Below are 72,089 nucleotides of genomic sequence, written 5' to 3'. Positions count from 1 at the left end.
GGTTGGCGATCCATCATCCGGTGCTGAAGAGGTCCAGAAGAGGCTCCAAAGTCTTCCTCCTATCCGGCAAGAAGAGGACATCCGGACCGGCAAACATCTTCTCCAAGCGGCATCTTCAATCTTCTTCCATCCGGTGCGGAGCGGGTCCATCTTGAAGCAGGCGACGCGGATCCATCCTCTTCTTCCGTTGTCTCCCGACGAATGACGGTTCCTTTAAGGGACGTCATCCAAGATGGCGTCCCTCGAATTCCGATTGGCTGATAGGATTCTATCAGCCAATCGGAATTAAGGTAGGAATTTTCTGATTGGCTGATGGAATCAAGTTCAATCCAATTGGCTGATCCAATCAGCCAATCAGATTGAGCTCGCATTCTATTGGCTGATCGGAAAAGCCAATAGAATGCGAGCTCAATCTGATTGGCTGATTGGATCAGCCAATCGGATTGAACTTGATTCTGATTGGCTGATTCCATCAGCCAATCAGAAAATTCCTACCTTAATTCCGATTGGCTGATAGAATCCTATCAGCCAATCGGAATTCGAGGGACGCCATCTTGGATGACGTCCCTTAAAGGAACCGTCATTCGTCGGGAGACAACGGAAGAAGAGGATGGATCCGCGTCGCCTGCTTCAAGATGGACCCGCTCCGCACCGGATGGAAGAAGATTGAAGATGCCGCTTGGAGAAGATGTTTGCCGGTCCGGATGTCCTCTTCTTGCCGGATAGGAGGAAGACTTTGGAGCCTCTTCTGGACCTCTTCAGCACCGGATGATGGATCGCCAACCCCCGCTTGGGTTGGATGAAGATGTTGGAGCCAGGACGGATCGGTGAACCTGGTATGGTGAAGACAAGGTAGGAAGATCTTCAGGGGCTTAGTGTTAGGTTTATTTAAGGGGGGTTTGGGTTAGATTAGGGGTATGTGGGTGGTGGGTTGTAATGTTGGGGGGGGGTATGGTATGTTTTTTTTTACAGGCAAAAGAGCTGAAATCCTTGGGGCATGCCCCGCAAAGGGCCCTGTTCAGGGCTGGTAAGGTAAAAGAGCTTGTAACTTTTTTAATTTAGAATAGGGTAGGGAATTTTTTATTTTGGGGGGCTTTGTTATTTTATTAGGGGGCTTAGAGTAGGTGTAATTAGTTTAAAATTGTTGTAATATTTTTCTTATGTTTGTAAATATTTTATTATTTTTTGTAACTTAGTTCTTTTTTATTTTTTGTACTTTAGCTAGTTTATTTAATTGTATTTATTTGTAGCAATTGTGTTTAATTAATTTATTGATAGTGTAGTGTTAGGTTAATTGTAGGTAATTGTAGGTAGTTTATTTAATTAATTTATTGATAGGGTAGTGTTAGGTTTAATTATATCTTAGGTTAGGATTTATTTTACAGGTAAATTTGTTATTATTTTAACTAGGTAGCTATTAAATAGTTCTTAACTATTTAATAGCTATTGTACCTGGTTAAAATAATTACAAAGTTGCCTGTAAAATAAATATTAATCCTAAAATAGCTATAATATAATTATAATTTATATTGTAGCTATATTAGGATTTATTTTACAGGTAAGTATTTAGCTTTAAATAGGAATAAGTTATTTAATAAGAGTTAATTTATTTTGTTAGATGTAAATTATATTTAACTTAGGGGGGTGTTAGTATTAGGGTTAGACTTAGCTTTAGGGGTTAATACATTTATTAGAGTAGCGGTGAGCTCCGGTCGTCAGATTAGGGGTTAATAATTGAAGGTAGGTGTCGGCGATGTTAGGGAGGGCAGATTAGGGGTTAATACTATTTATGATAGGGTTAGTGAGGCGGATTAGGGGTTAATAACTTTATTATAGTAGCGCTCAGGTCCGCTCGGCAGATTAGGGGTTAATAAGTGTAGGCAGGTGTCGGCGACGTTGAGGGGGGCAGATTAGGGGTTAATAAATATAATATAGGGGTCGGCGGTGTTAGGGGCAGCAGATTAGGGGTACATAGGGATAACGTAGGTTGCGGCGGTTTACGGAGCGGCAGATTAGGGGTTAAAAAAAATATGCAGGGGTCAGCGATAGCGGGGGCGGCAGATTAGGGGTTAATAAGTGTAAGGTTAGGGGTGTTTAGACTCGGGGTACATGTTAGAGTGTTAGGTGCAGACGTAGGAAGTGTTTCCCCATAGGAAACAATGGGGCTGCGTTAGGAGCTGAACGCTGCTTTTTTGCAGGTGTTAGGTTTTTTTTCAGCTCAAACAGCCCCATTGTTTCCTATGGGAGAATCGTGCACGAGCACGTTTTTGAGGCCGGCCGCGTCCGTAAGCAACTCTGGTATCGAGAGTTGCATTTGCGGTAAAAATGCTCTACGCTCCATTTTTGGAGCCTAACGCAGCATTTGTTTAAACTCTCGATACCAGAGTTAAATTTATGGTGCGGCCAGAAAAAAGCCCGCGGAGCGTTAACAGCCCTTTTACCGCCGAACTCCAAATCTAGGCCTGAGACTTGTAACTTGTCTATCACTTGTGCTACTCTGATTATACTGATATACAGCTCTACATAATATTATGAACTGTGAACCTGCAACAAACCTTGGTTTGCACATATATGCACAAAACAGTAATTAATGCCTAAGACTTGCAACTTGTTTATCACTTGTGCTGCTGTGCTTAACACTGACATACAACCTTATATAATATTATATACTGTGAACCTGCAACAAACCTTAGTTCGCATCTAAGTGTCAAACTTCTAACTGTTTACTCTGAAGCCTGTACATTCCACATTGCTATATATTTCTCTAATTGAATCCTGCAGCTACTCCTGTTAACTAATTATAACTTACAGTGAAGCCAGAATATATTGTATACAAATATTACACTCTCCATTAATTCTTCAATAACTTCTATCAATTATGAATCACAGAATATCATCTATTCACGTCCAGGATACTTCCCCCCAGGTCAGGGGTCGGTGTCTTCAAATCCCTAGCACTGCCCCGAGGGTCTGTTTCCTGAGCGCATGTACACCGGATCATGACAGAAAGTTAATGCCTAAAAAAGGGATTCGCAGTGGTAGTGGATGCACTGACCCTCAAAGGAAAATAAAAAATTACAACATAGCTTAGACCCAAGCAATCCCTAAAGGAAAAACAGAAGATTTTCAAACTTTTAAAAATTTAAAGACAAAGTACTCCCATTCTAGACAATCCTCTACTCATGTTCGTGGTTACCATTTTGGTTAAACTGATCCTGAATCTGACTATGAAAATGAAGAGGATTTAACCATAGCTTCAGCAGAAAAAATTCAGATTTTTAAAGATTTAAAGTGACAGAACCACTTTTCTAAAATGTCATCTGTTCCTCAATTTCGTGCTTACCATTTTGGTGAAACTGATCCTGAATCTGACTATGAAAACGAAGAGGATTTAACCATAGCTTCAGCAGAAAAAAATCAGATTTTCAAAGATTTAAAGAGACAGAACCACTTTTCTAAAATGTCATCTGTTCCTCATGTTCGTGATTACCATGTTGGTGAAACAGATTCTAAGTCTGACCATGTAACTGAAGAGGATGCATTCATAGATTCAGCAGAAAAAAATCAGACCTTTAAAGATTTAAAGAGACAGGACTACTGTTCCGGATTACCATCTAATCCTCCTGTTTGTGATTCCTATCCTGGTGATACTGATTCTGAGTCTGAATATGTCAACAGGGAGGATGACTTCACGAATCCAGCTGAACTGTCATTAGACTGGTATGAGCGCAAGTGTAATTTGCCACAAACTCAGACAAAACCTCAATCTATTGTTTATAATGACATGCTTGGTTGTTATATTTATGAAACAGACAGCTCCCATCATGAAACCTCTCATGGAAATACTGATCTTCCTATTTCTGATACTATAATGGATTCATTAGATTGGACAGATTCAGAGCCGGAATAAAAAACATCTGGTTTACAGACCGCTGTTTGGAGAAAAAGTTCCCTCAACTACTATGCTGATTTATTACATCAGAATTATGCATCCAGTGATGAAGAGGATTTCTGTTCTCAACCTGATATAAGGTACTACAAGCCACAATGGCAGCAACCTAAGAAGCCTCATACTGGGAAGAAATATCAGTTATCTAAGCTCTCTAAGAAGAAGAAGAAGAAGAAGAAGAAGAAAATCTTTCTGCCTACAGAAAATCAGAAGTGCAAGAGGAAACTCAGCCTGAATCTCCTGTTTTAGTTTCTGTTGTACCAGACCCTCTCTTGCCTCATGACACTGTCAACACCGAGCTGGATAATGTTTATAGTCACTATCAGTCTGTTCTTAAGACATTAAATGATATCTCTTCACAGACTCTACAAAAAATACAAACACTGTTTCCAACTATTGATTTCTCATATCCCTCTCATGATGCCTCATTGCCTGTAAACCCTGTGCTAGAAGCAAAAGATAATTTTGTTCCAGATATACAACCTTTCAGTTTACCAGAGATAATCCCTGGAGAATTTAGCTCTGATATTCAAACTCAAATAAGCATGCCTGCTGAACTCCAGATAACTTCTCAGTCAGAATCTTGTGTCACAATTCATCCGCATCTACCTAAGTGTGGCATATTTCAGTATACTTCACCTTCTCAAAATTCTTCTGTTACTGCATCTAAGAAATTGTTTCCCTTGGGAGATACTTTGCATAAACCTACATTTTCAACTACATCAGTTTCCTGTACAGGAATTCCTGATACTGAATCCATTGAGGACAACTTTGAACCAAGTTCGCAAGTGGACATTCTTGACCCTGAAACTTGTACAAAAGTTCTTCAAGAAGATTCCCCAGTGCCCATTCCTGTTCCTGTTTTCCATGATTATACTACTAAACCTGACATCAAGGTGGACTCTCCTGTTTTTGACCCTGGTATGGGTATTCCTTTGTTTAACCCAGAAATGGGTGCAATAATACTTGATCCTGATGATAGCCATGCCCTCTACTCAGAAGCGAGTATGGTTCTTGGCTCTAAAGTGGGTCTTGTTAATTCTTCGTTTATGAACCCTGAAGAAAGCCTTGCCCTCTGCTCAGAAGAGAGTATGGTTCCTGGCTCTAAAGTGGGTTCTTTTTCTCTCTCTATAGTTGAACCTTGCCCTGGCATGGGCATTCCTTCACCCAATCCTACTGAGGATATTCCGGAACCTTGCCCTGGTGAGGGCATTCTTACACTTGATCCTATTGAGGATATTCCTGAACCTTGCCCAGATGTGGGTACTTCTGAAACTTGCCCTGGCATGGGCATTCCTTCACCTGATCCTACTGAGGATATTACTGAACCTTGCCCAGATGTGGGTATTCCTGAACCTTGCCCTGGTGTGGGCATTCATATACCTGTTCTTAGTGAGGACACTTTTGATTCTGAATCCAGTAAGGAGACATTTCATATTGAATTAGAAGATGGCAAGAACTGGACAAATCTTGCACTCTACACTCCTATCTCCTACTTTGAAGAAAGCCCTGCTATTGCGTTAGAAGTGGCTATAGCTTTTTCTTTTGGAGTATATCTAATCCTCAGCCAAGAGGTTAATTCTGAGGATACTCAAATCTCTGAACCAAAGGTGGTTAATCTGGTTATCAATCCAGAATGCTGCATCTCTATTTCTGAAGCTGAGGAAAGCCTATTCATATCTCTAGGACTGGCTGCCTTTTCATTGGCTATGTACATGGTCATCTATCATGAAGAACATCCGCCTATCTACCCTCAGGATGATTCTGTGGTAGGAAGCTCATTGTATGTTACGTTCATGCATTCTCACGATGACTACAAAAAAGTTGACTTCAAGTTTTGCTCTCATCATTGTCAAGATCTTTTGATACCTGAATTACATGGCCTTTACTTCATCATTCAACTTTTTCAAAAGATCTCCAACCCTCCTTTCTTGATTTCAGATTGGACTCACTACCTCCATACACCTACTACCGGTTCTCCATATCATTTTTGTTCTCTCTCCTTTTGGATTGTGTTGGGCGTCCAGAGGTTGCCTTTGAGGAGGGGGATCTGTAACATTTCTCAGCCTAATGTCACTATCCCTTTAAGACTTCCTTCTCTGACTGCTCTCTGACTGCTGCATTTGGGCAGTATTTACATTCAGCTTGCTTGCCTGCCTGATTAATCATTCATGCACCTGATTACCTCAGCCTCTTTTTAAGCCTTCTCAGGTCTAATGTGCTTTGCATTAACTTTGAAGTTGTGATCCTGAACAACTGAGATCTGTGACTGTTTCCTGCATGAATTTACCAACTAATCCAAGATACAGCATTTTCTATTACCTATGCTAAATATCATCAAACTGCAAGTATCAAAAATAATCCCATTCTGTTTCCTGGACACAGCTATTTAACAAACTGAACTTTATTATAAATCAAGTATGCTTTTGCTTATCATCACTCTCTAATTACAATAACATCATCTTACTCAGAACTTTATAACTATTTCTCTGCTTCTAGATGTCATTGTTGAAATAACCTGCAACAAACCTAGTTTGCATATATATGCTCAAACAGTAATTAATGCCTGAGACTTGTAACTTGTCTATCACTTGTGCTACTCTGATTATACTGATATACAGCTCTACATAATATTATGAACTGTGAACCTGCAACAAACCTTGGTTTGCACATATATGCACAAAATTAATTAGTAATTAATGCCTAAGACTTGCAACTTGTTTATCACTTGTGCTGCTGTGCTTAACACTGACATACAACCTTATATAATATTATATACTGTGAACCTGCAACAAACCTTAGTTCGCATCTAAGTGTCAAACTTCTAACTGTTTACTCTGAAGCCTGTACATTCCACATTGCTATATATTTCTCTCATTGAATCCTGCAGCTACTCCTGTTAACTAATTATAACTTACAGTGAAGACAGAATATATTGTATACAAATATTGCACTCTCCATTAATTCTTCAATAACTTCTATAAATTATGAATCACAGAATATCATCTATCCACGTCCAGGATACTTCCCCCCAGGTCAGGGGTCGGTGTCTTCAAATCCCTACCACTGCCCCGAGGATCTGTTTCCTGAGCGCATGTACACCGGATCATGACACCTAGGAGGTTCATATGCTAATGTCTAAGCCCTTGAAGGCCGCCTCTTCTCTCAGGGCATTTTGACAGTTTTTCACCACTAGAGGGTGTTAGTTCACGTTTTTCATATAGAGAACACTGTGCTCACGCATGTGGAGTTCCAGTGAGCCAGCTCTGATTGGCTAAAATGAATGTCAGTCTAAAGATCTGAAATAAGGGGGCAGTTTGCAGAGGCTTAGATACAAAGTAATTACAGCGGTAAAAAGTATATTAATATAACTGTATTGGTTGTGCAGAACTAGGGAATGGGTAATAAAGGGCTTATTTATCTTTTTAAACAATAACAATTCTGGTGTAGACTGTCCCTTTAAGCAGTCTGAGTACAAATGCCTTTTTTACAGATGAATTCAGATATTCCTATTCTTGCAAGGGAATTTCGTAGTTCCGGTTGAGACTTAGTACATAAAAGTTGTGCTTTACAACATATTCGTATATAAAACAATGGTGCAATTAAAAATAGTTCACAATGCAAAAACAATTGAAATTGAAATTAAAAACACTTTGAGCAAAATGTTCTACATCATCTAACATGTTTTAATGGTAAGTAAATGCATCCTTCTTCAGAGGTATATTTGTAAATGAGTAGCTCGGTGTATAAACAATGGAGGATGCGGCATACCTCCCGGCTACAGTTAGATCTAATTGGTTGGTTAAGGTCACGTGTATTGTGATGTCTTGTGGTCAGCTGATATAGACGTGTTGTACATGTATTGAATTTCTATGGCACTACATCTCATTGGCTGAAACATGTCACTTGTAGTGTGACGTATTTTAGAACAGCTGATTCTGACAGTTGATATACACTCGTATATTCTAAGCGAGTGTCTCTAACATAAAGCTTATTTTTAGATTATTGGTTGCTTATGCGGGTTGTTCATTTCTAATTGGAGCTCCATAATCAATAGATGAGAGTACTGAAAAAGATTAGACAGGAAAAAAAAAAAAGCAGACTGATGTTCTAGCCCTATAAAGGACTATTTGGGGTGCTGTCCTTACAGCAGAGATCAGATGAGTCCTTCAGGACTGTAGTGGACACTGAATACACTAGCCTAGCTATCAATTTCCCTATTAAATCAGCTGCAGCTACACTGTCCCTCCTCTCACTAAGAATGCAGCTTCCAAATGAATCTAAAATGGATGCTGTCCAGGAGGTGGGAGGGTCTGGGAGGGAGGGTCTGCTGCTGATTGGCTGTAATGTGTATTCTGACTGTGAGGTACAGGGTCAAAGTTTACTCAATGATGACGAATAGGGGGCGGATCGAGCATTGCATTTGTTCGCCCGCCGAGGCGAACGCGAACATGCTATGTTCGCTGGGAACTATTCGCCGGCGAACAATTCGCAATATCACTAATTGAGGCCTATTTATCAAAGCGTCAACTATGTTGCATTCGCGGGTGTCAATACGCTCGCCAATCATCGCGGCCGCGAATCTGAATACGATCTCCTTATTTATAAAAAAAACTGTCAAAAACACGCGCGTCAAGTACGGTGCGAAGGTCATCGGTCTGGTGTTAACTAACAGTCATCGATGTCGTGGCTATTCAGGCTTTTCCCAACTTTATTTATACCATTTTAATACTGTCCACAAGCAAGCACATTTCTCTTTAGCACATTGTTGTATATAGTGTAATGTATTCTTTTTCTGAGCAGGATTAATTGCAAATATAGCAAGTAGCGACATATTTGGTGCAAAGTGGAAAGTGAATTATTAAAATTATTTTTTTTTAATTTTATTTTATTTTTTTAAGGAAAAATTGTTTATTTCTGTTTAAAACATACATGTTTCAAAAAAAATATTATGATCATTTGCAAAACAAAGATTAAAGGCTTAGGCCTCGTGTTAAATATAGAGTCCATACATATCTCAGATAAGTGAGTCCATAAGGAGTTCAATAGAGTCCAAACTGTAGAACTCCTTTGAAAGATGAACCAGTAAAGCTCCCAACATTGAGGGCCTTGCATTTTCACAATTTTTCCTTCTTTTTTATAACAAATTAACCACAGTAAACTAGTAACAATAAACATTGAACAGTTATAATTTCCATGTGTGTCCATTAATTCTTGGTCGAAGCATACATGTAACCGTGTGTTTTCATCTAAACAAATAGATCTGGTATCAACGCATTATAACATTAAGGAGTATTAAAGGACCAGTAAACACAGCAGATTTGCATAATCAACAAATGCAAGATAACAAGACAATACAATAGAATTTACTTTGAATTTCAAATGAGTAGTAGATTTTATTCTAACAAGTTTCAAAGTTATGTATATTTCCACTCCCCCTGTACCATGTGATAGCAATCAGCCAATCACAAATGCATATACGTATAGTTTGAGTTCTTGCACATGCTCAGTAGGAGCTGGTGACTCAAAAAAAGTGTAAATATAAAAGACTGTGCACATTTTTTTTAATGGAAGTAAATTGGAAAGTTGTTTAAAATTACATGCTGTATCTGAATCATGAAAATGTAATAAAACATGAGTGTCCCTTTAACATCTAAGCCTGGAGTGTGAAAGTCTGTGACAACCCATAGAACACAACGTCGTCTTAGGAAAGTAGAGGGATTCGTCTTGAGTAGTCTGTATGTAGTTGATTAGTGTATACAAAGGAGTCATGGTAGGGCCCTAAGTGGGTCTAGAATCCCACAGAAACAATATCTCTGCATGGGTGTCTAATTTGTTTATTAAAACATAGTGATATCTTTTCAGCTTGAGATTGAGTTGTATCTCTTGTATCCACTGAGCTAGAGTGGGAATTGATTCTTTTTTCCACAGTCGTGGAATTAGTTGATTTGCACTGTTAATCATTATTTGTAGTAGTTTATAGTGTAGTTGTTAGTTAAAGGGACAGTCTACACCAGAATTTTTATTGTTTTAAAAGATAGATAATCCCTTTATTACCCATTTCCCAGTTTTGCATAACCAACACAGTTATAATAATATACTTTTAACCTCTGTGATTATCTTGTATCTAAGCCTCTGCAAACTGCCCCTTTTTTCTGTTCTTTTGACAGACTTGCAGTCTAGCCAATCAGTGTCTGCTCCCAGATAACTTCTTGTGCACAAGCACAGTGTTATCTATATGAAATACGTGAACTAACACCCTCTAGTGGTGAAAAACTGTTAAAATGCAATCTGAAAGAGGTGGGCTTCAAGGTCTAAGAAATTAGCATATGAACCTCCTAGGTTAAGCTTTCAACTAAGATAACCAAGAGAACAAAGCAATAATGGTGATAAAAGTAAATTGGAAAATTGTTTAAAATTACATGCTCTATCTGAATCATGAAAGTTTATTTTGGCCTAGACTGTCCCTTTAAGTTTGGGGTATTTGTGGAACAGGTAGATAGTCGGGTCGTGAGGCATCGAAGTGCCAATGGTGTTTTGTATATATGGTATAATAGATGTCCAAAATGCTTGAATTTTAGTACAGGCCCACCAAATATGGAATAGCATGCCCTCTTCCCTACACTGTCTCCAGCAGTGGTTAGAAGAACCAGGAAAGATATGCTTGAGTCTCTGTGGTGTGAGATACCACCTAGTTAATAATTTCATGTTGGTTTCTATAAGTTTAGCCGAATGTGCTGACCGTTTCACCGCTGTGGAAATTGAATGCCATTCTGTAATTGGGATTAAAAATGGTAAGTCTCTATTCCAAGCTTTAGTAAATGTTGGTAAATCGGTTTCAATTGGTGTAGTCAATAGTTTATATGTATGAGAAATTGTGTGAAAGTTAGAAGAGGAAGAACTGCACAGTATCTCAAATTGTGTTCATTGCCTATTTAGGTGGGATTTATGTGAGGACTGAAAGTAGTGGCTAAGTTGAAGGTACCGAAACCACATACCAAAAAATCCATTGCTCAAGGATTCCATGGAATGTCTAGGTAGTAAATTACCACCTTCTGTCAATACATAGGCTGGTGAGAAATAGTAATTCCCCTAAGATTAAGGGGATTTACGTGTGGGAACAGGTCAAAGCTCTCAAAAGATATCCCAGCAGGCTAAGCCTATGTATCCCTGGAGGGCAGTGCCTGATACCTAATTGTATATCATAAAAATATAAAATGATAAAAAGAGGTATCCTGTGGCACACTTAAATAGAGAGCTTTTATTATCGATTTTTACATCAGCAAAGGCACTAAGAAAGTGATTAAATAAAAATTAACTTTTATTGGGTTCATTAAAAATAAAAGCGTTAAGTGTGTTAATAATAATAAAAATAGGGGATATTTGTGTTTACACCATAAGTAGTGTAATCCAATTTATGCTGGGTTATCACCCATGAAGCTTATAGGGAAAGCTAATCATCCATTATAATAGACAGAGAGAACTGTATCGATTTACCTAAAGATTTCCCTATTTGTAAGAATATGCCTAATCTTTTTTGTGTCAAATACCCCTAGCGATGATCCATATCATCGTACATAGATGGTGAATGTTAAAAACTAACGTGCAAAAATGTTAAAAATGCTGTGTCTAGGATCACTCAGGGTTAATAAGTAATACCGTAGCTATTAAATGTGGCTTACATAATAAAGAAGGGGGGTAGTATATCCAATAAGTCTTATGTGGAAAAATCCTAAGCTCTTTTGCAAAAGTTACCGAAGGGGGTTCTTGAAAAATATCACAGCGTTCCCCGGACGGACACAAACTGATTTAGCTTGGATTAAGTGAAGGATGGCATATATTATGCCCAACAATAAAGTTCAAATAAATTAACTGCCCCCCAAAAACAGTCACACATATTAAACTGAATAACCCATGAAGATATCAAAGTATTATTATTAGAACGTCTTACAATAATAAAGAGGTGTCCTGAGGCACAGTGTGAAGTTAGAAAAAACTTGTGTTGCTTCTCGTTACACAGAAAGGGGATTATCCCCTAAGTATATCTTATTATCATATAGATTAACTGAGAACCCGGTATTGGGTGGTGGAGAGTATCTGTGCACACGTTAGATGGGAATTAGAAGTATCGTGCTTATGATATGGTTATCATAGCGGTATAGTTTCAAATAGTATCATAAATAAAACTCCAACTAAAAACCCACCAAGTTTTAAGATAAAGTGCCGATATTCGGCTACTGATTCCTATTATAAAGAAAGGGTGTTATCCCCTAAGTACAACTTGTTACAATCACATATAGTTTAGCTAAGAACCCAGTATTGGGTATTGGAGAGTGTTTGTGCACACATCAAAATGGAGCTTTACGGTATTCTCGGGGAGAGTAATGTGGATACTCCACAGAACTGCTCCCTTGGCTAGCGATACTGACTATAGGTGCTTTTAAAATAATTATCGTTATACTATAGTTAGCTTGTCACATAGATAATTTTCCCACTAGATCACCCACCGAGTTTAAGCAAAAGTGCAGATAATCGGCCAACAGTGTTAAATAATTCTATTTGATTCACAATAAACATAAGGAGAAGCAGAGCGAACGCCTGACGCGCGTTTTGCCTACTGCTTTGTCAAGGGTGCGGAATGACCTTCGTGCCTCCTGATTTAAAGCCAAGCGAGCCAATCGTGTGAGGGGTGTGTGTGAGTCACATGGGCGTGAGTAACCAATCACGATGTTAGGGTGACGTCACCAAAATTTCAGTACAAATGATTACATTCGGGTAAACGGGGGTGTGTGTACAGATCTACCAATCAGGTTCAGATCTCAGAGTTTGTAAACAAATCCGTCAAGGTGCATTGGACACCTCCAGCGATCGTACTGCTTTGATAGGTGTTTGATTTTCAGATCTCGGATTCCACAACCATCTTGCACATAAAATTTATATATTTACCGATTTATAATACTCACACAGAACTTTTCAGATGTCACTCTAGATGTCTGTGACGATCTTTATGTAGTTATGTTGTTCTGTAAAGTATCTGAAATATTGGTGTCCGACTCGGTTATAAAGTCTCCTGCTGTCATATATATTATAATACTTTGGTGGATATTTTGACATGTAAATGGATATCCTGTTAATTTTTAACTTTATTAGAAAACGTATTCCTAATAGTGACAATCAGTGCCTCAAGCGTATTACTTTGTTGGAATCAAATGATCAGATGTTAAGTTCCACGACTAGGTTACATGTAGAATGAACTTACGTATATTCATATTGTTTTAAGCGGACTTCACATATGTCAGTCTCATGCGGGTAGGTATCATATTAGCTTTTTGGCTTGTACCCAGAAGTAACACTCAGAGCCCCAAACATACAGCTTTAATAGTATTTAAAGTTCAAATCATGGATTTAAAAACCGAATTTGTACATGTTTTAGCCTTTTGTGTGTTCAAAGTATTTGCACATAATTCCTCAAATATCAGTTGAAGGTCTCTGACAGTCTTTTCAATAGTCTTGTACTGTCCTGTAAAGCGTCAGGAATAATGTTGTCAGATCCAGTTGTAGAGTCCCCTGATATCATATATATTACAATCCTTAGTGAGTGTCTGAGCATACGAATGGATATCGTGGTATCATTTTCACTTATACTTATTAGTGAGTTCATTATGTTAAATAGTAATCCTTGAATAAGATAATCTATGAATGAGGATGGATCTCATGACTGCAAATTTTATATAGGCACATTGGATTAAAGATATGTCAGTTATTACTTAAAATATATACATATTGATTGTATGGATATATCCATGCATCTATAGAAAAGAATTAATCACACAAATTAATGATTGAGCATTACACACAGGAGTCAGGGATTATCTATAGTAACTCCGGTTATATGCCTGGTCACTATTAATACTGGTAGGTTGTTGATATACTGTACCGTCATAAGTATGATACCATTATATGGCCCATCATAAGCAATAAATTATAGTGATCTAAATTCAATAATGCTGTTCATTAGATATAAAATTAAATACAAATATTATTTCATCATATTTGGGTTAGATTTAATTTGTATTAGGTTTTATACGTGTGGATTCCCATGTATAGCCTATCTGTCTGTATTCCATCATACATGGTATGTGTAATAAATACCCATACTCATATGTTTTATGCCTCATTTCTTAATATTATGATGTTGTTATCTATTAGGTCAAAAATCATTATAAAAAAGGACTAAAGGGGGGGGGGGCGTGTCCGAACTGCAATCTTACATGGTCGCACTTTCTCTGTGCTCTCACTGATCGCTTGAAATCCGCCGGTGCCAGGGGAGATCCTACAGCACAGAATTACACCCATCTGTCTATGAGGGCAGACTACCTAGTAACATCCTAAATTCAGAGAAATCTGCACTGTATTTGTGAAGTTTGAGGCAGACATCGGACGTTGGAGGCCTAGAGCGGCGGCTCACATATAGGCAACGCCACCCCCCTCGAATATTCAAGGGTTTTTGTCCTAATTGGGTACTCACTACTTCAGTTTGAAATATATATTCAGTTACCGAACCATATAAACTTTTCAAAGTTTGAATAAAAGAAGATACTACCTAATCACTTTGCAATGCCACCCCGCAAAATGGATACCGCACAGGAAATGGATCTGCAGGCTAGTTGCGACAGCTGCATGGAAAAATTGGAATGCTGTTTTCAGAGCCTGATAGATAGAGCCCCGTGGGACTTTCTTGTCCATATTTACCAAGAGCGGCAAGAACTATACCAGCCTGCTACAGCTAAGGTGGTAGACATAGCACCGGAACATCCAGATGTTACTAACCCTGCTGAGAAGCCGCCATGTTCGTCCTCGACACTGATTCAACAACCGGCTGGCTGCACAATAGGAATCAAGAAGATGGGCGGCCGTTGCTCTGAGGGAGCGGTGGATATAAAGGCCAAGAAGCTGTCTGAATTCGACCTGAGCCCCAGCATCGTTAAAGCAGAGGGGACCACAGCCGATATAAATCGGGACTTACCATCACAAGGGGGTTCTGTACTCAGCCCCGCATCAAGGCAGGAACTTGGGGAGGGCACTCATGCCGCAATATACAATAAAAAGAGTCACAGTCTATATGGCGCTTGTAAACCAAGTTTAATGGGGCAATCATACTGGCTGGACCTTGTGAGTATGCTACGACCTGAAAAGCCGATAGAGGAAGGATGTACAAGAACTTTAATATCATTACCTAGACATAGCCCTCGTGGTGATGGGTGCCACATATGGGACACTGGGACAATATTTGCGCATATGCAGGTTATGCCCGGAATCAGAAATTTAGTGTAAGCTCTTACCTTAGCATATAGGGCTTGTTAATTACTGAAGGAGAGGCATAAAGACATTTTGGGTTTCTGGTTATGCTTTACTTTTCTGTTATAAATTATTTGCCACCCCATCACTATAAGGGTAAACAATGAGTCCACACTGTTAATTATGCTTTAGATATTATACAGAGGTTCCCTTACCATCAGATCACTACAATGGCCTACTTCCCGCGGTTTGCGGCCGGAACCGGGGAGGGGGTTATATATGTAACGGCAATGTACACTCTGGAGAAACATGCGCTAATTAAGCCTATATCCCTGTTTCATTTTGTTTTTACACTCTGGATAAAGTCTTAGAGTTCTGATTTCCTTTCTTTGTCTCGCCTGGCAGACTTTACTATTTGAATAGTGCCCTTAAATATAGTGGTATGTTTTCCGGGGGGTTTAGTGGGGGGCCCCTGAGGGAGGCATATTATATAAAATAGGCAAAATAAGGGTTCTTACATATGAAAATCATTGTCTCCATATGCCAATAGGGCATATCTCTCTTAAAGTGCTAGAGTGATAAACTTCTTCTTCATGACAAACTGTTGAATGTTCCCAAACATATAGTTAACTGCAACACCCATCCAATAGATAACTTACAGAACACATTAGTGAGGGAGCAGGGATATCTAAACCGTCCCGTTAGCCTGAAATTGCTGCATATTATCCTGTGGGAGATGTTTTGATAGTAGATTTGAATATCCCAAGTTGTATTGAGTCTCAGCCCAAACTTTTTTTTTACACTAAGCTGCTTACGTTCTATTTCCTATTAGGGGTTGACATGCCTTTTCTTTAACTATAATGGTTCATGTTTAATTGTTTTTTGTGTTAATGTTTATATTCATCGAGTGGGTACCCGGTTTGGACCTTTGCATCTTCTATCTTTAAAAGCTAAAACATATTCAGCATTGTTAGAGATGCCATTTTTCTTTGTGTTATTTGTTATCACTATTTAATAAACCCCTATATAATTTTATTTACAAATCTGGGATCCAAGAGCGATCTAATCTGACATATAGAGGGGAGAAAATGAAGGGGAAGGTCATTTTATTTTTAATTATTTTTATTTGCTTCTGGTGCATCTCATACTTTCAGATATGCTATAAATGTTTGTAATGATCATTGTACCATGCAAATTTACGTTTGTAAACTTCCATACCTTCAATAAAAAAAAAAAAAAAAAAAAAAAAAAAAGGACTAAAGGATAGTTGTTCATTGAGGCCTTTGGAGGCCATGGTCTGGAGTCTGAAAATCAATTTGGTCTCTTCCCTCAAAAGAGTCGTTTCAATATTATATCATATTATTATAATATTGAAACAACTCTTTTGAGGGAAGAGACCAAAGTTACTCAAAGAATTTTAGGTTTTTAAATTCATGATTTGAACTTTAAATACTATTAAAGATGTATGTTTGGGGCTCTGAGTGTTACTTCTGGGTACAAGCCAAAAAGCTAATATGATACCTACCCGCATGAGACTGACATATGTGAAGTCCGCTTAAAACAATATGAATATACGTAAGTTCATTCTACATGTAACCTAGTCGTGGAACCTAACATCTGATCATTTGATTCCAACAAAGTAATACGCTTGAGGCTCTGATTGTCACTATTAGGAATAAGTTTTCTAATAAAGTAAAAAATTAACAGGATATCCATTTACATGTCAAAATATCCACCAAAGTATTATAATATATATGACAGCAGGAGACTTTATAACTGAGTCGGACACCAATATTTCAGATACTTTACAGAACAACATACCTACATAAAGATCTTCACAGACATCTAGAGTGACATATGAAAAGTTCTGTGTGAGTATTATAAATCGGTAAATATATAAATTTTATGTGCAAGTTGGTTGTGGAATCCGAGATCTGAAAATCAAACACCTATCAAAGCAGTACGATCGCTGGAGGTGTCCAATGCACCTTGACGGATTTGTTTACAAACTCTGAGATCTGAACCTTATTGGTAGATCTGTACACACACCCCCGTTTACCCGAATGTAATCATTTGTACTGAAATTTTGGTGACGTCACCCAAACATCGCAATTGGTTACTTGCGCCCATGTGACTCACACACACCACTCACACGATTGGCTCGCTTGGCTTTAAATCAGGAGGCACGAAGGTCATTAGGCGCCTTTGACAAAGCAGTAGGCGAAACGCGCGTCAGGCATTCGCTCTGCTTCTCCTTACGTTATTGTGAATCAAATAGAATTATTTAACACTGTTGGCCGATTATCGGCACTTTTGCTTAAACTCGGTGGGTGATCTAGTGGGAAAATTATCTATGTGACAAGCTAACTATAGTATAACGATAATTATTTTAAAAGTACCTATAGTCAATATCGTTAGCCAAGGGAGCAGTTCTGTGGAGTATCCACATTACTCTCCCCGAGAATACCGTAAAGCTCCATTTTGATGTGTGCACAAACACTCTCCAATACCCAATACCGGGTTCTTAGCTAAACTATATGTTATTGTAACAAGTTGTACTTAGGGGATAACACCCTTTCTTTATAATAGGAATCAGTAGCCGAATATCGGCACTTTAGCTTAAAACTTGGTGGGTTTTTAGTGGGAGTTTTATTTATGATACTATTTGAAACTATACCGCTACGATAACCATATCATAAGCACGATACTTCTAATTCCCACCTGATGTGTGCACAGATACTCTCCACCACCCAATACCAGGTTCTCAGTTAATCTATATGATAATAAGCTATACTTAGGGGATAATCCCCTTTCTGTGTAACGAGAAGCAACGCAAGTTTTTTCTAACTTCACACTGTGCCTCAGGACACCTCTTTATTATTGCAAGACGTTCTAATAATAATACTTTGATATCTTCATGGGTTATTCAGTTTAATATGTGTGACAGTTTTTGGGGGGCAGTTAATTTATTTGAACTTTATTGTTGGGCATAATATATGCCATCCTTCACTTAATCCAAGCTAAATCAGTTTGTGTCTGTCCGGGGAACGCTGTGATATTTTTCAAGAACCCCCTTCGGTAACTTTTGCAAAAGAGCTTAGGATTTTTCCACATAAGACTTATTGGATATACTACCCCCCCTTCTTTATTATGTAAGCCACATTTAATAGCTAAGGTATTACTTATTAACCCTGAGTGATCCTAGACACAGTATTTTTAACATTTGTGCACGTTAGTTTTTAACATTCACCATCTATGTACGATGATATGGATCCTCTCTAGGGGTATTTGACACAAAAGATTAGGCATATTCTTACAAATAGGGAAATCTTTAGGTAAATTGATACAGTTCTCTCTGTCTATTACAATGGATGATTAGCTTTCCCTATAAGCTTCATGGGTGATAACCCAGCATAAATTGGATTACACTACTTATGGTGTAAACACAAATATCCCCTATTTTTATTATTATTAACACACTTAACGCTTTTATTTTTAATGAACCCAATAAAAGTTAATTTTTATTTAATCACTTCCTTAGTGCCTTTGCTGATGTAAAAATCGATAATAAAAGCTCTCTATTTAAGTGTGTCACAGGATACCTCTTTTTCTCCTTTTATATTTTTATAATACATAGGCTGGTAACAGAAGATGAATGTCCTTGGTACCTGTGGGGTTGAAAGTGAGTCCTGGTGGAAAATTATCATTCTGTAGTATAGGTGTCAGTGGGGAGGGTATTGAGGACAAATTAGGGTGTGTTTTAACTATCTCTATCCATGTATTAAAAGTCTCATGTATGATTGGGTTATTAAGGTATTTGGTCTTGGATCGATATAAATCAGTCCAACACATAGCGCCCAATTGGGTACAACCGGAGAGTTCATGCTCAAGTTTAACCCATTGTTTATGATGATGCTCTTCAAACGAGCACCAATCTATAATTCTTGAGAGAAATATGGCTTTTCTGTATTCCCTTATGTTTGGGACCCCTAAGCCTCCCTGGGTGGTGTTTCTGTATAGGGTTGATTTGGCAATTCTTGGTGGTTTGGCTTTCCAAATATAAGCGTTAATGATTGATTGGAGTTTTGGGATCATAGATTTTGGGAGGGGGATGGGTACAGTCTGTAAAATATATAAAATCTTAGGGAGTAATGTCATTTTAGCTGCTCCTATTCTACCCAACCAGGATATAGATTTAGGGGACCAAGTCTCAGTGTTTGAGGGTATATGTGATGTTAGTGAGTCATAGTTGAGTTTGATTAACTCCTCAAGTTGGGGATAGATATATGCCTAAATATTTAAAGGATTGAGTATTGAATGTGAATGGGGCAATTATATTGGAGGTGTATTAAGTCTGTCTGAGTGACGTGAACTTGTAGAATGACTGACCTCATAATTTATAGAAAAATTAGACAAGTCTCCATAGTCCTTGACAATTTAGTGAGCCACCTTGAGGGATCTTACAGGATTTGTGAGCGTCATAAGGAGGTCGTCTGCAAATAGGGCCAGTTTGTACTCTGATATTAGAATTATTTTTAAGATTATACATACATATTTTAGTATGTATATATATACACACACACACATATATATATATGTGTGTGTGTGTTATGTCAGAAATCTTTTTCAAACATATTTACATGTCCCGAAGTTCCTTTTTTTGTTCTAAACAATGTTGTCTGTCATATCTCTGTGTTTATTTATACCACTATATGTATATTTTGTAAATGTATTATTATTCTTGGCTAAATAGATGTCTTCAGCTAGCTGCCAGTAGTGCAATGCTGTTCCTTCAGCAAAGGATAACAAGAGAATGAAGCAAATTTGATAATAGAAGTACATTGGAAAGTTGTTTAAAATTGTATGTTCTATCCAAATCTTGAAATAATATTTTGGGGTTTCCTGTCCCTTTAAGAGCTGGGCCAGGTTTCTCTCTGCACCTGTCTAACCCCTTCTGATTGCAATCTATTCTTAAAAACTACCCCTTCACAGGTGTTATAAAATGGGCTTGCATATTATATGACATTTCTTACTGAAAGACATTCAAGAGAAGGAAGAAATGCACTGAACATATCATGACAGTAAAGAGGTGAATTTAATTTCTGCTGTACCTGAATCATGACAGTTTAAAGTTAGGTGGGCTAACCCTCTGAGCTATCAGCTTAAGATTTTATTGAAACAAACATCAATTCGAATTTTAAAATCCTTGTCTAAAATATTACACTGTGTGTCCTTATGTCAGCATCAATGTTTATCTTTAATACTAATTTCACATATACATACTTTCAAAGTATAATACACAATATAACAAATGGCACTCTGATGAGTGATCAGTGACAGAAGTATCAAGCAATTTGATTAGTTAGTGATAGTTTATAATGTATATTTGAATCAGATTGACTGATGTCATAAATCATGTGATTATTCATATTCCAATCAAAAGTGGTAAACAATTCACTAGTGTGTGGGTTATTTAGGAGTTTGAGTCATAATTGGTGTGAAAAGTGTTGAGTCAAATATGGCGAGAAGTGGAGAGTGGGACTTGTATTACATGGCTTAAACATGGTGCACATAGATTTTTTTTAAAAATAAAAATGAAGTTAGCTTTATTATGTTGTGTATTTATTTCATTTTTACCTCTATATCTATTAGTGCGACAACTTTGGGGCAAAACTTTGCACTAAATATGTAGAAATAATATTGCCCCCTTGATTTGTAATGAGAGACAAAGTTGTAGCATAATCCATAAGTAGTAATTGACTTTTATTAGGTGATATGCTTCATTGTCTTGCAGCATTGAACATAAGATTTCAGTGTTTCGGACTTCCATTGAGTTCTATGGCATCCGCGACCTCAAGGGTGGCGGATTGAAAACTAGGTACGCTGCGTCGGAAAAGACGCAAGTGTAACTGCTGAATTTTTGATAACTTCGTAAGAGCTTCAAATAGTGTCGAATAGGAAGGCGAATGAACACAATTCCAAATGAATTCCACAGGTTTTTAACTCGCATCGATCTGTGTCGGATTGAGATCGCGGGATTGTATGTTACGTCACAAATTTCAACATTTGACGATCAGACGATCTTGACGCTTTGATAATTACGGCAGATCAATCTCGCGACAATTATGACGCGGAATTCCAGCATATTTTAAGTTGACGCTTTGATAAATAGGCCTCATTGCCTGGACTTGGACTATTCTATACTATTTTTGGATTGGTCTTAAATATTTTCAGACATTTATTTATTTGTATTGACCCATTTCTTGTGCTGGATACATACTGTATATCCTTTCTTAGGCAGTGCTACTTAGTGTATTGCACACTTGCTTTCTGTTTAAACGTTTATTTGTCACTGTTCTTTCAAAGGGTTCAATAATCTAAGACTCTCCATTCTTACAAGATGATGCAAGGTTTCACATCAGTACTGCCAGGTTACTCAAAGAATTTTAGAATAGCACATTTTAGCTCATGAGTTGTTTATCTCGCTAGGTTTAGTAGAGACACCTACAATATCAATAATATAATATATATATATTGATAAAAAAATGACTTTGTGTGATTTTCTCCATGCTGATGATTTTTTGACCTACAGGCACTAAGTATTAGTCTGAGAGAAAAGATAAGTGGGCTTTGTGCATATATATGAGATAAGATAATAAGATTTGCTCTTTCTTCAAGATCAGCCCATTTGATTGTGTAGTTTCCGCCCAACTATTATACATTGCTATTTCATATACAAAAATAAATGAATAATTTCCCATACAGTATAAACTCTGCAGCTGGTATAATCATTTGACCTTTAAGACCCTTGTCCCTTTTTTGGGTACAGAAGGTAAAGCTGCAAAAAAATATTATTTTGAAACCAAATATGTTGATCTTTTTATGATAGATTAATCTTCTAAATGTTTACACAATGTGAAAAAAATTCCAATTCAAAATAAACAAAATAATATTAATAGCACTTAGTATAGGGGTTTATCGTGGGTGTTTGCGCGCGTCTGGTTTTCTGCTTGTATTAAAAGTTGAAACTAAACGCGTTCGCTTGAGCGCAATTTCGAGTTACACTAGAATGATTACAACAAAACACATTAAAAATACATTACAAGGTATCCTTACACTCATAATAACACCATCTAATAAAAATTATTGCAAAAAAGTTATAATTGCTCAAACATATGAGGTCTTAGGTGCTAGAAAAAAAGCAGGCAAAGGGCTTTAACGTTGATATACATACAATATACAAGGCCTATTTATCAAAGGTCTGTCGGACCTGATCCGACAGTGCGGATCAGGTCCGAAAAACCTCGCTGAATGCAGAGAGCAATACGCTCTCCGTATTCAGCATTGCACCAGCATATATATCAGTCCATTAAACAGAATCACCCTCCAACTGGACATCTGCCTGGGTGTAAAAATGGAAATGATAGATTGCAAAAATGATGCACTCTCAGGTCTTTGTGACAACAGAAGCTTCAATTTAATGAAACGTTTTCGGGGACAACCTCCCCTTCAGCTGTTGTCACAAAGACCTGAGAGTACATCAATTTTGTAATCTATATCTATCTATCTATCTATCTATCTATCTATCTATCTATCTATATATATATATATAATTAAATGGCTGATTAGCAATTTATGTTACCAAGCAATTAAGCAGGTATACCTAATAAAGTGGCCGGTGAGTGTACACAACCTGATGCGCACATCATACAGAACGATCCTATTCCTAACCAAGCCCCAAAGTTTTAGAAGAGTACTGATGTATACCTACTCCAGCTTGCTCCTGTTTGTGTAAAGAGTCTTTTCATATGCAGAGGAAGGGGGAGTGTCTGATTTTCCCACTTGCAGCGGGTGTTCTAGCTGCCTTTTTAACAGAGCTAAATTGGGAGCTTCTAAGCTTTTCCTATTTATATGGTCACCAGAGCTGAAAGTTTCCTTCCTAAAAGAGAGCACTGGACCTCGGAGTATCCATACGAAGTCTGTATGAGAAACCTGTGACAAGATTCTGCATATCTCCATAGATCAACAACACGCCTGATCCACACTACAGGAGGCGCCTAGCCCATTTGTGAATTCTGCTACACTCTTACCTCATATGATTGAGGGTATTAAAAGTAAGTGCACATCCATTAGGGGAGACAGCAACGAAGATCTGCTGATTTTTATCATATATATATATATATATATATATATATATATATATATGTATATACATATATATATGTTTACTCTGACTTTTTATCCTCTGGAATTGTGACACTTGCTAGTCTTTTTATTAGCTCCACTTTTTATCTTATATTTTGCTACTGTTTTTAATCATAGTGCTTATAGTTATATTGCGGGGGTATTACCGCTCTCTTTTTTGGCACTTTTAATGATATATATATTTTTTACATTGATTTGATATATGTATGCTAGTTGAATCTCCTGCGCCATCTCACATTCTTGGTTGTATATATATATATATATATATATATATATATATAAATTTAAATATATATTTTAGCAAAATACCTTCAGATATATGTAGAAAAATGTATTATGAATAAATAGAACATGTGCTTCTATGTGAAGAACGTTAAATATTAATATTTTCATTTCAGGTTAGCACACTTAAGAATATGGGATCGGGTTTGCGCGAGAATAAGGTGTTAGGGTTTTTTTCCCCACTTTTTTTGCTCTATTGACTTCTATGGGGGAATAGTTTATTGCGTGCACAATATTGTAAGTTTGGCTTATTATGCGTGCCGAGCAGGCCCGGACTGACCATAGGGCATACCGGGCATTTGCCCGGTGGGCCGCCGGTTATATTAGCCCCTCCCACTATTACTACTCATGGTGCGTGCTGCAAATTTTTTTTCTCTTGCATACAGCGGCCGTGAGACAAAATTGCAAGTAAGCAGATGCCCGCTGTATGTAATTCTGTCTCACTCTCTGCAGACTGTGTCCGCTGACTGATCACTCACGGTCTGGTCCTCCTCCCACCCGGCTGCTGGTGCCTGCATGTTACTTACTTTATTTATTACTCTGTAGCAGCATGTCTCTTCTTTCATACAGCGGCCGTGAGACAAAATTGCAAGTAAGCAGATGCTCTCAGTCTCACGGCCGCCCGCTGTATGTAATAAGTCTGTCTCTGCCGTGCAGACTGTGTACGGCTTCGCTGCTCACTCGCGGTCCTCCTCCCACCCTTGGCTGCTGGTGCCCGCATCTGTATTTCTTACTGTAGCAGCATGTCTCAGTCCATCTACTCTCTTGCATACAGCGCGGCCGCCCGTGAGGCAAAATTGTAAGCAGATGCTCTCAGTCTCATGGCCGCTATATCTGTAAGTCTGGAGTGTCTGTGTCCCTGCTCCTTATAAGGCAGTATGGCCGTTTAACAGTGCTGCAAAAATTACAAATAATATGTGAAAAAGTATTATTATTTGTAATTTTTGCAGCACTGTTAAACGGCCATACTGCCTTATAAGGAGCAGGGACACAGACACTCCAGACTTACAGATACAGCGGCCGTGGTGAGACTGAGAGAGAGCATCTGCTTACAATTTTGCCTCACGGGCGGCCGCGCTGTATGCAAGAGAGTAGATAGACTGAGACATGCTGCTACAGTAAGAAATACAGATGTGGGCACCAGCAGCCAAGGGTGGGAGGAGGACCGCGAGTGAGCAGCGAAGCCGTACACAGTCTGCACTACAGAGACAGACATTACATACAGCGGGCGGCCGTGAGACTGAGAGCATCTGCTTACTTGCAATTTTGTCTCACGGCCGCTGTATGCAAGAAGAGACATGGCATGATGATGCTGTAAATGATGCGGGCGGCCATGGGTTGGGTGGGAGGAGCAGCAGGGGCCTCCGAGATCTGTGCTGGCCTGCTGCTGGCTGGGAGCCGGAAAGGGAGAACATGTGACCTCCCGCTCCCTCATCACTTCCTCCCTGTGTAGCCGCGCACAGGAGGGAAAAGAGGCTGCCTGCACACCACCTAGTTTTCTGGGGAACCACAATTTTTAAAGGCTCATTATTACTTCTTGAAATGGGAATTTCAGGTAGGCAAATTACAAAACGAAAGTTTAGTGGAAATGTTATTTAAATGGTATTATTTGTTTTTTTTTTCTTTTACAGTTTCAGTTTACATTGACATTTGGGGTTTAAAATGAATTGAATGCACTGTATTTATTTTGTGGGTATGTGTCAATAAATACCACAGCCACAATGTTATAGCATATTGGGCCCTTTTACTACCTTCACAGCGCCTTTTCCCATTGGCAATGGCAACAAACAGAAAGCACTATTTCCATCCCTAGCTATAACCCTAAACCTAATTCCAACACTAGCCATTACCCTAAACCTAAGCCTAACCTCATACACTAATTCTAACCCTGGTTCTTACCCTAATTCCAACTATAACCCTAACACCATACACTAATCCCCTAGTGCTTACCCTTATTCCATCCCTATCCATTACCCGCCTAAACCTAAACTCATACACTAATCCTAACCCTGGTTCTTACCCTAATTCCAACCCTAACCCCATACACTAATCCCCTGGTGCTTACCCTTATTCCAACCCTAGCCATTACCCTAAACCTAAACTCATACACTAATCCTAACCCTGGTTCTTACCCTAATTCCAACCATAACCCTAACCCCATACACTAATCCCATAGTGCTTACCCTAATTCTAACCCTAGCCATTACCCTAGTTCTTACCTTAATTCCAACCATAGCCCTAAACCTAACCCCATACACTAATCCCCTGGTGATTACCCTAATTCCAACCCTAGCCATTGCCCTAACCCCATACACTAATCCCCTGGTGCTTACCCTAATTCCAACCCTAGCCATAACCCTAACCCCATATACTAATCCCCTGGTTCTTACCCTAATTCCAACCCTAGCCATAACCCTAACCCCATACACTAATCCCCTGGTGCTTACCCTAATTCCAACCCTAGCCATAACCCTAACCCCATACACTAATCCCCTGGTGTTTACCCTAATTCCAACCCTAGCCATAACCCTAACCCCATACACTAATCCCCTGGTGTTTACCCTAATTCCAACCCTAGCCATAACCCTAACCCCATATACTAATCCCCTGGTGTTTACCCTAATTCCAACCCTAGCCATAACCCTAACCCCATACACTAATCCCCTGGTGCTTACGCTAATTCCAACCCTAGCCATAACCCTAACTCCATACACTAATCCCCTAGTGCTTACCCTAATTCCAACCCTAGCCATAACCCTAACCCCATACACCAATCCCCTGGTGCTTACCCTAATTCCAACCTTAGCCATAACCCTAACCCCATACACTAATCCCCTGGTGCTTACCCTATATATAAAGTTTGGTATGCTTTATCTAAAGTTGCCTTTAAGGGATAGAAAGGTCAAAATTGATATATGCATGGGTGTATTTTAATTTTAAATAGCAGTATTTTTGTAATATAATTCCATTAGCAAAAGTTATTACTGGTCTTTAGCAGCATACACACATATGCTTTGAGGCCCTGTGAACCAGTTTTCAAACCCCACACAGTCTCAGAGTCAGCAGGGTCTTCTTGACACTTATTAAATCTATACAGTCAGACACAACACACACCACCGCCAGGTCTCTGAGCTTGAATACTGAGAGTTATGTGCACTAAATGGTTAGTTTATTGAATATGTCTTGTGTTTACAAATGAGCCCTTTATGTGTTTTTCATTAAAAATATGCAACTTTTTTTTTTTTATATATATATTTTAGTTTTTTTTTCATATCTATTTTTTTTTTTTATATTTTAGTTTTTTTTTCATATCTATTTTTTTTTTTATATTTTAGTTTTTTTTCATATCTATTTTTTTTTTTTATATTTTAGTTTTTTTTTCATATCTATCTATTCACAAAATATATATATTATACGTGTCATATACGGTTAAATAAGAAATGGGGGGGGGGAGTGGGCTGCTTTGCCTTAAAATGCCCGGGCCTATTTTTGGTCCCAGTCCGGCCCTGGCGCCGAGTTAGAGAGTGAAAACACTTTATTTCATATCGTAATACAAGTGCAACCCGACATACGCAAAAAGCTTATTCTTGCGCAGTTAATGCTCGAGTAGGAGTAGTAGTGGCCCTTAATTGGTTGAGAATGCAGATATGTTCAGAGAGGTTGACACAGGAAAAGCCTTTTTTCACAGAATACATAGCATATATGGAAGAGTAGTGTATGAAGAAGGCCACTCTAATAAAGTACTTTGCCTAAGGCTACATTTTTCTACTATTTAAACTTTGATACAGAAATCAAAGGCCTAGAAGTATACTGTGTTTTTATGACCCTATAAAACAGCATGTTTATTTGCTAAGCCCTGACTGTCACGTTTTTCCTAAGCTAGTCACAAGTCCCAGGAGCACTGGTTAACACTATTATTGAGAGTGGTAGTGCAAAGAGTTTTTATTTTCTATTTTTCAAAACATAGTTTAGTTTTTGTCATAATACATTATTATTTTTCTCTCATCCATAAACATTAGAAATATGTAGATTAAATGTAGTAGACTCCACACACACAAACCTTGATCTCTTTACCCTAATATTAAATGTCTAATACATTAACCCCTTAATACAATTTAGCTTCCATCAGAGGAGTAAAAAGATCAAAATTTAAAAAGCAAATATATCTCCATTAGCAAAAATGCATCTACTAAGTTATTACTGTTTCTTCAGCAGCATACGCACATATGCTATATGCATAGTTGCCAACCTTTCAAAAAAATTTCCAGTGACACTTTGCAGCAGAGCAAGCAAGCAGGTTACCAGAATATTGGCAACCTACTTCTCAACTGCTCTGCCCACTCCGTTTTGCGATTAAAACACATCCTTTTGATAACTATACTATAATTTAGACTTATCTATAGCTTATTATGCAGATTACAGCACCAAGTTCTTACACCTACCCCATAATAATGAAAATACCAGTCTCAAAAGAGGCTGAATAAAGATAAACCAACTCCAGAGATATCTGCAGAAGTTGAAGCCTTACGCAACCAAATTAAGGAGATAGAAACTGTCCGTATCCACAAAGCGGTCCGTCGATTTAAACAACTCCTGTATTCAGGGGAATAAGGCATCTACGATTCTTGCCCAGAAACTAAAAGGTAGATGTGCGAGCTCTCGCATCCTTGCCATCGTTAGAAAGGGACAGCAGGTCACCTCTCCTAGGGATATTGGGGAAACTTTTGCAGCTTTCTATTTCAAGCTCTATAATCTTCGCGAGACTGAACTGGAGGATAATTATCTCCTAGTCAAAATCTGTTCCTTTCTACAAGGATTAGGACTTCCTACCTTGACAAAGGAAGATATAGATAGACTCACTTTTGGCCCCATTCTCACTAACTGAAATGAAGGGAGTAATTAGCCAACTTCAAAATGGAAAGGCGCCGGGCCCTGATGGGTTCCCAGCTGTGTTCTATAAAACCTTCTGAGATACCCTCTCACCTCTACTTCTTCGGGCTTTTGAGGAGGCCAGGAGATGTGGCTCCTTTCAAAGTGAACTATTAGAGGCAACGATTCTTACCATCCCGAAACCTAATAAAGACCATTCCCAATGCGGGAGTTACCGCCTCATTTCGCTCATCAATATTGATGTAAAACTATATTTTAAACTTTGGGCTAATAGGATCCACCTTGTCCCCACCTTATTCCACCCTGATCAAGTGGGATTCACTTGGGGTAGAGAAGGACCGGATAATACTAGATGAATATTGAATATTTTAACTGAAGCAAACAGATTGAAGGTTCCCATGCTGGCCCTGTCTTTAGACACAGAAAAAATGTCTGAGGAAGTGCTCATTCAGTTTGGATTCCCTGGTGAAATAATCTCAGCTCTCTATAGTTCTCCATATGCAAGAGTCAAGGGGCTAGGTTTTTGTTCATCAAAGTTTCCCATTACTAATGGGACAAGACAAGGGTGTCCCCTCTCGCCCATAGTATTCACCTTAGCTATTGAACCGCTAGCCCAAGCTGTGCGAAACTCTGCCTAAGCTACCAAGTTGATAGGGAAAAGAGAGGAGCAGAGAAAATAGCTTAATTTGCGGACAATATTACCCTCTTTCTGACTGATCCAGAAACTAGACATGTGCGATTCGGTTCGATTCGGAAATTTGGAAAATTCGGAAAATTCGGAGATTCAGATTGAACCGAATCTCCGAATTAAAATAGTGCCGAATCTACTGAATAAATCCGAATTACTTCGGATTTATTCGGATTTATTCGGTAGATTCGGATGGCCATGGATTACACTAGTATTGTACAGTATATTAGGTTATATCACTCTGCTATGGGTTACACCAAATGTACAGTACATAATACTAGTCTAATCCCACCTAACACTTACCGAAATTCCGAATTTCCGAACCGAATCGAACCGAATCCAGCCGAATTTATTCGAATCCGAATGAATCCGAAACAAATCCGAACCGAATTTATTCGAATCCGAATGAATCCGAAACAAATCCGAACCGAATTGATTCAAATTTTTCCGAATTCTAATCGCTCCGAACCGAAATTCGAAAATATCTGAATCGATCCGAACCGAATTTTTTCGCCATGCACATGTCTACCAGAAACCTCACTCCCTGCGCTATTTGATATTATCACCCTGTTTGGTTCCATAAGCTTCTATAAGATCAATTTTTCCAAAACCGAAGCCTTGGCTATACATATCCCGCAACGTGAACTGGAGATTCTCGGAACTCCTACCAATTCAACTGGGCTTCTGAGACAATCAACCACTTGGGAGTCCAAATAGGCCCAGATGCAGCCATGGTCAGGGAAAAGAACTACGATAAGCTCCTACAAGAAATTCGAACCTTTCTCAAGTCCTGGACTTTCCAGGAGGTGACCTGGTTAGGCCGCATTGCTTCGATTAAAATGGCCATTCTACAGAAAATGTTATATTATTTCCGTTGTCTCACTTTAAATCTTCCTAGAGAGCTTCTAGATAAGTTTAACGCCTTGATCGCATGATATGTTTGGCAGGGGAGAAAACCAAGAATTTCCAGGAAAACGCTCCAAAAACCCTATCACATGGGGGGAGTTCTCCTCCCCAATATCTCCATTTACTACGAGGCAGCTCGCCTCACTCATATCTCCCAATGGGGCAAGTCAGATAACACACAGGGGTGGAAGAGAGTGGAACAGTTATGATTGCCCTCAGGTATTACCCTTAGCGATCTCCCTTGGATACCTGATGATCAAATTAATAGATTACCCATCCAGAATGCGATTATTAAACAAAACCTAGACTATTGGAAAAAGATCAGGCATTATACTGAGATAGCACCTCATCCCTTCCCTATCCATTCTATTCCTGGCCTTCTATGAGGCCTTCTGAACTCCCACATCTCTCAGTGGCGGAAATGGGACCTTTCACTTGTGTCAGACCTCTATAAGCAAAACACCCTTCAACTAGCGGTACCAACGACCATAGGAAAAGCTCCTCCTCCGACATGGCTCCAGTTCGAAAGGTTCAGACTCCACAAATTGCTCACTAGTTGGGGCTTCCCATCCTCTAACCTTAGACAACAATCTCCTTGGGAGCAGAGATGGTTATCAGGCTTGGGCCTCTCGAGGCCCCTATCTACCCACTATTCATTAATTATGAATGACGTTGTCGCTGGTGAGGTCTGGCAGTTGAAAGCTTGGGGACAAGATCTAAAGACTAAAATTTCTGACAAGATCTGCGCGTAAGCTTTTACACTTACAAAGAAGACTCTCTACTGTGTTAATTCAGTTTAACTATTTGTCAAGGTGTCACTTAGATGGCATTATACCCCCTGAGACTGGCTCAGATGTCCCCGTCTCACTCACCTCTATGCTGGAGGAACTGTGGACAAGTAGGCTTGGATCTCCATATTTGGTGGTCTTGCCCAGAGATTGAGAAACTATGGGAAGAGATGTTTCAGATGTGCAGTTCAGTGGGGATCCTGCTCTCTTGGGAACCCGGAGTCGCCCTCTAACGAATGCCCAAAACTCAGAAACAGTTGGCCATTTTTATTTTTGCAGCTGCTAAAATTTCAATAGCTAGACAATGGAAACAAAGAAACCCACCTTCCTTGACTAGTATCAAACAAACTATAGATCTATATGCTTCAATGGAATGAGGATTCTACCAACATCTGAATAAAATAGATTCATATTGGAAAATCTGGGACCTGTGGTTTCTCAGACAAGAGTCCTAAAGAAATGTCTATCAAACAAGGACACTTAGTCTTGAGACTTCCTGAATGCTTTGTGTCCCAATAAGTTTTTAGACCTCAGTGAGGAACTAGTTCCACTGTCCGCCCCCCCCCACTACTTCCTTTTCTCCTTTCTTCCCCTTCCCTCTCCCCTCCCTCACCTAGCCGGTCTGGACTGGGAGAAGTGCCTTAAATTACGAAGAGATGCTTGGGAGGGGTGGACTACATCACGCCCCCCTATATAATAAATTTATACATGCATAGTAGCCAATTGATGGGAGAGGGCATGCAGTGTTGACTATGGAGCGACAGGCGTTAAATATAAAAAGAGATATACGCTAGTGGATGGATGGATGTCCAGACTTCAGGAACGGAAAGTACATTTTTTGGGTTAGTGTGAGGTTTTTTTTTGTTTTTTTGGGTTTTTTTTTTTTTTAGATTGTATGGTATCATATATTCAGCGCAAGGACTTACGCAGCAAAAAAGGAGACATTTTACTAAATTTTCTGCTTGCCACACATAGGCAGGCGCGGCAAGCCTTGCATTGAATAACTAACACCTAACGCATGAGCAATATCTACCTGTCAACCGTCATCCCCCCACTGCAATAACTAAATTAAATCTATTAACCCCTAATCTGCCAACCTCCACATCCCAATCTACCTAATAAATGTATCAACCCCTAATCCGCCCTCCCCCCACAACACAATAAATCTAATTAACCCATTAACCCCTAAACCGCCAACCCCCACAATGCAATAAACTAATTTAATCACTAAGCCCCCTCACTTACCACCCCCTAAAATAACCCCAATTTGATAAAATAATAAAATACTAAGTTAAAATTAAAATAAAAAATCCTAACAGTACTTATATAAAAAAAACTAAGATTTTTTTTTATCAAAAATAAAAAAATTAAACCTAATCTAATACCCCTATGAAAATTAAAAAGCTTCCCCAAAATAAAAACAGTCCCCCTAACAGTAAAACCCCCCAAAATAAAAGAAACCTAACACTAAAAAACCTAAGCTACCCATTGCCCCTAAAGGGGCATTTGTATGGGCATTGCCCTTAAAAGGGCAATCAGCTCTTTTGCAGCCCAAGAAAATAAAAAAAAATAAAGAAAAAAAATATAAAAAAACCCATAAGTCTAACCCCCAAATAGGAACTCATCGTTACTGAAGTCTGGTGGAGAAAGTCTTCTTCCAGGCGGTGAAGTTCTTCCAGGCGACAACATCTTCTTCGATCACGGGGACCTCTTCTATCTTCATCCAGGGCAAATGTGGCGTGGAGCGGAGGTGACCACGGAGCAAGAACACCGGCAGCGGAGCCATCCATCGGGAAGGATCCTCTTCGACCGATCGTCGCCACACACTAAGGATTGAATGCAAGGTATCCATTTTATATTTGTGGTATCTTGCATTCCTATTGGCTGAAATTTTCAAATCAGCCACTAGGGTGAGAGCTACTGAAATCCTATTGGCTGATTTGAACAGATACTTAAGATGTATATGTATGTGTGCATATATATATATATATATATATATATATATGTGTGTGTGTGTGTGTGTGTGTGTGTGTGTGTGTGTGTGTGTGTGTATATATATATATATATATATAAATAAATATATATATATTATAGAGAGAGAGAGAGAGAGAGAGAGAGAGAGAGAGAGAGAGAGATAAACATATTGACTGTATTTACTGGATTTGTGAAAAAAAAAATTGTGTTATATCATAGTGCCGCTTTGGGATCCACAGAGCCCTTCCTCAGACCGAAAAACAACAAACCACATTATCAAAAATAAAAAAGAATTACACCTAATCTAATATCCCTATCAAAATAAAATAGACCCCCAAAATAAAAAAACCCTATTCTGCAAAAAACTACCAAATGGCCCTTAAAAGGGCCGTTTGCGGGGCATTGCCCCAAATAAATCAGTTCTTTTACCTGTAAAATAAAATACAAATACCCCCCAACAGTAAAACCCAACAAACAAACCCCCCCCCAAATAAAAGCACTATCTAAAAAAACCTAAGCTCCCCATTGCCCTGAAAAGGGCATTTGTATGGGAATTGCCCTTAAAAGGGCGTTTAGCCCTTTCACCTGCCCAGACCCTACTCTATAAATAAAACCCACCCAAAAAAACCTTAAATAAATCTAACACTAACCCCCAACAAACCACTTATAGTTATTGAAGTCCCACTTGAAGGATCCATCCAGCCGGCAAGAAGTCTTCATCTGGGCAGCCTCTTCCATCATCAGCTGGCGAAGTCTTCATCCAGAAGGCATCTGCTATCTTTATCCATCCGGCGCGGAGCGGGTCCATTCTGAAGACATCCGACACTGAGCTCCTCTTCAATATGGTCGCTGCCGTAAACTGGAGCTTGAATGCAAGTGACGTCAACCAAGATGGCGTCCCTTGAATTCCAATTGGCTGAAAGGTTCCAATCAGCCAATAGGATTAGAGCTGCTAAAATCCTATTGGCTGTTCCAATCAGGAGCTCCACGTCGTATGTCTTCAGGATGGACCCACTCCGCGCCGGATGGATGAAGATAGAAGTTGCCGTCTGGATGAAGACTTTGCCGGCTAGATGAAGATGGAAGTGGCCACCCGGATGAAGACTTCTTGCCAGCTGGATGGATCCTTCAAGCGGGACTTGAATAACTGTAAGTGGATTGTTGGGGGTTAGTGTTAGGTTTATTTAAGGGTTTTTCGGGAGGGTTTTATTTTTAGAGTAGGGTCTGGGCAGGTAAAAGAGCTAAACCCCCTTTTAAGGGCAATGCCCATACAAATGGGGAGCTTAGGTTTTTTAGATAGGGTTTTTATTTGGGGGGGTTGGTTGGTTGGGTTTTACTGTTGGGTGTGTTTGTATTTTAATTTACAGGTAAAAGAGCTGATTTCTTTGGGGCAATGCCCTGCAAAAGGCCCTTTTATGGGCCATTGGTAGTTTATTGTAGGCTAGGGTTTTTTTATTTGGGGGGGGGGGGTATTTTGATTATGTTTATGTTTTCATAATTTAGTGTTTTTTATTTTTTGTAACAGCGTTTATTTTTTTTTTTGTAATTTAGTAATTTTTAATAAGGGTTAAATAGTATATTTAAATAATTTGAGTAGGGTTAGGTTTTTTTAATATGTAATTTAGTTAATTTAATTGGTAGTTTAAGTGTAGTATAATAGTTAGGGTAGGTTAATTAATAGTTTAAAATTCTTTTTTATTTTAATTCTACAGGTAAGTTCAAATTTTTATTGAAGATAGGGATGTTGTAATTTTATTTCAAAGTTAGCAGGTCATTAGGTGTAGGGGTTAATAGCTTAATTTAGTTTATGGCGATGTGGGGGGCTGGCGGTTTAGGGGTTAATAGGTTTAGTTGGTGGTAGTGATGTGGGAGGCCAGAGGTTTAGGGGTTAATACATTTATTTAGTGGTGGCGGGGTCCAGGAGCGGTGGGATAGGGGTTAATAACTTTATTTAGGTTGCGGCGGTGTCGGGGAGCGGCGGAATAGGTATTAATAACATTATGTAGGTGGCGGCGATGTCGGGGGCGGCAGATTAGGGGTGTTTAGACTCTGGGCTTATGTTAGGGTGTTAGGTGTAAACGTAACTGGTTTTCTACCATAGAAATCAATAGGATATCTGGCAGCATCGAACATAAGCTTTCTCTGCTTTCAGACTCCCATTGATTCCTATGGAATCTGCGGCCTCCGGGGTAGCGGATTGAAAACCAGGTACGCTGGGCCGGAATAGCCACGACCTGTTCGAAATTTGCTAGATGTGAAAAGTTGTCAAATAGAGCCGAATGTGTATTTGGAACATCTGTAATGACGTAAGCATCGATCTGTGTCGGATTGAGACAGGTGGATCATATGTTACGTCACAAATTTCAATTTGTGCTGGTCTGTAGGCTTTGATAACTAGGTCGGATCAAGCTCGCAACAATTACGCTGTGGAATTCCGGAGTATTTGCGGTTAACGGCTTGATAAATATCCCACTATATGTTTTACTATTGAAATTTAATCCTGACTAAGCACCCTGGTCGTTTACTACCTGTCAGTGAGAGTGCAGATACTCGTGGGATATATATATATATATATATATATATATATATAATTTTCATATTCAGTTAGCGCTATTGCAAATATGTCATGGTTTTTGCACGAGAGAGTGTTTTTCTTTTTCTTTTTCCATTGACTTCTATGGCGGAATGTAAAAATGCAATTGCAATTTTTTAATTTATCTTTATGCATGATTTCGGTTAGCACTAGAGCAAAAAGCTTGTGATACGAGCGCAGAAAGCTTAACTCTAGAGGCGTTTTCATGATCCCGAAAAAAAAAGAAATACTGCGCCACTTGTAATCTAGTCTCTAGTCTATTTTCACATGATGTATGTTTACCTTTGAACATTGCAAATTCATAAGGGTATCTTTTTTAAATGTATTAATTGTGATCTCATTATCTATTTTGAATTTGGCCTATGTGCTTTATACTCCTGTAAACAAATACAAATCTGTTTGAGAACAAATTAAAAAGACTGTATATAATAATAGTTTCTGTCTACAAATCATTAAGTTATTCAAAATGCTGTAAGAAAATGTTTTGTCTGATTTGGTTTATTATCTTTTTATTGAGACCATTGTGCTTCTAAAACAAGCAAGAATAAAAATACCCAAAAGCTATTTAAAAATATAGATTGTTTATATAAATTATGTCTAACAGAGTTTTGTATTATAGCAACAATTTGTTGAATTACTTAGATTACTTATTCTAAACTTTAGATTATTATTTACAGTAGTTACTTTGAACACAAAGTTATACCAGAATAAATATTCTAAATATCCTAAGGATATATTTCAATACAACAAAGGCACAAAAAGTAGTTTGGGCTTTATTTACAAAGAATATTGAATAACATTCATTCGAAAAATTTCTAAATTTGTTCTTGCAAAAATAAAACAACAAACAAGCAATAAAGATGCTGAAACATATCTTATATTTTTACTATTTGTATTTAATGAACATGAGGGAAAAAGGGAGCAAGGGACACACATACTCTCCCCCCGCCCCCCCCCCCCCCCCGAATTTAGAACCTTACAGTTAATCATAGCCACACAAAAGGTCACAACTTAATTTAGTGCTTGATGTTTTGATTTTTTCAATGCTAATGTAGCTACTGTAGTCACAACCTAATATTTCTAACAAGTACATTCTGTTCTTTGCCTCACTGCCTCTGCAAGTAAGACAAGCAATTGCAGGCAGGATAAGCAGGCACAATCAGCTCCGCAGCACTGGAGCTCTAGAGAGCTTAATACGATTGGTTGTTAAAAGGATCTCTCCTATTGGCTGCCTAATATAAGCACCTTTGTTCCTCAGTCATGTGCAGGAAGCAGGACAGGGAATGGTGATCATGTGGTGGAGGTACAATGTGGTGCAGGTACAGTTATATAGATACTTAAAATGTGTGTTTATTTTTGTCTGTGCTTTTGTTTCATGTGTGTGTTTCATGTGTGTATGTATGTGCATGGGTGTTGCTTCATGTGTGCAATCACAATTTACACTAGAACCCTTACTGCGATTTCAGAGCTGTGGTTAACTGTTTTGCGAAATAAAAAAAAGTTGCACAAAACACTTCAAAAATACATTACAAAGTACACTTACCCTCATAATAACACTGACTAATTAAAATGATTCTCAAAAAGTATTGCTCATAAAAGTTATAAGGGCTCAACGATATGACATCTTGGGTGTTACATAAAAAAAAACGCCAAAGGAATTAACAATGAGATACATACAGATACATTGTTAAAGATGCATGTGTGTGTGTGTATATATATATATATATATAGATATATATATATACGTAGAAGAAAAAGCTGCAGCACTCCAATTATTCTTTTCAGTGTTTTATTTTCAAACAGAAAACATAGGCGACGTTTCGGGCTTAGCCCTTTCTCAAGCCAAGTATATATATATATATATATATATATATATATATATATAAAACAATATAGTAAAGATCTGGACTTGTGTCAATTTTGATATTTATTATAGTGACAATTCGGAGCAACAATGCCCCTTCTTCAGACCTGGTGGTATATTTATTAATGTACGAGCGTACATGATACGATGTAGCGTATCATGTCCGGCGCACATCGATAAATGCCGACAGCATACGCTGTCGGAATTTATCATTGCACCAGCAGTTCTTGTGAACTGCTGGTGCAATGCCGCCCCCTGCAGATTTGCGGCCAATTGGCCGCTAGCAGGGGGTGTCAATCAACCCGATCCAATTATTCTTTTCAGTGTTTTATTTTCAAGCAGAAAACATAGGCGACGTTTCGGGCTTAGCCCTTTCTCAAGCCAAGTATATATATATATAAAAAAACAATATAGTAAAGATCCGCACTCACTGGACTTGTGTCAACTGTGATATTTATTATAGTGATGTTTCGGAGCAACAATGCCCCTTATTCAGACCTGGTGGTATATTTATTAATGTACGAGCGACCATGATACATTGTAGAGTATCATGTCCGGCGCACATCGACAAATGCCGACAGCATACGCTGTCAGCATTTATCATTGCACCAGCAGTTCTTGTGAACTGCTGGTGCAATGCCGCCCCCTGCAGATTGGTCTCTAGCAGGGGTTGCCAATCAACCCGATCGTATTCGATCGGGTTGATTTCTGTCTGCGACCTCAGAGCAGGCGGACAAGTTATGGAGCAGCGGTCCTTAGACCTCTGCTTCATAACTTCTGTTTCCGGTGAACTGGGAGGCTCGCCGGAAACAGGGGCATCAAGCTCCATACGCAGCTTTATAAATCAGCCCCCAGGTCTGAAGAAGGGGCATTGTTGCTCTGAAACGTTGCTATAACAAATATCACAATTGACACAAGTCCAGTGAGTGCGGATCTTTACTTTATTGGATACAATTTATTTTTCCTGTCAGTTGCTGTTTATTTTGAGATGTGCAAATCCACCCTGACTGTTCTATATATATAAAACTATGTATTTCACATTACAATGTTTTGCACATAGCAGAATATGTTCTATGTATTTATGTGAATAAATTATTTAATAAGATTTTCTAAAAAACTAAAATATAATCAGTGCAGTCATGGAAATATAAGACAAAAGCAATTTCTTATTACATGGCTAGAGAAAAAGAATTTATGCATGTTTTTAAAGCCCCCATACTGGATGAGATTTCGTTTTAGACAAATTAGGTATTTGCCTAGGGAAGCTTTCCCCACAGGCAAGTTATATAACTATCAATTTAGATTTGACATGTTATGATTTCCACACTATTCTGTCTACTAAAGCTAACAAGAAGCTTATTTGTAGGGAATAAAGGCTCTATTTTGGCAAGCATAATAAATAATAAAATAATAAAATTCTGAGGTAACCAGTATCTGAGATGATGTGGGCTTTTGTTTTATGTATTTTTTTATTTAAAATAAGTTAATTTCTCAGATTTTCTTAAAGGGACAGTAAACACCTTCTAACTACATTTCACTGTGTTACTATAGAATAATATATCAGCCAGATTTTACCTTTTTTAAAACTAATTAACATTCTTTTTTCTGCAGTTAATTTTTAAAAGCCAAACTCCACCTAGCATTTGTCTAATTTTGAGGAGTCAATCTGGGCTTTAGTCAGCAGACTTCCAGGCTAGCCACAGTCATACATTTAGAAATAAGTGCATTTATTTGCAGTTATTATCAGTTAAAGACAATTAGGAACAGATATCAAGTCAGGAGGGTGCATTTCAAGTTCTGAGTAATAGAAATTGCTCAATTTTCAGAACTAAATTACATGAAAAGGACGCAACATAAATAATGAAAATATATTGCAAATTAGTTTCATTTTGCATAAATAAACTTTTTATATAAAAATCTCAAGGTGTTTACTGTCCCTTTAAGTGAATATACATTTCTGCAGCAAAAGTCGGATGAACATCAAAGATCAGACATTAGTGACGTTTATTGATCTGGGCAAGTTTATTTCCTTTGCTGGACTGAGTTTATTGCTGGTTTCTCAGAATCAATTTTCCCTGTTGTAAAACTGTCAGGTGGTGGAAAGACAACATGTATCTCTAATTGCACATCGTGAAAATAATTTCAGACAAACTAGGAACTTGGGATAAGTTTTATTTAGTTGATGTTACTGTGTTACCAAATATGACAGGCATGTCTGTTATCAAAATAATCTATTTGGTCATAAGTGTTCTGTTCCTGAAAGAACCTAGAGCAAGTGCCCTATAATTTCAGACAGGTCTTGAGAGCCGGTTTATGGCCTGCATAAAATGGGTGGCTATATTCCTTGTCCCCTCTGTGAAAGGGGCCTAAGCAGAAAGTTGACCTGAGCTAAAAAATATATTTAATTTTGAATGTCTAAAATCATTGTCATTTTGCATACTGCTCATTAATAATTTCCTTTAACAGTATATCCTCTGATCCTTTGCCTCTCTTAGTTTGAGTACCGCGAGGTTCTGTCTTGGGCCCCTTGCTTTTTTCTCTCTATACATCCTCATTTAGAAAATGTATATCCCCCTTTTGAGTTCCAATACCACTTATACGCTGATGACACCCACATCTATCATTCCTCTCCTGATATCTCTCCCACTTCACTCAACCAGATTACAAACTTTCTCTCAGCAATTTCCTATGGGATGTCAATGCACTACTTCCAACTCAATCTGTCTAAAACTGAGATGCTTCTTATTCTTTTCTCTTCGAGACATCCAACTTCTGAGATTTCTCTTACAGTTGGAGACTCTATTCGCAACACCTCACCCCAGGTCATCTGTCTTGAGGTCACACTTGACTTGACTCTGACCTTACTTTCACTCCACATATACAAGTGCTCACCAAATCCTGCCATGCACACCAGAGTTTGAATTATTCTTACTTAAGAAACTACAAAAATAATAATTCCCTCATTTTGTCCTGGATTTACTACTACAATCTACTTCTAAATGGCCTTACTAAACACCACCTCACCCCCTCTGATCTATTATGAATGCTTTAGCTAAACTCATTCACCTAAGTTGTGGATCTCCATCAGCAGCTCTGCCAGTCTCTACAGTTGCTCCCCATACAGTCCAGAATACAATTCAAAGTATTAACCCTAACCTATAAAGCACTCAACAGCCTCACTCCCAACTATATTTCCTCTCCCATCTCCATATATTCTCTGACCCACCCTCTTTGATTAATCTCTGACCTACCTCTTTCCACTCCTATTTTATCTACGTCCCTCTCCCGTCTCCAGAGTTCTCACGCGCTGCTCCTGTCCTCTGGAACTCTCTAACTTACTCGATAAGACTGTCTCCAACCTTGTATAACTTCAGACATTCTTTGAAAACCCACCTATTCAGAGAGGCTTACCATCTCCCCTGTTTTTCATCCTACCCAAAATAAATCTTGAACTGCATCGCCTCATTGCTGCAACTAAAATCCATGTGACAAGCTACCCTAAGCCTTATATCTCTGTACCCTCAACCTGTAGAGTGTACTAGATTTTTTTTATACTGTTATGTTTTTGTATCTTTTCACAAATCCTTTGCCATTATATAACTTTATCTCTGTACTCAGTTCTACAGAATTTTGTGGTGCTATACAAACTGATGTTGATGATTATAATAGGAGACAATTGGCAATTACATAAACACCCCAATCGGAATTAAGGTTGGAATATTCTGATTGGCTGATGGAATCAGCCAATCAGATTCAAGTTCAATCCGATTGGCTGATCCAATCAGCCAATCAGATTGAGCTTGCATTCTATTGGCTGAGCGGAACAGCCAATAGAATGCAAGCTCAATCTGATTGGCTGATCCAATCAGCCAATCGGATTGAACTTGAATCTGATTGGCTGATTCCATCAGCCAATCAGAATATTCCTACCTTAATTCCGATTGGCTGATAGAATCCTATCAGCCAATCAGAATTCGAGGGACGCCATCTTGGATGACGTCATTTAAAGGAACCGTCATTCGGCGAGTAGGCGTCGGTTGAAGAGGATGTTCCGTGTCGGCTTGGAAGAAGATGGCTCCGCTCCGCTCCGGAAGAAAGAAGATTGAAGATGCGGCTTGATAGAAGACTTCATCCCGATGATGGACTTCCGACTTCAGCCCGATGATGGAGTTCTTCAACTGCCGCTTGGATCAAGACTTCGGACCCTCTTCTGGACCGATCGGTGAACCCGGTGAGGTGAAGACAAGGTAGGAAGATCTTCAGGGGCTTAGAGTTAGGTTTATTTAAGGGGGGTTTGGGTTAGATTAGGGGTATGTGGGTGGTGGGTTGTAATGTTGGGGGGGTATTGTATGTTTTTTTTTTACAGGCAAAAGAGCTGAATTCTTTGGGGCATGCCCCGCAAAGGGCCCTTTTCAGGGCTGGTAAGGTAAAAGAGCTTTGAACTTTTTTATTTTAGAATAGGGTAGGGCATTTTTTTATTTTGGGGGGCTTTGTTATTTTATTAGGGGGCTTAGAGTAGGTGTAATTAGTTTAAAATTGTTGTAATATTTTTCTAATGTTTGTAAATATTTTTTTATTTTTTGTAACTTAGTTCTTTTTTATTTTTTGTACTTTAGTTAGTTTATTTAATTGTATTTATTTGTAGGTATTGTATATAATTAATTTATTGATAGTGTAGTGTTAGGTTTAATTGTAGATAATTGTAGGTATTTTATTTAATTAATTTATTGATAGTGTAGTGTTAGGTTTAATTGTAACTTAGGTTAGGATTTATTTTACAGGTAACTTTGTAATTATTTTAACTATTTTAGCTATTAAATAGTTATTAACTATTTAATAGCTATTGTACCTGGTTAAAATAAATACAAAGTTGCTTGTAAAATAAATATAAATCCTAAAATAGCTACAATATAATTATAATTTATATTGTAGCTATATTAGGGTTTATTTTACAGGTAAGCATTTAGCTTTAAATAGGAATAATTTATATAATAAGAGTTAATTTATTTAGTTAGAATAAAATTATATTTAACTTAGGGGGGTGTTAGGGTTAGGGTTAGAATTAGCTTTAGGGGTTAAAAATTTATTAGAGTAGCAGTGAGCTCCGATCGGCAGATTAGGGGTTAATACTTGAAGTTAGGTGTCGGCGATGTTAGGGAGGGCAGATTAGGGGTTAATACTATTTATTATAGGGTTATTGAGGCGGGAGTGAGGCGGATTAGGGGTTAATAACTTTATTATAGTAGCGGTGCGGTCCGCTCGGCAGATTAGTGGTTAATAAGTGTAGGCAGGTGGAGGCGACGTTGAGGGGGGCAGATTAGGGGTTAATAAATATAATATAGGGGTCGGCGGTGTTAGGCGCAGCAGATTAGGGGTACATAGCTATAATGTAGGTGGCAGCGGTGTACGGAGCGGAAGATTAGGGGTTAATAATAATATGCAGGGGTCAGCGATAGTGGGGGTGGCAGATTAGGGGTTAATAAATATAATATAGGGGTCGGCGGTGTTAGGGGCAGCATATTAGGGGTTCATAGGGATAATGTAGGTGGCAGCGGCGTGCGGTCGGCAGATTAGGGGTTAAAATTTTTTAATAGAGTGGCAGCGATGTGGGGGGACCTCGGTTTAAGGGTACATAGGTAGTTTATGGGTGTTATTGTACTTTAGAGCACAGTAGTTAAGAGCTTTATGAACCGGCGTTAGCCCAGAAAGCTCTTAACTACTGACTTTTTTCTGCGGCTGGAGTTTTGTCGTTAGATTTCTAACGCTCACTTCAGACACGACTCTAAATACCGGCGTTAGAAAGATCCCATTGAAAAGATAGGATACGCAATTGACGTAAGGGGATCTGCGGCAGCGGTATGGAAAAGTCGCGGCTGGAAAGTGAGCGTTAGACCCTTTCCTGACTCACTCTAAATACCGGCGGTAGCCCAAAACCAGCGTTAGGAGCCTCTAACGCTGGTTTTGAAGACTACCACCCAACTCTAAATCTAGCCGTATGATAATAAATAAATATGTTCTGTGTGCACTGTGACTATTTTTGTTAATAATAAATATTCCTTTATTGAGTTTTCTCTTTGTTTAATATCTGAGCTACATTACCAAAGAAAGTTATAACAGTATTGTTTTTATACAGATTTTTGACAAATTGTGTGTTTTTTTTTTAAGTCTTAGGCCTAGATTTAGAGTTGGGCGGTAGCCGTCAAAACCAGCGTTAGAGGCTCCTAACGCTGGTTTTTACCGCCCTCTGGTATTTGGAGCCAGTCATTAAAGGGTCTAACGCTCACTTTTCAGCCGCGACTTTTCCATACCGCAGATCCCCTTACGTCAATTGCGTATCCTATCTTTTCAATGGGATCTTTCTAACGCCGGTATTTAGAGTCGTGGCTGAAGTGAGCGTTAGAAATCTAAAGACAAAACTCCAGCCGCAGAAAAAAGTCAGTAGTTAAGAGCTTTCTGGGCTAACGCCGGTTTATAAAGCTCTTAACTACTGTGCTCTAAGGTACACTAACACCCATAAACTACCTATGTACCCCTAAACCGAGGTCCCCCCACATCGCCGCCACTCTATTAAAATTTTTTAACCCCTAATCTGCCGACCGCACGCCGCTGCCACCTACATTATCCCTATGAACCCCTAATCTGCTGCCCCTAACACCGCCGACCCCTATATTATATTTATTAACCCCTAATCTGCCCCCCTCACCATCGCCTCCACCTGCCTACACTTATTAACCCCTAATCTGCCGAGCGGACCGCACCGCTACTATAATAAAGTTATTAACCCTTAATCCGCCTCACTCCCGCCTCAATAACCCTATAATAAATAGTATTAACCCCTAATCTGCCCTTCCTAACATCGCCGACACCTAACTTCAAGTATTAACCCCTAATCTGCCGATCGGAGCTCACCGCTACTCTAATAAATTTTTTAACCCCTAAAGCTAATTCTAACCCTAACCCTAACACCCCCTAAGTTAAATATAATTATATTCTAACGAAATAAATTAACTCTTATTAAATAACTTATTCCTATTTAAATCTAAATACTTACCTGTAAAATAAACCCTAATATAGCTACAATATAAATTATAATTATATTGTAGCTATTTTAGGATTAATATTTATTTTACAGGTAACTTTGTAATTATTTTAACCAGGTACAATAGCTATTAAATAGTTAATAACTATTTAATAGCTAAAATAGTTAAAATAATTACAAAATTACCTGTAAAATAAATCCTAACCTAAGTTACAATTAAACCTAATATAATGTGGGGAGTGGTATACACAAATGCACACCACACCCTTTAGGGTGCGCCTCCCAGTTGCCAAAAAATCGGATAGATAAATAGTCTAGAACCTAGACATAAAACAATACACACAGTAACACAGGATAAAACAACAGAACAGTGAACTATACAGTAGGTATAGGTATGTTAATGTCCATTCATCAATCAAGTCCCACTATCTGGCGGCAGCACTCTGTCAAAGGATGGTCGTCCTGATGGTTAGATACTGCAAATAGAAGAACACAGAGGCGCCACCATGGCCCAGTACCACCAAAACAAAGAAATAAATATATAGAAGGCACTATATATACTCACAAACGTCAAGCACCCAGGTGGTGCTAGTGGGGCAGGCTGAAACTTCACAGTAGTTCAGCTCACTGATATACCTCCAAATAGATCCAGTCGGTGTTCCTTGAGAGCCTAAGATCCTATGCCTAGAAAAGAGAGAGGCAAACCAACATGGCCTAGTATTGTTTGAGCCCAGGGAGAATATAGCCCTAATGGGTATACTCACAGGAAACAAAGCACCTCCAGGTGCAATATCAGCAAGCTGGAACCATAAGTCGCCCAGTAGACAAACCACGGCAAGTGATCCTCCGCTTCCAGTAGTATAACGGTGGATAAGAGAGGGGTGTATGGAACCCGTAGGCGGTTTCCTGTGAGTATACCCATTAGGGCTATATTCTCCCTGGGCTCAAACAATACTAGGCCATGTTGGTTTGCCTCTCTCTTTTCTAGGCATAGGATCTTAGGCTCTCAAGGAACACCGACTGGATCTATTTGGAGGTATATCAGTGAGCTGAACTACTGTGAAGTTTCAGCCTGCCCCACTAGCACCACCTGGGTGCTTGACGTTTGTGAGTATATATAGTGCCTTCTATATATTTATTTCTTTGTTTTGGTGGTACTGGGCCATGGTGGCGCCTCTGTGTTCTTCTATTTACAATTAAACCTAACACTACACTATCAATAAATAAATTAAACTACCTACAATTATCTACAATTAAACCTAACACTACACTATCAATAAATAAATTAAATACAATTCCTACAAATAAATACAATTAAATAAACCAACTAAAGTACAAAAAATAAAAAAGAACTAAGTTACAAAAATAAAAAAATATTTACAAACATTAGAAAAAAATTACAACAATTTTAAACTAATTACACCTACTCTAAGCCCCCTAATAAAATAACAAAGACCCCCAAAATAAAAAAAAATGCCCTACCCTATTCTAAATTACAAAAGTTCAAAGCTCTTTTACCTTACCAGCCCTTAAAAGGACCTTTTGTGGGGCATGCCCCAAAGAATTCAGCTCTTTTGCCTGTAAAAAAAAAACATACAATACCCCCCCAACATTACAACCCACCACCCACATACCCCTAATCTAACCCAAACCCCCCTTAAATAAACCTAACACTAAGCCCCTGAAGATCTTCCTACCTTGTCTTCACCATGCCAGGTATCACCGATCGTTCCAGGCTCCGACATCTTCATCCAAGCCCAAGCGGGGGCTAGACATCCATCATCCGGCGGCTGAAGAGGTCCAGAAGAGGCTCCAAAGTCTTCATCCTATCCAGGAAGAAGAGGCGATCCGGACCGGCAACCATCTTGATCCAAGCAGCATCTTCTATCTTCATCTGATGACGACCGGCTCCATCTTGAAGACCTCCACCGCGGACCCATCTTCTTCTTCCGACGACTTCCCGACGAATGACGGTTCCTTTAAGGGACGTCATCCAAGATGGCGTCCCTCGAATTCCGATTGGCTGATAGGATTCTATCAGCCAATCGGAATTAAGGTAGGAAAATTCTGATTGGCTGATGGAATCAGCCAATCAGAATCAAGTTCAATCCGATTGGCTGATCCGATCAGCCAATCAGATTGAGCTCACATTCTATTGGCTGATCGGAACAGCCAATAGAATGCAAGCTCAATCTGATTGGCTGATTGAATCAGCCAATCGGATTGAACTTGATTCTGATTGGCTGATTCCATCAGCTAATCAGAATTTTCCTACCTTAATTCCGATTGGCTGATAGAATCCTATCAGCCAATCGGAATTCGAGGGACGCCATCTTGGATGACGTCCCTTAAAGGAACCGTCATTCGTTGGGAAGTCGTCGGAAGAAGAAGATGGGTCCGCGGTGGAGGTCTTCAAGATGGATCCGGTCGTCATCGGATGAAGATAGAAGATGCCGCTTGGATCAAGATGGTTGCCGGTCCGGATCGCCTCTTCTTCCCGGATAGGATGAAGACTTTGGAGCCTCTTCTGGACCTCTTCAGCCGCCGGATGATGGATGTCTAGCCCCCGCTTGGGCTTGGATGAAGATGTCGGAGCCTGGAACGATCGGTGATACCTGGCATGGTGAAGACAAGGTAGGAAGATCTTCAGGGGCTTAGTGTTAGGTTTATTTAAGGGGGGTTTGGGTTAGATTAGGGGTATGTGGGTGGTGGGTTGTAATGTTGGGGGGGGTATTGTATGTTTTTTTTTACAGGCAAAAGAGCTGAATTCTTTGGGGCATACCCCGCAAAAGGTCCTTTTAAGGGCTGGTAAGGTAAAAGAGCTTTGAACTTTTGTAATTTAGAATAGGGTAGGGCATTTTTTTATTTTGGGGGTCTTTGTTATTTTATTAGGGGGCTTAGAGTAGGTGTAATTAGTTTAAAATTGTTGTAATTTTTTTCTAATGTTTGTAAATATTTTTTTATTTTTTGTAACTTAGTTCTTTTTTATTTTTTGTACTTTAGTTAGTTTATTTAATTGTATTTATTTGTAGGAATTGTATTTAATTTATTTATTGATAGTGTAGTGTTAGGTTTAATTGTAGATAATTGTAGGCATTTTATTTAATTAATTTATTGATAGTGTAGTGTTAGGTTTAATTGTAACTTAGGTTAGGATTTATTTTACAGGTAACTTTGTAATTATTTTAACTATTTTAGCTATTAAATAGTTATTAACTATTTAATAGCTATTGTACCTGGTTAAAATAAATATGAAGTTGCCTGTAAAATAAATATTAATCCTAAAATAGCTATAATATAATTATAATTTATATTGTAGCTATATTAGGGTTTATTTTACAGGTAAGTATTTAGCTTTAAATAGGAATAATTTATTTAATAAGAGTTAATTTATTTAGTTAGATAAAAATTATATTTAACTTAGGGGGTGTTAGTGTTAGGGTTAGACTTAGCTTTAGGGGTTAATCCATTTATTACAGTAGCGGCGAGATTTGGTCAGCAGATTAGGGGTTAATAATTGAAGTTAGGTGTCGGCGATGTTAGGGAGGGCAGATTAGGGATTAATACTATTTATTATAGGGTTATTGAGGTGGATTAGGGGTTAATAACTTTATTATAGTAGCGGTGCGGTCCGCTCGGCAGATTAGGGGTTAATAAGTGTAGGCAGGTGGAGGCGACATTGTGGGGGGCAGATTAGGGGTTAATAAATATAATAAAGGGGTCGGCGGTGTTAGGGGCAGCAGATTAGGGGTACACAGAGATAATGTAGGTAGCGGCGGTTTACGGAGCGGCAGATTAGGGGTTAAAAAAAATATGCAGGTGTCAGCGATAGCGGGGGCGGCAGAATAGGGTTTAATAAGTGTAAGGTTAGGGGTGTTTAGACTCGGGGTACATGTTAGAGTGTTAGGTGCAGACGTAGGAAGTGTTTCCCCATAGGAAACAATGGGGCTGCATTAAGAGCTGAATGCTGCTTTTTTGCAGGTGTTAGGTTTTTTTTCAGCTCAAAATGCCCCATTGTTTTCTATGGGGATATCGTGCACGAGCACTTTTTTGAAGCTGGCCGCGTCCGTAAGCACCGCTGGTATCTAGAGTTGCAGTGGCGTTAAATTATGCTCTACACTCCCTTTTTGGAGCCTAACGCAGTGAAAACCCAGCCATTCTGTGAACTCTAAATACCAGTGGTATTTAAAAGGTGCGGGGGGAAAAAAGCACGCGTAGCTAACGCACCCCTTTGGCCGCCAAACTCTAAATCTAGCCGTTAGAGTTTTGCAGAGCACTCCCCTTAACCCTGACTGCAACATATGTTTGTGGGGCATTATTAATGAGTTTAAGTTCCCAATCAAATATCAGAAATCATGTAAATCCCAAAATTATCCCCTCAATCAAATAATGTATCATATTATATTACATTTTACATTATATTATACTATATTATATTTTATTATACCATTGTATATTTGTATATTCTATTCTATATAATGAAACATAGATATAAAAATAAAACTATTTTATATTATATTTTATATTATACTATTAAATTGTCTGGAATAAGAATAATTTTGGAATAAAAATTATTTGTAATGATTTAGAACAAACTCTGGGATTAAAGGGTCAGTTTACTCAAAAAATTATCCCCTAATTTTATTAGGCTGTGGGTCCAAAACAAAAAAAATGCTATTTAATATACACAAATAAACCTTAAAGCAAATTCTCATCAATGTTATACTCTGCAGTTGGTAAAAATAAAGTAGTTGGAAACACATTAAGGGAAAAACAATTTTACAGTTTACTGTCCCTTTAATATTTTGCCTTTTGAATTTCATATGGTTTTTATTGTAAAAAAATAAAAAAAAAATAAAGAAGTTGATGTGCAGGTAGTGTGTGTGTGCGTAATGAACATAGTGTGTATAGTTTGTGTGTGTGCAATGTGCATAATGTGTACAGTTTGTGTGTGTGTAATGTGCATAATGTGTATAGTTTGTTTGTGTGTGTAATATGCCTAGTTTGTATACTTTGCATGTGTGTGTAATGTGCATAGTGTGTATAGTTTGTGTGTGTGTAATGTGTATAGTGTGTGTGTGTAATATGCATAGTGTGTGAAGTTTGTGGGTGTGTAATGAGTATAGAGTGTGTGTATAGTGTGTGTGTGTAATGTGAATAGTTTTGTGTGTGTAATGTGCATAGTGTGTATGTTGTGTGTGATGGGCCAAGTGTGTATAGTTTGTGTGTGTGTGTAATGTGCATAGTGTGTATACTTTGTGTGTGTGTGTAATGTGCATAGTCTGTATAGTTTGTATGTGTGTAATGTGTATAGTGTGTATAATTTGTGTGTGTGTAATGTGCATAGTGTGTATAGTTTGTGTGTGTGTATAATGTTCATAGTGTGTATAGTTTTTGTGTGTGTAATGTGTATACTGTGTGTAATGTGCATAGTGTGTATAGTTTTTGTGTGTAATGTGTATAGTGTGTGTGTGTGTGATGTGCATATGTGTATAGTGTTGTGTGTGTAATGTTCATAGTGTGTATAGTTTGTGTGTGTAATGTGTATAGTGTGTGTAATGTGCATAGTTTGTATAGTTTGTGTCTGTGTGTGTAATGTGCATAGTGTGTAAAGGTTGTGTGTGTAATGTGTATAGTGTGTGTAATGTGCATAGTGTGTATAGTTTTGTGTGTGTAATGTGTATAGTGTGTATAGTTTGTGTGTGTGTGTAATGTTCATAGTGTGTATAGTTTGTGTGTGTGTGTAATGTGCATAGTGTGTATAGTTTGTGTGTGTGTAATGTGTATAGTGTGTGTAATGTGCATAGTGTGTATAGTTGTGTGTGTGTAATGTGCATAGTGTGTATAGATTGTGTGTGTGTAATGTGCATAGTGTGTATAGTGTGTGTGTGTAATGTGCATAGTGTGTATAGTGTGTGTGTAATGTGCATAGTGTGTATCGTTTGTGTGTGTGTAATGTGTATAGTGTGTGTAATGTGCATAGTGTGTATAGTTTGTGTGTGTGTAATGTGTATAGTGTGTGCAATGTGCATAGTGTGTATAGTTGTGTGTGTGTAATGTGTATAGTGTGTATAGATTGTGTGTGTGTAATGTGCATAGTGTGTATAGTGTGTGTGTGTAATGTGCATAGTGTGTATAGTTTTTGTGTGTGTAATGTGTATACTGTGTGTGTGTAATGTGCATAGTGTGTATAGTTTTTGTGTGTAATGTGTATAGTTTGTGTGTGTAATGTGCATACGTGTATAGTTTTTTGTGTGTGATGTGCATAGTGTGTATAGTTTGTGTGTGTAATGTGTATAGTGTGTATTGTTTGTGTGTGTGTAATGTGCATAGTGTGTATAGTGTGTGTATGTGATGTGCATAGTGTGTATAGTTTTTGTGTGTGTAATATGTATACTGTGTGTGTGTAATGTGCATAGTGTGTATAGGTTTTGTGTGTAATGTGTATAGTGTGTGTGTAATGTGCATACATGTATAGTTTTGTGTGTGTAATGTGCATAGTGTGTATAGTTTGTGTGTGTAATGTGTATAGTGTGTGTAATGTGCATAGTGTGTATAGTTTGTGTGTGTGACTTTGACTATAGGTAAGAAGCTATACCACTACGGGTACTCACGGTCTTTCAGACAATCACACTCACACTCAAATGCTGCTATTGAATATGTGCATATGAGCATTTTGAAACCTGCTTGTCTTTATTTAATTTTTCTAGCTGAGTTAGACTTTTTTGCTTTAGGTTTGACTTATTTCCGAGTTGAGAAAACTAGTTTTCCACGTTTATTAACTCCTAAAATATTCATTCAATTTACTAAAAATATTTAGCATTTCAAGTTACTGAAGATGCCCAGTTTCAAACAAATTTGAATTCCAAAGCAGCAAGCATCTAAAAAACAAGATTTTGCTTTCAACAGTCCAGTGAGTTTAAACTATGGGGTCTATTTATGAAGCAGCGGATGCTGCCTCCGACCCACTCCACTTCAGTTCCGGCTGAAGCGGAAGTTAAGAAGCAGCGGTCCTAAGACCGCTGCTCCTTAACTCGTCCGCCACAACTGAGGTGGCGGTCAGCAATCTGCCTGAGTGAATACGATTGGGCTGATTGACACCCCATGCTAGCGGCTGATTGGCCGCAAATCTGCAGGGGGTGGTATTGCACCAGCAGTTCACAAGAACTGCTGGTGCAATGATAAATGCCGACAGCGTATGCAGTCGGCATTTATCAATGTGCGGCGGACATGACCGCTATATCGGATCATGTCCATCCACACATTAATAAATGGACCCCTATAGCTGAACAGTAAGGCACAAGTTGCTTGAAAAGAAGAGATCCAATTAACATTTGATTATTATTGATGTTGGCTGTCTGTCTGGTCTGTCTAGAAGCTTCATGATATTGTACCATTGAAACCTGCAAAAGAAAAATGTAACTATTTCAAATCTAATATTCATAAATTTATTAAAATATTTAATCAACTATGTAAAGTATTATGATTACAAAAACAGAGCTTTGAGGGGATGTTATGTACAGACATCCCAACCTGCAAAAACTAATTTCAGGACTGCGCAGCTGCCCACCCCCCCCCCCCAGTTATATATTGGACACCTTGAAACCCTAAATAAGATAGGGACTTATCATTAAAGTAGCTTCCCACTAAAGTGACATTAAAAAAAAGTAGCTTTATTGCACAACCACATACAACAAACCTATTTTCCGGTGATCATACGCTTGTTGAATGCTCAAATATTTTAGAATACAAAGTTTAATTATGTGCAGTAAATAAGGTAGTATTTGTGTTTTATTTTATTAAAATCTGGGGGGGGGGGGGGCTTTTTGGTTACTGATGCATGCTTTGAGGGTTCTATAACGTCCCATCAACTAAAGGCATTCCTTAAAGAAACACTTTTACATTGGATCATGGTACTTGGAGTTTCAGGGAGATTGCATTCCATTTGCTCGCATCAGGGATCCGCTATTACAGTCAGGGAGACTCCCTGAACTTCAGGGAAAGTTGGGATGTCTGTATGTATTAAGAACAAACATTCAGAATACAATTAGTTAATATTCAAGAAAGCAGTATTTGTCCTAAATATTTAAAACAAAGTTTTAAAGCCATGTCTGAGAAGACGCAACCCCTCATTACTACAAGGACTCCGAGCCCTTGAAAAACTGAGCACCCATAGAGTTGTAAATAATTTAAGAAATACAAAAAATAAAATATGACCATTCTGCTAATTTTATTTTTTTAAAGGAAGCATTCATCAAATGTGAAACATCCATAAGTGCAACCTTGCAAACATAAGAACTTATATAATTGAATTTATGTATTTTAGCATGCTCACAAACTGGCACCAAATCACACAATTTTAGATATATGTGGATGCAAATTCTGAGGTGTCAATTCCATTCTACTACAAGATTATTCTCCTATAATAAGCAGGTCACAAATCCCTCAAATCTGTTGTCTATAGGTTGTAGTGTGTGATCTTTGTTTGCTGTTTACCAACTGCTGCTAAATTAATAATATAAGGAGGCTAATAGTCCAAGTTTTTTCTAGTTAATTAATGAATGTCTCATTTATTTTAGGTGACATACTTGAAAATGCATATATATGTTCTTACTTAATATTTCTAACAGGACATTGCTCTGAGTTTGTGTCTTCATAAACGTCGCTCACTGGGGCGGCACAGTGAGTAACAGAACAGGAAAGGGCTTTCCCCAAACTATGGCCACAAGTTGGAAGCACCCAATAGTTTAAAATATCTTTGTATCATGTAGCATTAAGAAAGATATTTACTGGAAGTAAGGGCTAAGCCCCCACCAATAAAAAAAGCCCCAGACCATTAGCACTAATCCACCAAACTTTACAGTAGACATTATGCATTACAGTAGGTAGCCTTCTTCTGGCATCCCCCAAATCCAGTTTCTTCCATCAGATTGCAAAATAGTGAAGCATGAAGTACAATGACCTTATTGCTGTATTGGCAAATAAAACATTAAACATACTTTCATGTATAATATATATCAACAATAAAGTACTGCATTGTAAATGTGGTTAACAGACATTTTTAGTACTTTGTTGTCTCAGAGCTGTCTAGTGATATGATGCTTAAAAAGCCTATAAAGCATGTTCATTTTATGTTTTTTTTGCTGTGGCCAGTTAGCGACAGGTAAAAGTTCTTGCACAGATCAAGAAGTTGCTGTGTGACGTATCAGGGTGAAAGATCTGTATTAGGTAGTAGAAAAATCCGAGTTTTTGTTAAATATAAATTTAACAGAAAATAGGCAAAATAAATAATTGAGGTCTAGGCTTGTTTTTTTTTTTTTTTTTTTTCTTTAATGGGAGAATTTAATTTTGGATTCTTTAAAAAACTTTTGTCATCAATTTTTGCCAATCTGAAATTCTGGATATTGATAAAAGAAGGAATTTCTAGGCATCTGATTAAAAAATATTGCCCTAAGCAAAATAAACTGTTCCCAGCTGGTTTTTATAAATAAGCTGAAGAATCTTCGTACAATAATGTTATGTGTAATGCACAAAAACTAATTACATCTTCAATAAAAAAAATGTACTCTATTATACCCTTGTCAAATAATATTTGACATCTACTCCCCATCTCCTTTGTTAATTTAATAATATATTCAAAAATTGTTCTATCTTCATATGTTTTAACACTTCATAATACTGCATCTGCTCCGGCAACCACTTAACTTGTTTAATTGTTGTGCTGTGGTAAATGTTAGGAATACTAACTGTGCTGTAATTAATGGCATGTGAATCCACTCAATTATGGTAGACATTACAAAGGCAAATCATCCACTGCCTGTAATTAGATTGTACCTTTTAAAAGCCACTTTGCTCATTTGTCTTTTTATGCCCTATTAAAATACTTAACCCAGACATTGTTCTAGTTGAAAAGAATGATATTTGCATGAACTATTCAAGGGACATTAAACTACTGGGCACATCTACAATATCATGGATATTACCATGGTATTTTTATTTTCCTTATGTGAACATAGCTTTTTTTTTATTTCTTCTCTTACTTTAACCCTTTACTGGTGCCACATTCTGCATCTGTACACTGGGTGCTCCCATCTTGGAAATTAAGTATTCTTGCACCCTATGACAGAAGGGAGCACAATCACAGACCTGTGGCACTGTTGTCTTTTTGATAAGCCCTATGGTGCACATTGTTTTACATTGTTCCTAAGGGATTTTTAAGTATGTGTTAAGTATGGCTGCAGCCAGTATAAAGCGCTGGAGCTTTACTAAGCAGCTGTAATAGATTAAAATGACTTGGGAGATAGGTTCAGCCACAAGAAGAAAAACAATATCATGTTGAGTTGTTACCATGCTACTGCACATGTACCCAAAAATGTAATGACCTCTTAAGATTGTGACTTAAAAAACAGTAACATTTTCATTTTCAGAATTAAAAATAATTCAGTACAGATGTGTTTACTATGTTCTAGGAATAAGTAAATGCAGTATAGAACATTTGAAAGATAAAAAAGAATGTTTCTCTTAATGTTCGTTCTACCATTATAATTTTCTATAGAACAAATGTTAACATTAGAATATTTTTCGGAAAATCTTACAAAGCAATCACTAATGGATGCTGATCCACAAACAACAAAACCTATACACAAATTTTTATTGAGGCATAAATTGCATCATAACAGCTTAATGACAAAAAAATAAATAACAATCGCTACATCATCAGATAGGATTCGATTTGTTACATAGTGAAAATAATAATTATAACAACATGTTAAAGATTACCCTCACATTTTCTATTTTTTTTGTTTTGTTACTTATAAACACAAACCGTGCCCGTCTATAGTAAAGTCGTGTGGAGAGAGTGTCCAAGACACTTGACTTCACTGCCTAGACCTTTAATTTGTGTGGTTACTTTGGACCCAATAGACCTGACTGTTGCCACATAGATAACAGACAGGACACATCCATTCTCTTCTGAGGTTATAAATCATCCGAGCCTGACCATGAAAGATTATGACCAGTACATGACACAAGCTGGCCCAGCATCCAAAGACATGTCCATAACTTTGACATAGGTCCATGTAACGAAAGTAATTGAGAATAATGTTCAGTTGGCATGTAGGAAGTAAAAAACGGATAATTCTATGGGAAGGTGACAGTTTCTCTATCCATGACAGCAAAGTGGTACAAACATATACTTTTCCCTTATAATAAAACCTGAGATAATCACAAATAGTTTCATATAGTGCTTAGTAAGGGAGAAGCGGTGACATAAACATTTCTACCCCACATCCCCTAGCTTATAAAAGACCATGAACTAAACATAAGGTTAGGATGGGACGCGGGCCATATATAAAGCGACCCACATCTTTAAATATAGTGTAAGGCACAGATTGGAAGTGTATGGGAGATATTGGGAAACCCTGATATATAAACCTTGAAAATCCTCCCACCTAATAAATAATGAGCAAGGGTGTAGAAAGAGAAGGGACGGGTAAAGGAGAGAAGATGAGAGAGAAAAAAAAAGAAAAAAGGGGGGAATGGGAATGTTAGAACACCGGGGCAACAGTGGAAGAAGTATCTAGTTGCCAAAAAGGCACACTATTACAGCTGCAGGAAACCCACTAGCCCCCCCCCCCCCCCCAGACCCTCCACCTGGACATTGTCTCCAGGCTTCCCAACACATACAGTACAATGTGTGCTGATATTGTTATTGGCAGCGAACACTGCACTTTCCATAGATTCCAAGTAGACCATTGACGACAGGACATGACTCCACCTTGGGCCCTTAGGCTGAAGCCACGCCCTGGCTATGGCTAACTTAACTGCAATGAAGACATACACGCACAGCAGCAATAAGTGTCTAGGCATCTTGTTGGGAATAAGGTGAAACATGGGAGATTGAAGTATGTCAGCGTAGGCATATAAAAACACTTTTGAAGTGAGTATCCCGGATTCCCATCGCCCCTCCCACCTGGTCGGGGATCTCAAGGGGCTAGATGTGAAACCCCAGGATTTAAAAAAGTTCTTCAATCTGAAAAATTTGAATTTTAATAAAGGTGATGGAGAGAACTTGATCTGAAATTGAGACACAATTAGCATTCTATTATCTGTGAATAGATCCCTTATGGTCTTGACACCAATAAACTCCCAATCAGAAAGATGGGAATCTACCAGAGCATGGAGTAAGCCAGTGACAGGATGAATTTGGTAAGGGTGGGAAGCTATTCATGAACTTACAGTAAATTTCTGGGTTTCTGGTGTTTCTCAGGATCCATATAAAGCATCTGAGACAGATACCCTGAGGAAGGGAAGCTTGCTCGATTTCCGTCCATTTACTCTCAGGCAAAGCCTTACCCTAGGCTGAAATATGAGCTAAGTGGGAGGCTTTGTGATAAGCAGCTATGTTAGGAGCAGCCGCTCCTCCAGCCTGTACCGGGCATTACATTATTCTCTTTGTGACTCTAGGGTGCTTATGATTCCAGATAAACTTATTGCAGAGTTTCTGAAATTGTGTAATAATGTTCTTAGGTATAGGAAGTGGTAAACTTTGAAACAGATAAGTCAATTTCGGGAGCAGGTTCATATTAACGACAGCAATCCTGCCCCACCAGGACAAATTGGTAGAGTCCAAGCATGTAATGTAATCTCTGAATTTACACAGTAAGGGTTGAAAGTTGGCTTTCATAATAGTTGGGATGTCGTGTGACAGAATTACCCCAAGATTTTTCAATTGGGTTGTGGACCATTCAAAAGGGAATTGACACTTTAATACCAGAAGATCTGGGTCCGGTATGTTTAGAGCAAATGCTTTGGTCTTAGTGTAGTTTAATTTGTACAGACTTATTGTAGAGAAATCTTTGAGGCGGGAGAACAACCTTGGCAGGGACAGCAGCGGGTCTGTCACCAACTCCATGAGGTCACCTGCAAACAAGACAACCTTCTGCACCGTGTTATGGATTAGAATGCTATGAATATCTGACACCCCTCTGATGGCCTCCACCAGCGGCTCCATCATAAGAGCGAAAAGCAATGGGGAAAAGGGACACACCTGCCTGGTGCCATTAGTAATTTTGAATTGGGGAGACAGAAATCCAATGCCTCTCACTCTAGCTGAGGGATTTGAATACAGGGCCATTATTTTGGTGCAAATAGAGGGTGTAAACCCAAAATGCATCAATACCGCTCTCATATATAGCCAGTCGACTCGATCAAAAGCTTTCTCAGCATCTAGCGACACTACCGCACAAGGTTGACCGAGCCGACTGGCTTCAGAGAATACATTTAACAATCTCCGTGTATTATCCGGGCCCTGACGACCCATAGTGAAACCTACCTGGTCCGAATTCACCAAATTTGGGATAATTTTGTTCAAACGCCCAGATAGAATTTTTGCGTAGAGTTTGGCATTGAGATTTAATAGGGAGATAGGCCTAAAGTTAGGGCACACCACTAAAAATAATTTTAAATGAGCAACAAACAATACAAAAGAAGATAGTGGATTTGTGCCCTTTCCACGTTAAATCACATCTCCATCAATTTCACAGCGAATCGCCTCAACCAAATTACCAAAATGCAACATTTGTTGCACAATTTATATATTGTGCAACAAATGTTGCATTTTGGTAATTTGGTTTGCAACTAGGATTTGGATAATGAGGACACAAAAACTAATCAATAAAAAAAAAAAACACCTGCTGCGAAAAGAAGCAGTCACAGGAGAAAGATGCAGCATAAAAAACAATAATCCATTCCCCTTAAGAGAACCTTGTGAATTGAGGAAAAAAAACATTTATTTATAAACACAACATAAATATTGTATACAAATACAACAACTAAGCCAACCATGCACACTAAGCTATACACAGACATGAAAGGAGCATTACACACTCTTTACACTTTACACTTACAAACATTTACAATAACGTCAGCTGACACAATAATTGTTTTTATGAATGCAGGCAATGGGATGACAACGATAATAATATGGAAATGGACACTACACTCTTACTTACATCTGGATGCAAATCAATAGAAGAAATCCAGTTTCGAAAAGAGCTGAATGCTTCAGGACATTTTTGGCATTTATTGTTCACAGAATATAACAAATGCACTTATCAATAAGGCAGAAACAACACATCTTACACTCAAAGCTAAAGAAATGCAAGGTGTACAGGATAACACACATTTTCTATCTTAATCTTGGGCCTACATGCAGAATGGAAAAAAAATCACAATAAGCAAATAGAAAGACACAGGGCCCCATGTATAAAGCCATGGGCGGACAAGGTCCTCTGCCATATGTGCTGTTGCACAAGCATTTGACCAATCAAGCATGAGCAGGGCCTGTTTAGCACCCTGAAAAAAGAGGGTAAGAAGCAGCAGTCATCACTGTGTGAAGCAATATCCCTAACCAGGGCTTCATTGCAGCATTTGCTGCTTTGGAGCCCAAAGTTCTAAAATGAGTAAGTACAGATAATGAAATCTACATTGTTAAAACCTAGCAATGCTATGTGAGAAACCAGCCAGGAGTACACGTGATCACTTGAGACTCACACTGCAATCTACATTTGTTTCAGAGAACCACACCCATAAGATCACCCATTTAGCAAAGACACAGTCCCCAAAAAGACACAGGTACCTATAGTAAAAATCTACATTGTAAGGCATAGTAAGGCTCTGTAATTAGCCTGCCAGGAGCAGACATGTTAACACTTCAAACTCACACTTCTCTTCAGTCTCCATTTATTTCAGGTGACTACAGCCATGCGATTATTCAGCAAAGACACAGCCCTCACAAAGACTTAAGTATTTATATTTAAACACATTACATTTAATAGACTTCTTTCCATCTACTTAAACAGCCCTTTTAAGCACACAGAGGCCTAGATTTGGAGTTCGGCGGTTAAAGGGCTGTTAACGCTCCGCGGGCTTTTTTCTGGCCGCACCATAAAATTAACTCTGGTATCGAGAGTTCAAACAAATGCTGCATTAGGCTCCAAAAAAGGAGCGTAGAGCATTTTTACCGCAAATGCAACTCTCGATACCAGAGTTGCTTACGGACGCGGCCGGCCTCAAAAACGTGCTCGTGCACGATTCTCCCATAGGAAACAATGGGGCTGTTTGAGCTGGAAAAAAACCTAACACCTGCAAAAAAGCAGCGTTCAGCTCCTAACGCAGCCCCATTGTTTCCTATGGGGAAACACTTCCTACGTCTGCACCTAACACTCTAACATGTACCCCGAGTCTAAACACCCCTAACCTTACACTTATTAACCCCTAATCTGCCGCTCCCGCTATCGCTGACCCCTGCATATTTTTTTTAACCCCTAATCTGCCGCTCTGTAAACCGCCGCCACCTACGTTATCCCTATGTACCCCTAATCTGCTGCCCTAACCCCGCCGACCCCTATATTATATTTATTAACCCCTAATCTGCCCCCCTCAACGTCGCCGACACCTGCCTACACTTATTAACCCCTAATCTGCCGAGCGGACCTGAGCGCTACTATAATAAAGTTATGAACCCCTAACCCGCCTCACTAACCCTATCATAAATAGTATTAACCCCTAATCTGCCCTCCCTAACATCGCCGACACCTAACTTCAATTATTAACCCCTAATCTGCCGACCGGAGCTCACCGCTATTCTAATAAATTGATTAACCCCTAAAGCTAAGTCTAACCCTAACACTAACACCCCCCTAAGTTAAATATAATTTTTATCTAACGAAATAAATTAACTCTTATTAAATAAATGATTCCTATTTAAAGCTAAATACTTACCTGTAAAATAAATCCTAATATAGCTACAATATAAATTATAATTATATTATAGCTATTTTAGGATTAATATTTATTTTACAGGCAACTTTGTAATTATTTTAACCAGGTACAATAGCTATTAAATAGTTAAGAACTATTTAATAGTTACCTAGTTAAAATAATAACAAATTTACCTGTAAAATAAATCCTAACCTAAGATATAATTAAACCTAACACTACCCTATCAATAAAATAATTAAATAAACTACCTACAATTACCTACAATTAACCTAACACTACACTATCAATAAATTAATTAAACACAATTCCTACAAATAAATACAATTAAATAAACTAGCTAAAGTACAAAAAAATAAAAAAGAACTAAGTTACAGAAAATAAAAAAATATTTACAAACATAAGAAAAATATTACAACAATTTTAAACTAATTACACCTACTCTAAGCCCCCTAATAAAATAACAAAGCCCCCCAAAATAAAAAATTCCCTACCCTATTCTAAATTAAAAAAGTTACAAGCTCTTTTACCTTACCAGCCCTGAACAGGGCCCTTTGCGGGGCATGCCCCAAGAATTTCAGCTCTTTTGCCTGTAAAAGAATAAATACAATACCCCCCCCCCCAACATTACAACCCACCACCCACATACCCCTAATCTAACCCAAACCCCCCTTAAATAAACCTAACACTAAGCCCCTGAAGATCTTCCTACCTTGTCTTCACCATACCAGGTTCACCGATCCGTCCTGAAGAGCTCCTCCGATGTCCTGATCCAAGCCCAAGCGGGGGCTGAAAAGGTCCATGATCCGGTCAAAGTCTTCATCCAAGTGGGGCAGAAGAGGATCTTCCATCCGATTGAAGTCATCATCCAGGCGGCATCTTCTATGGTCTTCCATCCGGAGCGAAGCGGCAGGATCCTGAAGACCTCCAGCGCGGAACATCCATCCGGACCGACGACTGAACGACGAATGACTGTTCCTTTAAGGGACGTCATCCAAGATGGCGTCCCTCGAATTCCGATTGGCTGATAGGATTCTATCAGCCAATCGGAATTAAGGTAGGAATTTTCTGATTGGCTGATGGAATCAGCCAATCAGAATCAAGTTCAATCCGATTGGCTGATCCAATCAGCCAATCAGATTGAGCTCGCATTCTATTGGCTGTTCCGATCAGCCAATCGAATGCGAGCTCTATCTGATTGGCTGATTGGATCAGCCAATCGGATTGAACTTGATTCTAATTGGCTGATTCCATCAGCCAATCAGAAAATTCCTACCTTAATTCCGATTGGCTGATAGAATCCTATCAGCCAATCGGAATTCGAGGGACGCCATCTTGGATGACGTCCCTTAAAGGAACAGTCATTCGTCGTTCAGTCGTCGGTCCGGATGGATGTTCCGCGCTGGAGGTCTTCAGGATCCTGCCGCTTCGCTCCGGATGGAAGACCATAGAAGATGCCGCCTGGATGATGACTTCAATCGGATGGAAGATCCTCTTCTGCCCCGCTTGGATGAAGACTTTGACCGGATCATGGACCTCTTCAGCCCCCGCTTGGGCTTGGATCAGGACATCGGAGGAGCTCTTCAGGACGGATCGGTGAACCTGGTATGGTGAAGACAAGGTAGGAAGATCTTCAGGGGCTTAGTGTTAGGTTTATTTAAGGGGGGTTTGGGTTAGATTAGGGGTATGTGGGTGGTGGGTTGTAATGTTGGGGGGGGGGTATTGTATTTATTCTTTTACAGGCAAAAGAGCTGAAATTCTTGGGGCATGCCCCGCAAAGGGCCCTGTTCAGGGCTGGTAAGGTAAAAGAGCTTGTAACTTTTTTAATTTAGAATAGGGTAGGGAATTTTTTATTTTGGGGGGCTTTGTTATTTTATTAGGGGGCTTAGAGTAGGTGTAATTAGTTTAAAATTGTTGTAATATTTTTCTTATGTTTGTAAATATTTTTTTATTTTCTGTAACTTAGTTCTTTTTTATTTTTTTGTACTTTAGCTAGTTTATTTAATTGTATTTATTTGTAGGAATTGTGTTTAATTAATTTATTGATAGTGTAGTGTTAGGTTAATTGTAGGTAATTGTAGGTAGTTTATTTAATTATTTTATTGATAGGGTAGTGTTAGGTTTAATTATATCTTAGGTTAGGATTTATTTTACAGGTAAATTTGTTATTATTTTAACTAGGTAACTATTAAATAGTTCTTAACTATTTAATAGCTATTGTACCTGGTTAAAATAATTACAAAGTTGCCTGTAAAATAAATATTAATCCTAAAATAGCTATAATATAATTATAATTTATATTGTAGCTATATTAGGATTTATTTTACAGGTAAGTATTTAGCTTTAAATAGGAATCATTTATTTAATAAGAGTTAATTTATTTCGTTAGATAAAAATTATATTTAACTTAGGGGGGTGTTAGTGTTAGGGTTAGACTTAGCTTTAGGGGTTAATCAATTTATTAGAATAGCGGTGAGCTCCGGTCGGCAGATTAGGGGTTAATAATTGAAGGTAGGTGTCGGCGATGTTAGGGAGGGCAGATTAGGGGTTAATACTATTTATGATAGGGTTAGTGAGGCGGATTAGGGGTTCATAACTTTATTATAGTAGCGCTCAGGTCCGCTCGGCAGATTAGGGGTTAATAAATGTAGGCAGGTGTCGGCGACGTTGAGGGGGGCAGATTAGGGGTTAATAAATATAATATAGGGGTCGGCGATGTTAGGGCAGCAGATTAGGGGTACATAGGGATAACGTAGGTGGCGGCGATTTGCGGTCGGAAGATTAGGGGTTAATTATTTTAAGTAGCTGGCGGTGACGTTGTGGGGGGCAGGTTAGGGGTTAATAAATGTAATACAGGGGTCGGCGGGGTTAGGGGCAGCAGATTAGGGGTACATAAGTATAACGTAGGTGGCGGTCGGCAGATTAGGGGTTAAAAATTTGAATCGAGTGGCGGCGGTGTGGGGGGACCTCGGTTTAGGGGTACATAGGTAGTGTATGGGTGTTAGTGTACTTTAGGGTACAGTAGTTAAGAGCTTTATGAACCGGCGTTAGCCAGAAAGCTCTTAACTCCTGCTATTTTCAGACGGCTGGAGTTTTGTCGTTAGAGCTCTAACGCTCACTTCAGAAACGACTCTAAATACCAGCGTTAGAAAGATCCCATTGAAAAGATAGGCTACGCAAATGGCGTAGGGGGATCTGCGGTATGGAAAAGTCGCGGCTGAAAAGTGAGCGTTAGACCCTTTAATCACTGACTCCAAATACCAGCGGGCGGCCAAAACCAGCGTTAGGAGCCTCTAACGCTGGTTTTGACGGCTACCGCCGAACTCCAAATCTAGGCCAGAGTGTTCAAGCTTACATTATCATGCTATTGGGATAACATATATATTGATGTATTTTACAGGATCTAATCAAGTATCTATGCCAATAACGGACACCTGTGACAGAATGCAGTAACTCCCACCATCTGGTGAGTACGCACACATTCTTTACGACAAATTCAGCCATAATTCGATGAATAGTCAACAAAAATAAAAAAATTGCTCCAGGGGTGCACCTTAAATCATCTTGGCAAAGGACATTGACCTTTAGAATATTACCAATTCACAGTACATTTTAAATTAAAAATCCTTTTTTGATATATATAGAGACCAACCTTCAGGAAGACAGGGACATGTGGACTTTGCATAGTGCACAGTAATGAAACTCATTGCTGTGCAATTCCATAATATCTTAGCATCGCACTAACATGTTCTTAAATGGATTGTTATTGGCACTTGTAATTGGATGCACAGGTCATTATGCAATGCCTTTGTCTTTTTCATCTTTTGCAGAATCAGTAAATCATCATGGGCAACAAAGTAGAAGAAGCAAAAATGATGATGCCAGTTTACAAAAGGGGACCAAACGTCAGCAGATTCTGATGATTCTCCACTTCCAGACTGCCAGTCAAAAAAAAAAAAAAACAAAACAAAGACAAAACACATATACATGTGAATGACAGTCCAATTTTAAAAAAAAGTAATGATTCCTTATGACATGCTATATACTCCCTTCCTATCTATTTAGCCTGCAAATACTACACACATAAACCTCCATGCTATTGTTTAAATATGTTAACAGAACCCCCCATGCTTAAAGAGCAAATGCATACAGCGAGAAGCGCACTCACAGGAATGAACAACCAGCTCAATATCATTGTTAGCTTGTTCTATGGGCATTTACCACCTGGGTGCAGCTTCATTTTAGCCCAGTAATTCTTTTCACAGAGTAGAACTTTCCTGTAGTATATCAGTCTGATTCTGCCTATTACGTCAGTCCAGCGCCAAAATACCAAGCAATTCCACTCTAAACAAGGAACACAGCAACCCCAGACAATCGCTTCAGCCTTCATTGGGCCTCGTCAGTAAGGTGTAGCAGTATTCCTCTTAGCACACTGAGCAAGGAGTCCACGTCTGGTTGCCCCTTTTTTCCTTAGGGAGACTAAATACATAAAGAGCAAATGTAGTTGCATAATTAAATTTGAGAGAAATTCTGTTGTAAATACATACAGAGAGAAGCACACTCACAGGAACGAACAACCAGCTCAATACCATTGTTAGCCTGTTCTATGGCGATTTATCACTTGGGTGCAGCTTCCTTTTAGCCCAGTAATGCTTTTCACAGAGTAAAACTTTCCTGTAGTATATCAGTCTGATCCCCCATTATGGTCAGTCCAGTGCCGAAATACTAGGCAATTCCTCTCTGAACAAGGGACACAGCAACCCCAGATGATCGTTTCAGCCTCCAGTGAGGTGTAGCCATATTCCTCTAAGTACACCGAGCAAGGAGTCCACGTCTGGTTGCCCCTTTTTTCCTTAGGGAGACTAAATACATAAAGAGCAAATGTAGTTGCATAATTAAATTTGAGAGAAATTCTGTTGTATGTAAAAAAGATTGTAAAACTATTCCATAAACAGGAAGGAGAGAAAATCAGCAACCAGAGACACAGGCATGATATATATATATATATATATATATATATATATATATATATATATATATATATATATATATATATATATATACATATCCCCAGACTGGGCAGTCTATGTTTAAAAAATACAAACCCCCAAGCTAAATTTAAAAAAATAAAAAAGTAAAATTACAGAAGAAAAACAACAAAGCTATCCAAAATAAAAAATGTAAACCTAAACTAATACCCCTATAAAAATAAAAAAATCCCCCCAAAATAAAAACACCCCCTAATCTAATACTAAAAAAGGGCCTTTTGTAGGGCATTGCCCTAAGTTAAACAGCACTTTTACCTCTAAAAAATACTAACAGTAAACCCCCCTCACCCACCAACCCCCCCAAAAAAAAACTAACACTAAAAAAGGCTAAACTACCCATTGCCCCTAAAGGGCATTCAGCTCTTTTATTGCCCTTAAAAGGGCAATCAGCTCTTTTTAAAATCCAAAAAAACCCTAATCTAAAAAAAAACACCCCAAAAATGAAAATAAAAGAGCCTAATCCTAAGCCCCAAATAGGTACTCACTGTTCCTGAAGTCTGTTGGAGAAGGTCTTCTTCCAGACGGATTCATCATCTTCTATCTTCATTTGGAGTGAAGGCGACACGGAGCGGAGGTGCAGAGCTGTGTTCCCGATGCCTGGATCCTCAGCGGAGGTCCTCAACAGTGGCGGTCCTCGGCAGTATGAAGGCTCCTCTTCATCCGATGTCCGTCGTAGACTGAAGATTGAATGCAAAGTACCGCAATTAATTTAGGGTACCTTGCATTCCTATTAGCTGAAATTTTTAAATCAGCCAATAGTATAAGAGCTACTGGAATCATATTGGCTATTCAAATCAGTCAATAAGATTTCAGTAGTTTTCATCTTATTGGCTGTTTTCAAAATTTTCAATAAATATGGGGTACCTTGCATTCAATCTTCAGTGTGCGACAGATGATCACATGAAAAGGAGCCTTAACGTCGCCGTTGTGGATTCATACATCGGGAACACACCTCCGCTGTGTGCCACCTTCACTCCGGATGAAGATAGAAGATGATGGATCGGTCTGGAAGACCTTCTCCGTTGGACTTTAAGAACAGTAAGTACCTATTTGGGGCTTAGGTTTAGGCTTTTTATTTTCATTTTTGGGGTGTTTTTTTTTAGATTAGGGTTTTTTTGGGCTTGAAAAAGAGCTGATTGCCTTTTTAATGGCAGGAAAAGAGCTGAATGCCCTTTAATGCCCATACAAATTCCCCTTTAAGGGCAATGGGTAGTTTAGATTTTTTTAGTGTTCATTTTTTTTTAATTTTGGGGGTTTTGGTGGGTGTTTTTTTTGTGCGTTAGGTTTTTATATTATTGGGTGTTAGGTGGGTGGGTGGGGGGGGGGGGGTTAGTAAAAGAGCTGTTTAACTTAGAGCATTGCCCTTCAAAAGGCCCTTTTAAGGGCTATTGGTAGTTTAGATTAGGGGGTGGTTTTATTTTGAGGGGCTTTTTTATTTTCATAGGTACAATAAATATACCAGATATCATCATATTATTTTCATAGGGATTAGGTATAATTTTTTTTTATTTTTGATAATTTTATTATATATATATATATATATATATATATATATATATATATATATATATATATATATTTTTTTTTTTATTTTTTTTTCTGTAATGTTAGACTTTTTTTATTTTTTGTAATTTAATGTTAGTTTTTTTATTTTAATTGTAATTAGTGTTAATTTAGGGGGTGTTAGGGGGCTTAGTAATTAAATTAGTTATTTGCAATGTGGGAGGTTTGGGCGGTATAGGGGTTAATATATTAATATATTAATTATGGTTATTGCGATGTGGGGGTTTGGCAGTTTAGGGGGTTAATAGGTTAATTTGGTTTATTACGACGTGGGGGGTTGGTGGTTTAAGGATTAGTAGGTTAAATAGGTTTATTGCATTGTAAGGGGTTGGCTGTTTAGGGGTTAATATTTTGATTGTGTTATTTGCAGATTAGGGGTTAATAACTTTAATATTTTGCGATGTGGGGGTTGACGGTTTAGGTGTTTGTTAATACTTTGTGCGGGAGGTTACGTGTTTTTATTTTTATTTCTTGTGGGCGGTTAATTGGTTTTTAGTTACTTCATGTTGGTGGTTGCGTGTTTTTTTTTAAGGATTTGGGTTTGCCTACATTGCATCCAGGTGGATTATTACATCCTTTTGGCTGCCTCGCACTGCCAACATTCCTTTTAGGATGCATGCACAAAGGGCGACGGGTGCGTTACAAACACGATTATAGTATAGATATAAACATATATTGTACCAAAAAACATCATATATATGTAGAAATATTTATTTCTGAGTAAAAAGAACAAGTTCTGTCATGTGAAGAAAATTGGAATGTGCTAGATTATGAGTCTTGTGTTATGAGCTGTGCGGTGCTAACGTGCAGTTTATTCTCACCGCTCACTTCCCTGCAGCGCTGGTATTACAGGTTTTTACAAACCCAGCATTAAAAGGCAAGAAGTGAGCGTAGAGAAAAATTGTGCTCCATACCGCACTCCAATACCAGCACTGCTTGTGAGCGGTGAGCTGGTTATACGTGCTCGTGCACGATTTCCCCATAGACATCAATGGGGAGAGCCGGCTGAGAAAAAGTCTAACACCTGCAAAAAACAGCGTAAAACTCAGTAACGCAGCCCCAAAATAAAACAGCTCTTTTACCTGTAAATAAACAAATAAACACAACGCCCCCAACAGTAAAACCCACCTCCCACACAACCAACCCCCAAATAAAAGCCTAACTAAAAAAACCTAAGCTCCCCATTGCCCTGAAAAGGGCATTTGGATGGGCATTGCCCTTAAAAATGCATTTAGCTCTATTGCTGCCCAAAGCCCTAACCTAAAAATAGAACCCACCTAATAAACCCTTAAGAAATCCTAACACTAACCCCCGAAGATTCACTTACCGGGAGAAGTCTTCATCCAAGCGGCAAGATGTCCTCAATGAAGCCGGCAGAAGTGGTCCTCCAGACGGCAGATTAGTGGTTAATAAATGTAGGTAGGTGTCGGCGATGTTGAGGGCAACAGATTAGGGGTTAATAAATATAATGATTTAAAGCAAAGATAGTGAGGGAAAATATTCTGGGTCTCTGGATCAGAATTTCAGGGTTTTAAATATTATTATTTCCTATCAATTTAACCCTTAAATTCCAGAACATAAGGCAGTAATATACACATAAATGTACAAAAGGATGCAAAAGGCTTTGCAACACAAAGAGAAAAGACTGCCTGTCACTGAGACAGTTTATTACAAAAACCCATAGGAGTTTAATTTATAAAGCAAACAAAAGGAACAGTGAATGGGTAAAAATTATCTCAGACACACACACTTATACTAAATAACTTTATTAAGAAAGAAAAATAATTAGTCCGGTTGGACTAGTACTCACGCACACACACACACACTGTTTAAAACTAGCTTAAACTTAGATGAATAATTATTTGTACAAAATGCACATAATTTGTAAATTTTTATTTTTTATTACGACCATACACGGCAAATATTGTGTATCTCTTTAATAAAATATAGCCAATGGTAGCAATAAAATTATACTGCAGAAGGTAACGTTATGATATATCTTATTTGAGCTTTAGCATCAAGCAGAAACCCAACAATTACCTAGAATGAAATAAAAAAAATAAAGAATAATCACACTATTATAAATGTCGATTTGTCCAGATAGTTTTACAAACAAATCGCATAAACAAAATATTGCTCAATATTAGTTCAATAATTGTTACAATATATATTGTGTGTTGGTTCAAATGTTGCCACACTTATATATACTCAAAGATCTTCTTAAAGGGAACCCACATTGTAGATATTTTTGCTAATCGTTAGTGCAATATAAAGTTGTTAAATGAATAAAATCTATATGCAGCGTATCATGGAGTTTACAAGGGGTTAAATTACCAATCATTTGCCCCTGCACCTGAATCAGGTAACTACCAGGATAGTTTGTATATATTGCTGTAAAACTTATAACATTCAAAAATATAAGTCACTATATGACCCAACAATATAAAGCATCTATACGTGAGAACAAAATGCGAGCCCCCAAACAAAAGCCTCTAATATATCGGAGGCCACCATTAATGTTAATCTTGTAAAATAGTGAGACAACACAGGGCTAAGCTCAAAATAGTCTCTTCTATAGCGGAGACTTGATTAACGTTATACTGACTGAATCCAATAGGATAGGTAAATATGTAACATTCTAATATGGCTGAGTAAGCGACTAAAAGCAGAGAGGTTCCATAACCTCGTTATAGTGCCCCTGACGCACGTTTCACATAACTCTTCTTCAGAGGGGTATGCGCCGGCTGAACAGAGCGGGTAATACCTGTATGTAGAACCCGCCCATGTACTCTGATTGGATCTTCATGAACTTATTCTAAGTTTGTTATTGGTTTACGTTCGTGTATTGGAAATTAGGCTGCATCAATTGGTAGCGGTGTAAGCTAGCATCACTCTTTATTCGTTAAAGTGGAGGAGGTGTCCCAAAAAAACAGACACATAGATATATCTAAAGTAAGTACTATTTTCATCTTAAATAGCCCATTTGTCAATACTTCTGAGACAGAATTACATCAGAGCCAATCAGAAATATTGCCTGCTAGCATCACTTATCAACAGGTAGAGTGCGGGCAACATTAAATTAGTGACCGCCGTGTACAGAAATAGATAATTTCAATTCTAAAGTGAAACATATTATAAACATTTCCATTAAAAAACTGTTTGGAAACACATCTACTTAAATGGTAACTTAATACTGACAATATTATTGTGTACTGACGCAACAAGGTAAACTTGATACATATCCGCTGGATAACTATAAAGATGGAAAATGACAGTGTGTACTAAAACATTATGTTTATTAATACTTAAACCATTCAGTGCGATGAATTGAGAGAAAGAAAGTTGATGAATGTGTGAATACAATCTAATCCAAGCCCAACATAGACCAAGTGTGAGTGACATAACAACTTGAAATAAAAAACTATTGTGTGTACACAAAATTGTTGTGAAAAATAACAGTGTCTTTTTGAAAAAAACAATGCCTTAATATGTTATGCATATAAAAAATAATGCATAATGATTAACAGTGAAATAAATATTGCAGAGTGCTGCTGTGATATAGTAGAAATATAAGTTTAACTGATAATGCAGCAAATTGCAGTAATGTGATAAAGTGATGTGTTGTTAAAAAGCATAATAACTATATAAAATAATACTGAAAGTTTTAAATATAATGTAGGTGGCGGCGATGTCCGGAGCGGAAGATTAGGGGTTAATAAGTATAATGTAGATGGCGGCGATGTTAGGGACAGCAGATTAGGGGTTAATATAATATTTAACTAGTGTTTGCGAGGCGGGAGCGTGGCGGTTTAGGGGTTAATATGTTTATTATAGTGGCGGCAATGTCCAGAGCGGCAGATTAGGGGTTAAAATTTTTATTATAGTGTTTGCGATGCAGGAGGGCCTCGGTTTAGGGGTTAATAGGTAGTTTATGGGTGTTAGTCTACATTTTAACACTTTAGTTATGAGTTTTATGCTAAACTCATAACTACTGACTTTAGAATGCGTTACTAATCTTGTCGGTAGAGGCTGTACCGCTCACTTTTTGGCCTGCCAGGACAAACTCGTAATACCAGCGCTATGGAAGTCCCATAGAAAAAAGACTTTGCGAAGTTTATGTAAGTAGGTTTGCGGTAAGGCCAAAAAAGTGTGCGGGACACCTATACCTGCAAGATTTGTAAAAGCAGCGGGCGTAAAAAAGCAGAGTTAGGACCTGTTAACGCTGCTTTTTTACCTTAACACACAACTCGTAATCTAGACGTTAATATTTTCATGTCAGGTTAGCGTAAGTAAAAATATGCGATCGGGTGTGTTACTATTAAGATAATTTATGCCAGCTACACAATTAGCAACTTATATTGGAAATGTGTAATGTTAAAATTATTATTATTTTTTTTTTATTACACTATGGAACCCTATCTTCATGCATTTCTTAGTAAAGTAGTAGGCAACTCAGTGTGAGTACACCATGAGGCCCTCATAGGATTCCACTGCAGCCTTCATTGCTTCCCCTTGAATAAAAAGAAAAGTATGTCCTGTTTTCACCCCTAGAAAACTCACAACCTTTCACACTTTCATTGACAGTCCAATATAAAGGTAAAATGCAAAGTGATTTCTTTTTGATGAACCTGGGGAGATATATGAAGTCATTTGACTGATTGTGTTGGCCCATGACTGACCTTACAACTTTTACAGACCCCTCTATTTAGTTTAATAATAGAGGCTTAATATTGTGTGGCATCATGATGTAAGTACTACTACCTCTGTGTAGTAAATAACTCATATTGATATCAGACTCTTGAATGATAATCATGAATGTAAATATGCTGCATTACTTAAGCTCTCTAAAATTACGCTAATAATGTGTGCAAAAATAAGCAACAAATAAAATAAGATTTGTATTGATTTAGCAAATGTGAACCTACTTTACTTAAATGCAATATTACATGAATGCCTTTGTTTAGGGGAAGACAAAATGCATATTAATTTGGAGCTCCAAATGTCTTTTCTCCTATTTGCCTAAAATAATCTTAAAAAACATATTTTTATCATTTATATGGTAGAGTGATATTTTAACTTGTTAAAATAATACATACATAAGTAAATATATTTTAAATGATAAAGGTTTTGCTAAATTTTCTTATGCTTATTTCAGAATTAACCGGATCTGTACAACTGGTTTGTAGTTGAGTAGCTTATTGGTTGTTAAAAAACACTACCAC

This window comes from Bombina bombina, chromosome 6 (genome assembly GCF_027579735.1).
Source record: "Bombina bombina isolate aBomBom1 chromosome 6, aBomBom1.pri, whole genome shotgun sequence".
Taxonomy (NCBI): Eukaryota; Metazoa; Chordata; class Amphibia; order Anura; family Bombinatoridae; genus Bombina; species Bombina bombina.
The sequence above is the reverse complement of the archived record's forward strand: the minus strand, read 5'-3'. Positions refer to the sequence as shown.